At 36.7% G+C, this 60,948-nt stretch overlaps 5 protein-coding genes and 1 long non-coding RNA gene across 7 annotated transcripts; 5 read left to right on the top strand and 1 right to left on the bottom strand.

Moving 5' to 3' along the window:
• The first annotated feature begins 1,365 nt into the window (after positions 1-1,365).
• LOC136068345 (uncharacterized) lies at positions 1,366-4,230 on the top strand. The gene is made up of 2 exons (XR_010629708.1): positions 1,366-2,702; positions 3,995-4,230. It is a non-coding gene; the product is annotated as an uncharacterized LOC136068345 (long non-coding RNA).
• A 1,002-nt stretch (positions 4,231-5,232) lies between these two features.
• On the bottom strand, positions 5,233-10,273 carry LOC112027044 (exportin-2). The gene is given in 4 exon segments (XM_024059710.2): positions 5,233-5,690; positions 7,860-9,160; positions 9,163-9,498; positions 9,501-10,273. Coding segments are annotated over 3 exon segments (2,148 nt in total). The 5' UTR covers positions 10,012-10,273; the 3' UTR covers positions 5,233-5,690.
• On the top strand, positions 10,155-16,418 carry LOC112005379 (uncharacterized). The gene is made up of 10 exons (XM_065775359.1): positions 10,155-10,243; positions 12,847-12,952; positions 13,224-13,322; positions 13,438-13,503; positions 13,671-13,787; positions 14,279-14,353; positions 14,842-14,944; positions 15,530-15,577; positions 15,710-15,831; positions 15,943-16,418. Exons 1-10 carry the CDS (start codon positions 10,155-10,157, stop codon positions 16,039-16,041), a joined length of 924 nt encoding a protein of 307 aa, XP_065631431.1. The 3' UTR covers positions 16,042-16,418.
• Positions 16,419-26,693: 10,275 nt separating this feature from the next.
• LOC112027054 (F-box/FBD/LRR-repeat protein At4g00160) lies at positions 26,694-28,098 on the top strand. Its single transcript, XM_024059724.2, has 2 exons — positions 26,694-27,274; positions 27,382-28,098. The coding sequence occupies exons 1-2, from the start codon at positions 26,846-26,848 to the stop codon at positions 27,817-27,819; spliced, it is 867 nt and encodes a 288-aa protein (XP_023915492.1). The 5' UTR covers positions 26,694-26,845; the 3' UTR covers positions 27,820-28,098.
• Positions 28,099-32,562: 4,464 nt separating this feature from the next.
• On the top strand, positions 32,563-41,172 carry LOC112027048 (coatomer subunit alpha-1). Of its 2 annotated transcripts, none has more exons than XM_065775378.1 (5): positions 32,563-32,792; positions 33,135-33,374; positions 35,648-36,142; positions 36,626-39,675; positions 40,937-41,172. In XM_065775378.1, the coding sequence occupies exons 2-4, from the start codon at positions 33,167-33,169 to the stop codon at positions 39,577-39,579; spliced, it is 3,657 nt and encodes a 1,218-aa protein (XP_065631450.1). In that variant the 5' UTR covers positions 32,563-32,792; positions 33,135-33,166; the 3' UTR covers positions 39,580-39,675; positions 40,937-41,172. The 2 variants fall into 2 exon arrangements, with proteins under 2 accessions (XP_065631450.1, XP_023915484.2); XM_024059716.2 differs by having other exon boundaries at positions 33,104-33,374.
• A 9,610-nt stretch (positions 41,173-50,782) lies between these two features.
• On the top strand, positions 50,783-51,818 carry LOC112027049 (uncharacterized). The gene has a single exon (XM_024059718.2). It carries the CDS (start codon positions 50,890-50,892, stop codon positions 51,499-51,501), a length of 612 nt encoding a protein of 203 aa, XP_023915486.1. The 5' UTR covers positions 50,783-50,889; the 3' UTR covers positions 51,502-51,818.
• The last annotated feature ends 9,130 nt before the right edge of the window (positions 51,819-60,948 follow it).

Raw genomic sequence — 60,948 nt, 5'->3', positions numbered from 1 at the left:
ACAATATTATTAAGTAGTATTTTGCATGAAAAAAAAAAAAAAAGAGTAGCTTGCAATTACCTCTGCGGTGTTTGTGTTCAATTCCATGGATATAACATTACAGAATTGTCCCATGAAGTCCCATACTTTCTTTGCATAATCTACACCCCGTAGACATTGCACGACCCCAACGACAGATTCAACCACTTTGGGGAGTTTTTTCAACACAAAGTCCTCGTTCAAAACACCATTGAAATGGAAGTACTCGAGAGCTGGGGTGTTTATGTGGACTTTGTATAACTACAAGTACAACGATCAGAATGAGGAAATGCCCAGCATTTCGCATTTGCATACTGGAACGATGACGTTTAGAGAAAGATCCGATCCGGAATGGGAAAAGGGGTTTGCTTCCCCTTCATAGGTTTTGTTTTAAGAAATAGTTGATTACTTTTGTTACAAAGTTATAGAAAAAGAAACACAAACAAGGGATAAACACAATTTTTTGTCCTCAAAATTTCTCCCATTTTTTTATTTGATTCTTTAAGTTTCAAAAGTAGCAACAAAATGAATAAAGTTTGTAACATAATTCAATTTTGTTCACGTACTATTTTCTTTAAAAGGTACAATAAAATTTTAACCTCATAGCATCTCAACTAAACTAATGGAAATCTACGTGCATATTAATATAAACATTAATGTGTATGAGATACATTAATAATAAAAAGTGTTTATATAACTTATTTTTGTTGTTGCTGGACTCAAACTAAGGAGCACACTCAGTCAAACCGGTACAAGCACCTTGAGACTGAGTGCCCAACCAACTCGGCTAACCCCTTGGGTTGTTTATATAACTTATATAGCTAGCATTTTTTTTTTTTTTTTTTTTTTTTGANCTGGATTATATCCGTACAGTGCAGTTTCACCATGAGTACCCATGGATTGTGAGTGCTAGTGATGATCAGACCATTCGCATTTGGAATTGGCAGTCACGCACTTGTATATCTGTGTTGACGGGACACAATCACTATGTTATGTGTGCATCATTCCACCCCAAAGAAGACCTAGTTGTGTCAGCCTCCCTAGATCAGACTGTTCGTGTTTGGGATATTGGTGCTCTCAGAAAGAAGACAGTTTCCCCTGCAGATGACATCTTGCGGCTGAGTCAGATGAACACTGATCTTTTTGGTGGTGTTGATGCTGTTGTTAAGTATGTCTTGGAAGGTCATGACCGTGGGGTGAACTGGGCTGCATTTCATCCCAGTCTGCCGCTGATTGTCTCATGAGCTGATGATCGCCAAGTCAAATTATGGCGAATGAATGGTAACCCTTTCTTTCCATTTCCTTTATACTAACCATACAGTTGTTTTTTTAGTTCCTTTTTGGGATGTAACAAAGAGAACTGGAGTTCAAACTTTCCGTCATGAGCATGATCGATTCTGGATTCTTGCATCTCACCGTGAGATGAATCTTTTGGCAGCTGGTCATGACAGCGGCATGATTGTCTTCAAGTTGGAGAGAGAACGGCCTGCCTTTGCAGTAAGTGGTAATTCTCTATTCTATACCAAAGATCGCTTTTTGCGATTCTATGAGTTTTCAGCTCAAAAGGATACACAAGTAATGCCAATTCGACGGCCCGGTTCCACTAGCTTGAATCAGAGTCCAAGGACTCTTTCCTATAGTCCCACTGAAAATGCTGTTCTAATCTGCTCGGATGTTGATGGGGGATCTTATGAGTTGTATTTCGTACCCAAAGATAGCATTGGTAGGGGTGATAGTCTGCAAGAAACAAAGAGAGGTCCTGGGGGATCAGCTGTCTTTGTGGCCCGGAATAGGTTCGCTGTGCTTGAGAAGAGCAACAATCAGGTCTTGGTGAAGAATCTGAAAAATGAGATTGTTAAAAAGAGTGCCCTTCCTATAGCTGCAGATGCAATCTTTATGCTGGAACAGGTAACTTGCTTTGTAGGGCCGAGGATAGAGTGGTTATTTTTGATCTCCAGCAGAGGCTTGTTCTTGGTGAACTTCAAACCCCTTTTGTCAAATATGTTGTTTGGTCTCTTGACATGGAGAATGTTGCTTTACTCAGCAAGCATGCCATTATCATTGCTAGCAAGAAGCTTGTTCACCAATGCACTCTTCATGAGACAATCCGTGTAAAGAGTGGTGCCTGGGATGATAATGGTGTTTTTATTTATACGACTCTAAATCACATTAAGTACTGCCTCCCAAATGGAGATAGTGGGATAATCAGAACTGTTGATGTCCCAATATACATTACAAAGGTATCTGGCAATACCATCTTTTGCTTGGATCGTGATGGAAAAAACAGATCTATAGTTATTGATGCGACAGAATATATTTTCAAGCTGTTCCTTTTGAAAAAGAGATATGACCATGTTATGAGCATGATAAGGAACTCACAGCTTTTTGGGGAGGCTGTGATTGCTTATCTTCAACAGAAGGGCTTCCCAGATGTTGCTCTCCATTTTGTGAAAGATGAGAGAACTAGATTCAATTTGGCTATAGAAAGTGGGAATATCAACAGAGGGCAGCTCTGTACTTTTTGTGATCTTGCAGTGGTTGGTTCAGATGCTTCAGGGTTGCTCTGTTCTCCTTCCCAGATACGATGATCAAGCGGTTAGACCAGGAGCATTTTTTGATCTTTTTTCCACATCCTTTTGGCAGCAGAAGCAACCATGTCGTTTGATTCACATCTGTAGGTAAAGGTAAGAAATACTAAAGAAAGAGTTCAGTTCCTGATGAATTGTTTTTGTTCTTTCCTTATCAAGCCTTTCTTATATTTCTTCCCCTTTGTTTAGTTAATTGTGATTTTTAAATGTAATAAAAAAATTTCAGAAATTTTGACTTGGGCTATTCTTGTTGGTTGTTCATAGAATTAGATGCTGTTCATGGGCTGGACCATTTACATGTCAATGTATAATGATGCCATTTGGCAAATTTCTTCTCTCTGTATGAATTGGTGGTTTAATTGGTTATTAGTAAAGTATTATTGTGCCAGTTCAAATAATTGATTCTTATTTATTTATTTTTTTTTTGAATTACAAGGGCTGCAAGTAGTGTAATGTTCTTTTGGGAGAACCTATAATTTGACGTTTTTCTCCCCTTTGCCTTTCATAAGTGATTGTGAAGATTTTGTGAAGTCTTTTGGCTATATGGGGGATAAGGGACAGAAGAAAGGAGGGTGATAAAATAGGTTGTGTGTTTAGTATGGTGGTGGGGGAATTGTTGTGTAGTTTAGTTTATGGTTCTTATTTGATCCTGGATGAGCTGAATCATAGCTTTTAAATATGACACTTTGAATTGGAAAATTTATTGTAAGAATTTGATAGTCCCCTCACTGCATTGGCATCAGTGATGACGTAAAAAAAGGTTTCATTATTTTATTGAAATAGGAATTTGTGTTATGCTGATACTTAAAAGTTGTAAGGAATGTTATACAATCCCAAATGAAAGAAAAAAGGTAATCTGTTGAGAAATTAATAAGATCATTTTTTCATAGATCTTGCTCTTGATTGATCAAGAGTGGCAAGTGTTAAAGAAAAAATTGCATCCAATGTGCTCTAGCTCAATTGGAATCTCCTCCCTTTTAAGTTTAAAGGGAAGAGTGAGGTCATGGGTGCAAAGACCTATTGTGGTGCATGTAAAACTTATCAATGGAAAAAAAGAACAAAAAATTGCTGTCAAACCTAGATATGGTGTGTAACTTGAAAATTTTAAAAAGAAAAAAAAAAAAAAAAAAGAGAATAAAAGATTGCTGTTGAACCTATAGATACTGATTTTTATAGGTTTTTACTTACAAATGGAATCTAGATTAATATTTTAAGCTCTCCTTTACTGAAATCCAAATATCAAAGACTTGAACTTATTTTGTTTCTTACCTTTTTCACTTATCTAGAAAGATTGTTTCTTTTTCTTGGATCAATCATTTAGGTGTACCTGATTAAACTTTCTTATTATTTTTTTCTTGTTGACCTTGTTTTGTTCGTCTATGGTGCAGTTCATGTCTAAAGCTGAATTAGTTTTCCACCAAGGCATGGGATCATGCTTCTGCTGCCTAAAAGTAAAGTTTGGAGAATGAAATAAATTCATCCTTATGTTATCTTTGAGAGTTATATCCTAGGTCTTCTATTTCTGGTTTTGTTTTCTTTAATTTTAGAGATAGTGGAACAATTGTAATATTATTTGTAAGCAACAGATGATTTTTATAAGAAGAATGGCATGTCTTTTCTCTCAGATCTTAATTGCTGCTCCTTTTGCCTCTGCTTCTTGTTTGCCACACAGTGTAGTCTCAACTTGATCTTGATGGCCATCAATGGATCTTGGTGTATGGCTGCAATCTATATTCATTGCTTGCCAACAAATTATTGACAATTTATGAATACGTGATCACAAATGAAAAATTGGTTTTTGGTTTTTTTGGGTGTTGTAATTGAAGTCATTATGTTTTGCTTGATAGCAGTGTACTAAATTACTAATTGAAAGTGGAATGGTGGCTGCAATGAATTACAATTATCTTGGTTTTATGTACATGGTTAATGAGCTATACCTTAGCAAGTTTGCTATTTGCTGTAGAAATCCAATGCATCATCCTTGAATCAAATTCTAGCCTTACTCAGAGGTTAACAGAGTGCAAATCATGATAACTTCTCACATTTTGCTCCAGTTGATGACCAATTAACCGATCCAAGGTTGCAATCAATCTATGCCTGGGTTTGGATAGCTCGGTTAGTCACGGCACGTTTTCACTTCTGCGTTTTCTCCTTTTTTTTTTTTTTTTTTTGGGGCCGCACTTGTTCACTTTGGAGGCAAAAATTTACTGTGCGTGTACTGTTCACGCACTATTTAATATTAAAAGTGATTCCCACAACACTATTCACACATTTAAAAATTATTTTGCTACAATGTTTTCAGCAACAATTAGTTTTTATCAACTTTCAGCAACAATAAGTGTTATCCAAACGGACCCATATATCATGGAGAAAATATTGAAATAGACGTAAAAGTAATAGACACTAGAAATATATTAATAATATTTTTTTGATTAGTATAATAATTCAAAGTGATATTTGATTATTTTGGCCGGACGAAACAGATCAAGAAATAAAAGATTTGTATCTTAATCCGACCGCCCGGAAGAAGGTTCTTTGAATTGAATTTTGCCTAGATTTTGTTGGGTATTCTTTTTCCCGTGCAACATTTGCCACTTTTTAAGACCCTATTTCGAGCTAAAACATGTTAATCACAAAAGATGCCGATAGTTCCATTGGATAACTCGTTGAAAATTGAAACAAAAATGACACTATAGCATACATGTATGATGAAGCCAGTATAACTTGGTTGATCGCAATATAGTCTACAATTTGTTGACAAATGTAGGCTAAACATGACACCATGAAAACATCACGAAGATGGAGGCCCTTCAAAAAAAAAAAAAACCCCAAAACCTAGGGAACCACATTGTGGAACTCCCATCTGCTTGCTGTGCATGGTAATCTGACGAAGAGAACAGTTCACACAAAAATTCCACATCTCACTATGGCATAAGATCTTGTGAGATTGTACAATCAAATGATGCTGCTACCATGTAGACCAGTTGACTGCAACGGTAATGTACCATCTGCTCACCAAGCATGCTAAAGATGACTGATTGAAACATTGGCCAAAATTAACCCCACTCCATTGCTGATAAGATCCTGTAAGGTAGCAAAATCGGATGATAAGATGATCCTCTTGGCCGAAAAGATAAAGCACGAAATATATAGTAGAGAGGACAACCATAGAACGGGTGACACTAGTAAATAAAGATTGAAGGACATTTCAACCTAATTCTCTACCAAGCCAGCATAAGACCAGCTTGAGAGTTGAGTGCACGAGTAAATAAATAACAGAAGCAACAAACCTAACAAATAAATACAGATACAAGTAACAATTCAGTGTACAAAAGAGGATTCTCATGTTATGGGTGCCAACAACGTTGCCAGCCCAATAACAACAAAGAAGATATAGTTCCTACAAACAAAATAGTGTACTATTCTCATTTCCATATTTAAAATCTATACCTTAAATAGGCAAAACTAATTTATTTACAATTTAGGGGTGAAGTCAAGAATTTTTATTTGGGGGAGGCTGGACAATATATAGAAACATATTGAACACGCACACATTTATACATTAACATGTACACACATTTGTATGCATGCATCTGTCCTAAAAATGTTAGGGAAGCTTCATTAAGAATATCAGTAAAACCTATTAAAAAAAAACATATCAGTAAAGAATAAATTTCACTAGAAAAATATACTAACTGGGATTATATTTGAAAATTTTGCACTTTACTTCAAACCCAGTAGGACTTCAAAACAAAACAGTATGTTACCATAAACTCTCCATCTCTTCAGAAAAAACAAGACTCATGTTCATAATGCAATTACCACCATATGTAACTGATCCAAAATCCAAATGATTATCATTAAGGAGCACTTGAATATGGTACAAAATCACTTATACACACCAGTGTAAACTGTGTAATATATCTTGATAAACAGCATACCGTACCATCTTAATCCCCTATCATTTCCCCTAACATTTCTTTTTGAAGCAACACAAAGATCAAGTGTGACACAGGTATACACAGAAGCGGTTAAAATAAGCCAAAACCCTTTCAACCCACATACTATTGGCCACTTCTTAGACCAAAAAACAATCATCCAATCAATTGTCTGTCTTTCCTTCCCAGCACAGCTTCAACTTCAACTCAACAAGTATACAGAAAAATTGTTACAATAACAGCCTTCTAAGCCCTGTATATCCTCTTCTAAGAACTTCTATAAATAGAACAATATAATAACAACCATAGAACATGAAAAAGTCAAATACCAAGCTATCCAATATAAATGAGTGTCTTTCTTTCCCCCTTTTACCCCTTCAAACACTAGAAATAATTAACAACAACAAATAATCAACAACAACAGCCAAGCCTAGACTAGTTAGGGTCGGCCATTCTATTCATTTGAAGTCATACTCTCAGTTACTTTTATCAATTGTAGTGTTTAGACAAAAAAAAAAATCCACAACTTTATTCCACAAACATCTGAATCCCCATTTCTTCAACCATATCTATCTACAAGACAGCAAACAGCAAAGACGCAATTGCCAAATACCACAAAAGATCAAAAATGGGTTTCCCTTCACCCTTCCAAATCTTCAATTTTCCATCCCCATTTCCCCCAAAATTTCTCCCAAATGTTCCAAACCAACCCAACCCCAACCCAAACCCCCAATAACAACAACAACAACAATTACCAATAAATAAAAACAAACAACCAAAAATAAAGCATCTTTATAGACAAATGAAAGATAACAGGTTAGTTAACATAATAACCACCATATATCTATACCAAGCCCCCAATTAAGCACCAAATTTCCACTAAAGAGTAGATGATATTTTTTTTTATAGACAATTGAAAGATAACAAAGCAGTTAACATAACAACCACATATACTAAGCTCTCCAAGGAACCATTTTTAACCGCCCAAACCCCATAGATGGTAACTACAAACCTAAACCAAATCTAACAGATAATACCCATCTCCAAATCGCTACCAATTTTAAAATTTTCATTATCTTCAACCTGACCTAGCAATTGCGCTTCATTCCCAAACCATTTCAGAAAATAACAAACAATAGAAATAATTGATTCAACCATCATTATAGTACCATAAAATGTTTTTTTTTTATTTTTTATTTTAAATATCAAGTATTCCTAATAGAAATCAAAACGAACATTTTCATGTACTAATGATGGTTGCAACACAATAGTAAAATAATAAAAGTGAGGAAAATTGTTTCAAATAAGTACTTACTCAAACTATTTGGCAATTATAAGTGTTGCAAAGCTGAAGTAATGCTGCTTGATTTGCTGGATCAAGATATTGATTGATGATCTGGGGGTATCTCCCAGGAGATTGGGAGGAAAGCCTAGCCAATGATGCTACCAAAACCTCCTTTGGATCCTTTATATCTTTCAGAGGATCCTCCTCTTTCTTCCCAGCATTGTAAAGACGGACAAAGGTAGCAGTATAACCCACATTTTCTGCAATATCTGGCATTTCTTGTTCCTCCTCAACCCTATCCTGCTCTGGCCGTGAAAGGAGAGTAACAATGCTATCCAGCATTTTTCCCCATAGTTCAACATTTGCAGCATCCAAAAGAGCTGGAGATTCACCTATAAAGCATATAAGCCTGGTTGAAGCAACTGCAGTCAACTTAAGCTCAATGGCTCCAGTGATCAGCTTAAGATTAGGTATCCAAAACTGCTTCACAATCACGGAAAATATGTTGGCCTGAACAGAATTCATTGAATCTACAAGCTTCATAGAACCATGTTTGACTACAAAGAGTGACATAAGTATCAAAAAAGACTTCAAAAACTTTACTGCTCGCCATTTTTGGAGCTGCCCAAAAAGGATAGCCCAAATATTACGAATGTTGGGTTCAATTACATCGTATTCAAGACTCTCAATAACAGTGTTGAGAACATAGAAGCCCTGCTCAGCTGTACTAGGCGATGAGATAAGTGTGTTGAATATTTCAAGCACCTTGATAAGTCTCCCCTCTTGCAAAAGCTCATGGGGTGCCTTCTGAAGGAAGGCCTGAAGCAGACGGACAAGTGCTGGGACATTTGAAGCTTTTTTCCATGACTCAGGTGATAGGAGAATCTCAAAAATCTGCATGTAGCTTGGAGGAATGGGTGGTCTATTCAATTCAACAAGCTGAGCCAGCAGCTGAAATGCATAAGGAAAGAATTCAGTTACATCATTGGCCAATATCAGCTGGAGGGAAGGGAAGAGGCCTGCTTCAAAAGCTGATATAAGAGAGGGGTCCCTCTCACACGTCCGCCTGACAAGAATGGCCACAGACTCAAACAGATAGTGATTAAAAATTGGATTCTTTGGGTTTTTGCAAACTTCCATGAGAATAGAGGTCAGTCCAGAAATGCAAGTTCCAGCAACCTCAGAAGATATTTCTGCTACCCCAAGAACCCGCATGATACACTTCATTATATATTGATTCTCCTCGGACTCTGGAAATTTGAAGGCATTAAATAGGTTGGTCATCAGCTCAACAAAAAATGGAGCAATGTCGTTTGCGGTATACCTAGATCTTCCCCCTCATCCTTGACCAGCAACAGTTTCTCAATACAACTTGCAGCATAAGAATGAACTACATTTGATTCCGCAACAAGGAACCGAACCAAATCTCGGAAAATCTGAACTGTAACATCCTTTGATATTTGATTCCTGAACATTGTAAAGAATTTCAGTGCACCTGCCTTAAGCATCGGAAACCCATTCACATCCTGACCCTTCAACTCCGGCACAATAACTGAAGCAAAAAAACTCTGAACATCAACAAGATCTGTTGAGACCAAACTACCCCCAGCCTTCTTAGTAGCAAGGGAGACAACTAAGTATATGGCACAGTCCTTATCCTTCCAATTTTAACTGGGTTTGCAGCAAACGAAGTTAACAAATGCTGAATCTGTGCAGAAACTATCTCAGTGACCTGTTGCTTATAATTGGTCGCAATCCCTTTAAGAAGCTCACACGCAATTCTCCTCCTAGTATCAAGATCACTACCCTCAATATCCCTCCGAATGAACTCAACATAATTCATTTCAAAGAGTTCCTCGTCCTCCTCCCTCAACCTCACATTCGGAATTAGGGCTTTGATTTCGGCCTTTTCGGGGTCGGGGATGACGGGGTTTGATTCGTCGGGAGAGGCCGGGGCCCACCGGGCGCGGAGGTGGTTTTTGAAGTTGACGGAGGCGGCTTGGCGGATCTGCTCGTCGACGGAGGGTTCGGAGACGAGGCGGAGGACGGCGAGGCCGTAGTTGGGAGTGTCGGCGGCTTTGGAGAGTGAGGACTCTGCGAGGCGGCGGGGCTCGGGAGCTGGGGAGAGTGTGTGGAGGAAGCATTGGGAGAGGAACTGTAGGGTTTCGGGGTTCCACTCCATAATAATCGAAATTAATTTTCAGATTTTCAGATTTCTATTAGGGTTTTTGGTGGTTTGTAGAGAAGAATTTTGAAATGAAAAGAGGGAAAAGTTGAGAATTTTTGGAGTCGTCTACTGAGGAAGGGTTTTGTATAGAACGGATTATGACGTACACTCTCCCACTTGGGGAGATGTTAGCGGGGCACACCTTTATGTGCAATGGAGGCCAACCTACTAGGCCATGGGCCTTTCTGTATTGTGAATTTGTGATATCTATTTCTTTTTTTTTCTTTTTTTCTTTTTTATGGGAAGATATCTATTCCTATTAGCTATATAAAAAGGAGCAATGCCTCTACAGCGTCACTTGGTTTCGTGGGTCCTTTTTTTTTTTTTTTGGTGAAGGGCTAAACGATGCGTTTGGCTGAATAAAACAATGATAATTAAAGAAAGAGAGGCGAAAGGAACAACCTTTCCAAATAACAGTAATATTTTAACAATTTCGTTAGTTACCCGATTTTGAAAGAATATGTGAAACTATCATCTCGAATTTTTAAAACTTGAAATTTAATTAGAACTCGAGTTTCTAAAGCTCGAGTTCAGTATTTTTCTGATACCCTTAGTTGGACAAAATTGCCACGTGGAGCCACGTAGAAATCAAGTTTATAAGACTCGAAATCTATGCAATATATCAATCTGGCGCTTTTAAACACTCTCTCACTCAGTCTCTTAGGGTCCATTTGGATGGAAGAGTGGAAAAGTGAGAGGATAGAAAATTGTGAGAGGATGAAAAATATTTAGTTTTCCCTCTTGTGTGTTTGGTTGGAGAGGTGGAAAAGTGGGAGAGTGAAAAACTCTTTTGCTTGGTTAGAGAGAAAAAGAGAAGGATGAAAAATGTAATTTATATAAATTGACTATTATATTCTTGTTACATAATATGTAAAAAATAGATTTATTTGTACTTGTGGGGGATAAGGGGGTCAGGCCCAAGTTAATGGGCCGAATACCCACGAGAGGACTGTTTCACATTCGAAGAGAAGGATGCGGAGAATGCAAGGCCCAGAGTGGAGTGGAATCCTCTTGGTAGAGAATCATCGCTGTCCGAGGAGGATATCTCCAGCCCGAGGAGGACATCTCCTGTCTGAGGAAGATGTTTTAATCTGATATGATATCCTAGACTAATTGAGTAGGGGAAAAGCCCGAGTGACTGTCCGAGGACTCCACCTGATCAAGATAAGCTCAAAGCATATTCAGGAACGATAAGGATGAGGAAATATCTGAGGGAAAGGCTGCTGCCACCGTATTCAATGCATTGCAACAGCTTTTCTGGCCGCATTTATGTGGAGAAGACCTCTGAACAGTGCCTCCTAACCTACCGCCACTCACACAGAGATGAAAAGAAGCTGCCTGACGTGACAGGTGCTTGAGCAAATTCATGGATGGGGAGCACGTGGACAATGGAGATGAGGGTGAGAGTGACTATATAATAGAGGAGGAGGGTTTCAAACGAAAAAAGGAGGTATTCAAACTGATCAATGAACAGTTAAAAGAGTGATAATCCATTGTTATTAGTCCCTTGCTAATTCTAGTTCTTTGACCCATACTCTACAAATTAATTGTCTTTGGGTTTACGTAAAGATAAAAATATATATATATATATATATATTATCTCATAATGTTTTTGTGGTACCAAGTGATTTTTCTGTGCATTGGTACTTGATTAGCATAGTATGAGTGTATGACCTACTGGGAGTGTCTTTGAGTTGGTGAATTATGTTGTGTCAATGGTCTTGAGGCATATATGAAAGAAAATAACGGAAGAAAAAAAAATGTGGGAATTTTCATATTTTTGGTTGTAGTAAGTATGATTGGTAATGCAAGAACATTTTGGAATTATTAATAGCTTAAGCGGAGTGGATTAAGTTATGTTGTTGATGAAACTTGTTTATCCTAGTTATTGCTACATGTTTATTATTGAGTTCTCTCCGTATTAAAATGTATTGAGCTTTTAACACAAAAACAAAAAAAAATGTAACATTTGGTAACCCACCAACTAGAGCACTATGATCTTCATAAAGCTCTACGAGAAAAGTTGAAATTTGGAGCTTTTAGAAAAACGGATCTACATTATAAATTCAGATTTTTAAAATGCTATTCACTATAATTTGCCAAATGCTCAAAATTCTAAAGAGTTTTTCAGTTAAAACTTTATATCATAAGAGCTCTACAATTAAAGCTTTACTTCCTACAACACTACGAAACGGACACATGATAGTCTGACCCTATGCTAACACTGACTAACCTTAAGGTTACAACAGTATAGTTAGGACAGCATTTACAATTAGGACTAGGATTCCTAGTATAATTGGACTAGGATTTTACAATGGGCTTGGACTTGGATTATCTCTAACAGACTTGGTGATTTATGCTATGCAATGGTCTCAAGGCATATAAGAAAGAAAATGGTGGAAGAAAAACCGTGGGCCTATTCCTATTTTGGATTTATGATAAGCGTGCTTGGTAATATAAGAATTTTTAGAACTATTAATAGCTTAAGTAGAGTAGATTAAGTTATGTTATAGATATAACTTGTTTATTGAGTTCAATTGGGAAAAAGAGTGTTCCCTAGATGGGTATTTTAATTTTAGAGAATTAAGTGGAATGCTATCCTTTAGTCTTTTGAATTACTGCCAGCTCTCTCTACCTCAATCATCCGAGACCAATAGGTGTGATTTAACTGTGGTTGCCTATGCTGAAATGATTAGATCAAGTTTTACAGTCACGCAGCTCTAGTATTCTTTTTATCTGATTGGTGGAGTTATCGGTAGTAAAATTGCGTGTTTGCATCTAATAAAACAGGAGAAATTTGATCTATGCAGCCAGTCAAGGTGCTGAGGAAGCTTTCAAAAAGACCGTTGAAGTGGATAGGCTGATAGATACACTGAGGGATGCAAATCCAAATGAAGTAAGTACGTGGTGTTTTCCAGGGGAAAATAAAAGATGGTGCTGGTGCTAATCGTTTTTTTTTTTTTTTTTCAAGCAAGAAACTCTTTCCACAATGTTTCCACATGAATATTTTCAATTTTTCTTCTGAAGTGTGGGATGCTCATTAAATTTCTATATTGATTAAATGTGGCTCTCCATTTACTTGAAACTGCAAATATCTTTTATTTGGTTCCACTATTAATCTATTTTAATAAACTTATTTTCGGCTTTTTTTTTTGTTCTGTGAACAGCTTCAGAAGCTTGTTGTTGAAAATGTCCTTGCTTTCAATGAAGGTTTTTGGATACGCCTTGCAGCAAGAACTGATACCTGCAAATCAGAGGATGATAAAGCATGCCTTTTTACTTAGTTAATTCTAATTTTTAATGAAATTCTGATGTTTGACTGATTTCAAATCCCTGCTTTGCACAAAAACACACTGACACATAATTTTTGTCATTTCGCAGAAGGATTATGAAGAATTGGCTATATCTGTAATGAGCATAGTGGATTGCCTTGTCCATAAGACTAAGGTACTGTTCTCTTTGTCTCTGTCCCTTTCTCTCATCAATGAAATTCTATTTGATTTCCCTGTATGCTTCAGTTATATCACTTTATTCTCTCCTTCCCCCCTCCCCTTCTTTTTTCCTCTTCTTAGTAGTTCTCTCATAATTATTTTCCCCGTATCTTTCTCCCGCAGGAAAAAATAAAGTCATCCACTGATGTTCTCAAGGAGATACTAAAACCAGTGGTTGATGAAGTGGAAGAGGTTCGCTGGCCTCCTAGAGATCCCGAGGCCCTCAAATTGATGGAGAAAGTAAACCTTTTTCTTAAATTTGGTTATAAATTGATTTCCATTGTTCTGTTGGGCACTCTGTATCATTCATGGATAATTTTTTCTCAGTACCCTTCATTGTCACATGAAAAGTAAACCTTTTTATGTGACAATGTTCTTATTAACCAAGCTTGTGAATCACTGCCCTTCACCTATAGTTCTCCGTCTACATGAAAACTTCATTTCAACCATTATAGTTTTCGTTGACACTGATGGCTATTTAGAAGAATGGAAATAATGCCATATAGCCATGAATGGGGTGACAGAAAGAAAAGAAGCAAATAAGAACTTGGAGATGGTAGCTTCAGCTGCTTTGTTGTTTAGATGAGTTACCTATTTGGTTGGACAGCTGTACTGAAGCACATGTAGATTAGTTAACATGTGTTTTCATTTTTGCTAGTGCAAATTTAGACTGTTGTAAATCTCTTTGATTTGTATTTGTGTAACTTATCATTACATCTTGTGATTTTTAGGAGATAAACCAAAGGGAACAAGAAGGGCAACTAGATGAAGGCTTTCTTTCAGAGGTCAATGCACAGCTACGGAAAGTGAGTCTGTCTTTTTCTTTTAACTTTGCCTGCATTAATAGCAAAAGACCATTGAGCTACAACTACTGCCGTTAAATTATATTTTATTCAATCTGAATGGTGGTCAGACACCATAACTTAAATGTGAGCATGCTTTCCATCAAACAACATTGCCATATTTTTGCAGTAAAAAGTTATACCCTGTCTTCTTGCATAATTCTAGGTCTAATTGTTTTGAGCTTCAAGCATCAAACTAGCTATACAATCTTTCTATACATGTACAAAGGCATAATGGTGCATGTATGTTAAATTTAATTTTTATAATGTGACTGACTCTTACTTATGAAAAAAAAAATGTGAACGACTGTCATCAATATTCATAAATTTCATATTACATATGGTAATGCTTGGATTTTCATGAATTTTTCTTGCAACATTGTTCAGATGCTAGTCCTTATTTGAGATAGTAAACGATTAAGTCACTAAAATGTATCGTGGATCATCTGTAGGCAAAAGAAGATGTGGATAAGCCAGGGCTGGAGGCTATGTTGCAAAAGGTTTTGCAACTTTATGCTTCCAGAGTTCTCTCCAAACGTAGTTATGCAAATAAAGGTATTACCCTTTCTGAGTTTAGATGTAATGTCATGCAAACAATCTGATTTTGTGGTGATGGAAATACTAAAAGCTAAATCACCTAAATATTAGACAATATCTGGGATTATAAGTGGAAAATGGAAACTTTTAAGTTTTATGGTTCTTTAAAAAAAATTTAAAAAGACTAGGTTACCCAAAGCCTTACGTAGGTCGAATGATGCTCTGTTGGCCTTTCACAGCATTAAGAATTTAAGATGAATACATTTGACCTTGCCCTATATTGTGTCTGTACTTATTGTCATATATTGTGTTCACAACCGGTCCTAAACCTGAAAAAAGGAGGGTTTTCGTAGGTTGACAGCCAACAAAAAATTTAATCTCTATTATGAAAAAACATTTGACTGTGTTTCATACATATTATATATTTATACTGGTGGATTTAATTTAAATTCGTTATTATTTATGAATATAGCTTCCTGGGTTAAACGATACCCTTTTAAAAATTCTTTATGAATAAATTTTATAGTCATTTTCTTTTGGCTTGCTTTTGCTTATAAAGTTGATGATATAGAGACCCAGCCCCTAGTGATATTTCTGGTGCAGGAGAAGAAGTTTTGAAGGCTGAGCAGTTTCTCGAAGCCATAATAAAAGGTTCCTATTACCTACTGATATATTACACTTTACTAAGTAGAATTTGTCATGTTAATAAATGTTTGTTACTTGTTCTGATAAAGAGAGAAGCTTGCTGATCTGCATTACTAATAGACATTATATGGGTGGCAGCTCCAGAGGAAGAATGGAACAAGCTTCTGATCAATGGAATGACTGTTGGCAAAGGGGACATTTCACCAGATGAGTTTTACGCTGTCATTAAAAAACAAATTGAGCGGACTTTGATACGAACAGTAAGACACCTTTTTCCGTGAATCATGTCAGACAACTTTATGTTAGTTGCTTCACTTCTGATTTAGCTGATTTTGTTCCTTCTTTTCTCTTTCCACTTCAAACTGTTGCAGGAGGGAGGATCTTACCAGCAGCGTGTTTTTACGGAGTATTTGAAAGGCATCCAATCAGGAGCAGACGAGATTGTCCAAGTACTTCAGGGCAAGCCATAGTGGAAGCTGCCTAGAATTGAAGATGATTTGGTACCATAAAGTATCAGCACTGCAAAAAATGTGATCTGTAGTATATACTGTAAATCAGGGAGTGAAGAAAAGAATACCTTAGAGTAGTTAAGGAGTTTTATTGTAGATACATGGTGCAGACACGATGTACAAGCCCCCTATTACATGCACTTATAGGATGAAAAAGAAGACGGCCCAACCTGTGGCCTTATGGCTAGAGCCTATTAGTCATTGGGCTTGAGTTTCAACAAGCCCGGACATTTAATAACTAGGGTTTCTTTATGCATTTTTTACTGTTAGCTATTTAAACAATTTTTGGGATTATTGTAAGACAGTTTGAAAATTATTAAAAACTTATGTTTTCTTTTCACTGGTGCCGACTCCAGTTTTGCTTGTTGCTAACTCCAAGCAACCTTAGGTGTTGATTCCTAGGGTTTATCTTTTATTCTATTGTTGTTTGTGGTTGTCCTATGTTAGTTTTGGTATCAGAGCCAGGTTCCGGTCCATACAACACACAACCGTAGACAGCCACTTGAAAGCAAAAACCATCAAAAGGGCAAGTTAGCCAAGATGACATTACCTTTCAAGTTCTTGCCCCATGAGATCTTGAACAAGCCCAAACCAGCCCTTACAATCTATATATACCCTGCAGCCCCACATGAGTTTTTCATTCTCAAGCCAACAGAGAAGCCAGTGACGCCTCCCAAACCGGTGACCACCATCCGTGCTTGCCTCTGATCACAGAACCCACACCCCCAAATCCAAAAAGAAAAAAGAAAAAAGAGAGAAATGGAGAAAGGAGAGACCCACGCCGAGACCCATCAGCAACCTTGATCATCACTGCTGAGATTGACCCGTCAACCGAAACCCACAAATCAGCACCAGGCCGCTGCCAACACCATTATCATCGTTGACCACCGCCACTAAGGATGTCGACTACCACCGTATCTAGTGTCGCTGCTGCCTTCCCTGTCTTCGTGCCGCCACAATCGTCGACCTTCTTCTTCTCTTCTTCTTTTCTTCCGTGCGAAAGCCAATTTTCTTCCTTCTTCTTTTTCTCCATTGCCGAGCCAATTATAGTGCTTCTTTTAGTTTTGTGGTTTTCATTTTTTTGTCTGTATTGTGTGTTCTTTTAAAGTTCTTCTTTTGAATTTCTTTAGTCCGTGTCTGTCATTCAGTGTATTTTATTATTTTTGCAAAAAAAAAAATCAAAAAAAGAAAAAGAAAAAGAAGTTATTGTTACTGTGATAGCCCACTGCATGTATTGGGCTTTAAAATTGTTCATCCACAGATACATTGGTCCAAGTAAGGTCCATTCACTTGAGGAGCAAGTGCAGTAAGTTGGCCACTAACAAGGTTACAATTCTCACTCTCTTTTTGGTGGATTCAATTTTGTCTCATTGAAGAATAATATCTTTATATTTTTTATGTGCATGTCCCACCATACCCCACTGGCCTACCCATTTTGTGATCCAGTTAGCTATTTTATTATTTGTGCTTTCTTTCAATACCCATTCTAAAATTCAAAAAAAAAAAAAAATCTTTGAAATATCTGATTCTCATTATTAATTGTGGAGCTTATTGGAATTTGACTTTTATTTGGACTATCTCTCAATATTGTGAACACTGTCATTACTTGATTGCAATTTACTCCTTTGATTCATTGATCTAATCTCTACGTGCACTCTTGCTTGACCTTAATTTTACATTGAGAATTGGTTACTTGAGCTTTTGTGAATCTCAATTGCATTGATAAATATAGTGTGCATGTATCTATGTAGTGGTCGCATTATGGCAAACTCTGAACATTAATCCACTTCCGAGTCTAGGCCCTCTTTAGAGCAAACCATAGAAAACTTAGCAAAAAGTGTCCATGATTTACTGGATAGGGTTGGGCAACTTGAAGCATCTCAACGAGAGACCATTAACCATGAAGAAGATAACATGCTTAGGCAACATAGCTTCGGTTACTTTAATAGGGCTCCAAACTTTGAACATGATCACTATAATCATAATGGCCCTAGGGATTATGATGATAGGATGTTTAAGGACAAGATAGAAGCACCCACCTTTGATTGCTGCCTAGACCCATGGGTTTTCACTGATTGGTTGCGTCAAATGGAGAAATTGTTTTACTATTACCATTGGGTTGAAAACAAGAAAGTGAGGTATGCCAGGATGAAGTTAATTGGAAGAGCTGACCTTTTCTGCGAGGACTTTGAGGAAACCCTTAGGCGACGATGTGAGCCCCCCATTATTGATTGGCTTGAGATGAAGGATGCACTCTCGAGAAATTATCTTCCTCCAACTTATAGGAGCTCCCTCATTGAGGAATGGGATCGCCTAAAGCAAGGCGCTGCTCCTGTGGCTGAATATATAGAGAAGTTTAAGAAGTTCAAGAGGCGAATTCAAATAGTCGAGAAAGAGGTTGTCACACTCAATAGGTTCAAGAAAGGTTTAAATGCTAACCTACTAGGTGAAATTATCACCCGAGGAGTCACTACCTTAAGAGAAGCATATGACCTCGCTAGGAATTGTGAATTGGCATCCAAATCTATCTTTTGGCAACGTTCTGAGCTCCGGAGTAGTCCTACCAATCCTCAACCTTTTGGTAGCAGATCTAAACTTGCCTTACCCCCTAAGGTCAACCCCAATAGCACCCCAATAGAAAAAGAGGATAAGGGAAAAGGTGTGGTCAATGAGCCTTTAAGATTAGACTTTCGCCTCCAATGCTTCAAATGCAATGGGGTTGGACACATTGCAGCTAGATGTCCCTCTAGAGCCTTTGTCATTCAAGAGGATGATGAAAAGGTTGAAGATGTTGAGGAACTGGTGTATGATCCAAATGTTGAAGGAACCCAAGATGTTGAGGCAGAATGGGAAGATGACCCTAGCTATCTCACATGCATTAGAGCCATTTCTCCTCAGATTGATGACTTCAAAGACTTTGGTGTCCCTAGAGTGAATGTGGTAAGGTGCGCTTTGATAGAGTAGAGGGACACTAATGATTAGCAAAGGAGTGCCATCTTTCAAACTTACACTAAGTGTGGAGACAAAACTTGCAAGGTTATTATAGATAGTGGGAGTTGCATTAATGCGGTGTCCTTTAACGTTATTTTCTGCCTAGGCTTGAAATCGACCCCTCACCCTAACCCATATAAAGTTTATTAGGTGGATACTTCCTCCATAGCCATAAAAGAAAGATGTGTTGTCCCACTTCAATTCCTCACCTACAAGGCTAAAATATGGTGTGATGTAATTCCCATGGATGTAGGGCATATTATCTTAGGTAGACCTTGGCTTTATGATTTGGACTATAGGATGAGCCCTGCAGAGCATGCCGAGTTGCAAAGGCAAGTAAAAAAACTTCTTAGGAAGGGTTTTGTTCGTGAAAGCATGAGTCCTTGTGCAGTCCCTACACTCTTGACTCCAAAGAAAGATGGAACTTGGAGAATGTGTGTTGATAGCCGAGCCATCAACAAGATCACTGTGAAATATCGTTTTCCTATCCCTCAAATGGATGACACGTTGGATATGATGGCTAGAGCAACGATCTTCTCCAAGATAGACTTGAAAAGCGGTTATCATCAAATTAGGGTTCGCTCAAGTGATGAGTGGAAAACTGCCTTCAAGATGAAGGATGGTTTATATGAGTGGATGGTCATGCCTTTTGGATTGTCCAATGCTCCTAGTACCTTTATAAGAGTGATGACTCAAGTGCTCAAGCCTTTTATGGGGAAATTCTTAGTTGTGTACTTTGATGACATCCTCATCTATAGTAAGTCTAGGGAGCAACACTTAGACCACCTAACTCAAGTTGTACTACCCTTAGGAAGGAGAGTTTATATGGAAACCTTAAGAAGTGTTCTTTCTTCACCAATAAAGTCATCTTCCTAGGTTTCATAGTATCCTCTGAGGGAGTTTCTGCCGAACCCCAAAAGATTCAAGCAATTGTGGAGTGGCCCGAGCCCAAAAATATCCATGAAATTTGAAGTTTTCATGGGCTCGCTTCCTTTTATTGCCGATTCATCAAGGGGTTTAGTATCATTATGTCTCTCATCACTAACTGCATGAAACAAGGAGAGTTTGTTTGGACTAAAGCAGATACTAAGGCTTTCAATGAGGTAAAGCAAAAGATGACTGAGGCAACTGTCATGCGTCTCCCTGATTTTACCAAGCCTTTTGAAGTAGAATGTGATGCCTCAAGTATTGGTACAGGGGGAGTACTTAGTCAAGAGCGCCACCTAATTGCTTATTTCAGTGAGAAGTTGAATGATGCTAAGCAAAAGTACTCCACCTATCACAAAGAGTTTTATGCCATTATTCGAGCTCTTTGGCATTGGCGCCATTACCTGTTGTCTTGAGAATTTGTTATCTACTCTGATCACGATGCTTTGCACTACCTCCATTCCCAAAAGAAGTTGAATTTTAAGCACGATAGTTGGGTTAAGTTTCTACAACGATACTACTTTGTAGTGAAACATAGGGCGGGAGTTGAGAATAAGGCTGCTGATGCACTAAGTCGAAGGGTGTCTTTGCTATCCGTCATGAATGTTAAGGTTACTGGATTTGAAAGACTTAAGGATGAATATGAGTCATGCCCAGATTTTGGGGAGCTCTACATTAGCCTAAGTAATGCCCCATGACCAATCCTGGATGATTATACCCTTCAAGATGGTTACTTGTTCAAAGCCAACAAGTTATGTATCCCTCGGTCTTCAGTGAAAGATTTCTTAGTTTGGGAGATACAAGTGGGAGGCCTTGCAGGTCATTTTGGTTGGGACAAAACAATTGAGGAAGTGGAACGTCAATTTTATTGGTCTGGCCTTAAGAGGGGCGTTGCTAAGATAGTTGGTCAATGTCGTACCTGTCAACTGGCTAAACATCGCAAGTAAAACACTGGCCTGTACACACCTCTACCTATGCCAAATCGCCCGTGGCAAGATGTGAGCATGGACTTTGTGTTAGGCTTGCCCCGCGCCTTTAGGAAGCATGATTCCATTTTAGTAGTTGTTGATTGCTTCTCTAAGATGACTCATTTCCTACCATGTTCTAAGATCTTTGATGCTTTTAAGATTGCAAAGCTCTATTTTGATGAGATTGTCAAACTTTATGGTCTTCCCAAAACCATAGTGTCTGATAGGGATGTTCGCTTTATGAGTTATTTTTGGAAGACCTTGTGGCATTTAGTGGGCACCAAACTAAAATTTTCCACAGCATTTCATCCTTAAACTGATGGTCAAACTGAGGTGGTTAACCATAGTCTAGGCAACCTCCTTCGATGTCTAGTGGGTGAAGCCAATCGAAATTGGGATTCAATTCTTCCTGTAGCCCAACTTGCTTATAATAGCTCTGTCAATAGGTCTATAGGCGCTAGTCCTTTTGAGGTTGTGCATGGATATACGCCTAGGAAGCCTTTAAATCTTTTGCCCATGTCCCCACATGTTAGGATTTCTAAGTCTGCTAAGGCATTTGCACGACATATTCATGATTTGCATAATGAGATTCACAAAAAAATTCAGGCAAGTAATTCTCAATACAAAATTCATGCTGACACTCATCGGCGTCATGTAGAGTTTCAGGTAGGGGATTATGTCATGATTCGGATTCGACCTGAACGGTTTCCTTCTAGGACCGTTAAGAAATTGTAGGCTCGTAGTGTCGAACCATTTAGGGTATTGAAACGAATGGGCCCAAATGCATATGTCATTGACCTTCCTCCTGATTATGGTATTAGCTACTCCTTTAATATTGAGAATCTAGTTACTTATAAAAACCCCACAGCTATTCCTGATACCCCTTTTGATGAGTATTTGCCTAATCCTATTGATGCCCCTGTTCCCACCCCTTTACCCTTAAATCTACCTTATGCACATAAAGAATCTATTGATGTTATTTTAGATGAGCAGATTGTTTCTACTAGGGATGGAGGAGTTCACCGTTTCCTAGTTTGGTGGCGAGGGTGACCAGATTCTGATTGCACATGGATTACTCGAGAAGAGCTACAGTGACTGGATCTTGATTTGCTTGAGTACTATTAGAGATCTTTAGATTTCCACTCGACGGGGTGGAGTTCTTCTCACCCGGGGGGAGTTGCTGTGGACACGAGGTACAAGCCCCCAATTATACGCACGTATAGGAGGAAAAAGAAGACGGCCCAACCTGTGGCCTTATGGCTGGAGCCTATTAGTCATTGGGCTTGAGTTTCAGCAAACCCGAACATTTAATAATTAGGGTTTCTTTATGCATTTTTTACTGTTAGCTATTTAAATGCTTTTTGGGATTATTGTAAGACAGTTTAAGAATTATTAAAAACATATGTTTTCTTTTTACTAGTGCCGACTCCAGTTTTACTTGGTGCTGACTCCAAGCAACCCTTAGGTGCTGACTCCTAGGGTTTATCTTTTATTTTATTGTTGTTTGTGGTTGTCCTACATCAATACAATTTTCCAGACGACAACTCCTATACGAGATAGTGAACTTTGCTTTTAGCACCTGAGTATATCCCTTTGTTGCAACATTATTCATGTGGCACTGATCATTCTTTTCTTGATCAGTATGTGTATACAATATGTACAATTTGGCCCGTAGATGTATACTAATTGCATCACCACAAAAACATGCTTCTGTAAGATTTCCCCCCTTAACATAGTGGAGTATAGTGGGTTTGGCTTGGGTTTAGAGTTTCAGTGCATCGGACTTCACATGTCCAAAATTGACCGCGTGTCTAGCTTGCGTCCTATCTGGTGCACTAGAGCATTAAACGGAAGTTTTGCCTGAGTTCTTCTTCTTCTTCTTTTTTTTAATTAAAAAACCAAGTATAACCATATCTAATTGAATGCAAATATTCTATTCAACGTTTATACTATTATAAAGTTAGGAGTTTTGACATTATTTTAGTATCTATTGACTCATAATGATGATAACGTGACACTTTTAATGAACTTAAATTTCTAGCTATATAAGTTATATAAACACTTTTTATTATAAAAAATGTATCTCATACATTAATGTTTGGGATAATTACACTTTACCTACCTGTGGTTTGCCTCTAATTCTATGTGTCCACCCGTGGTTTAAATTTTGACACTTTGCCCACCTGTGATTCTGACTGTGAGTGCTTCGTAACCCACCTCAATGTTTTCCGTTACTCTAATACCAAATAAGTAAAAAACACATCTCAAAACGGATCAAACAACCAAAAAAATAACAAGAACATATCCAAGACACAAAAATCAACAATCACAAACCCAGGACACTTTTTGAATAACGTGATAGTCATGTACAGTATACCTGCTTGCTGCAAGGGCAATACAGATTTGAATGAATTGACCAAAAAGAAAAACACAGAGAAATTTCTAAACATTTTCGGGAATTACCGAAAGTCCAATATTAGCTAGATTCCCGATTCTTTTATATACTTCAAAATTTAAAGAAATTTCGAGCTCTTTTAGGAGCCTAAATTGGATCTAAAGTATTTTAGTCCAAATAAGATTGAAATACAAGATCTAGATAAACTCAAATCTGAGCGAAGAAACAGAGAAACTTTGAGAGAGAGAGAGTTTCACTATTTTTTTTTTCTCTCTCTATCTCTCTCTGATTCTTTTTTTTTTTTTTAATATATTTACGATAAGATTCACAGATTTAAATGGTTCAGCTTTGTTCTCCGCCAAACCAAATGACTTTTCTTTTTTCTTTTTTTTTTGCAGAGAAAAATCCGTTTGATTCAGAGACAAATACAGGTAGTTTATTAAAATTTTAAAAAAATAATAACAATAATTTTCACACACACTATTTCAGAGAGAATCTCCCTAGTCACGTGCAGAGAGAAATATATGTTTGTTGAGGTTCGAATCGAGGTATAGCCAGCCTAAACTAACCAACCAAACGCTGACTTTCCCAGGAAAAACGGAGAGAATCAGATGCCTTGGTTTTGTTCTTGTGCATGTGCTTCATCTTCAAAACATTAAGATTAAGATTTATGTTGAGCTTCTTCTTGATGTTGTAAGTGACTTTCTTCAACTTGGTTTTGTTGCTCAACACCATAGCGCCACCACCAAATGAGATCTTTCTATTTGTGGGTGTCATGAAATCCAAATCTTCAAAATCAGAATCCAAGTCCATGGCACTGTAAGCCCGAGGGACCAAAGGGGACCATATTGAGCTCTGCGTGTAGTCAAAGTCGAAAGCCGATGACTTGTCAGGAAATTTGCAGAGAAGCTCTTTTGACATCAATGGTTCTAGAGCATCCACAGCCGGATTCTAAATCCCATCTTATTTTACCATCTCAAAAAGTCACTTTTTCAATTATACAATACAATTTTACAATTCTCCAACATCCCAACTTTTATATCCCAATCCTACTCATTAAAATAATATTTTTACACAATAAAATAATATTTCTCACAATTACCATTATACATTACAACACATTATTTATACATTATTTATTCTTTCTCTCTCTTTTCTTCTGGTCAGGAACCACAATTACCACCACCGCTGCACACCACCGCCGCCGAAAATCCAGAGAAAATCACAACAACAAATCACCGTGAACAAACCCAGCCACCCCAACAAATCACAACAACAATCCCAAAATCAAAACCTAACAAACCACTGCCGTCGAACCCAACAACCCAACAAAATCAAAACCCACTGCCGCCGAACCCCAACAAACCACCAGTCACCACCACCACGCCACACGCCCACCGAAAATCAAAACCCAATCTCCTTCCACCGATCAAAACCCAATCTGAACCCACCCAAAATCAAAACCCACCTCGCCAAACCGATCTTCACGCACGACTCGGTCACCATGTCAACACCACCAAACGCCGATCTCCACTGCGCTAACCTCCGGCCATCACGCCGATCTCAGCCGCGCCACCAGCTCGCCACCACGTCGATCTAGAAATTCGATCCGGCGTGAGCTTCGATTCGGCTTGGTGATTCGGCGAGAGAGAGAGGGGATGAGAAAGAGAGAAGGAAGAGAGAGAAAAGAAAGAGATAAAATGAGAGAGGAGTGAGAAATTTGCTGTTTAAAAGCAATTAAAAAATATTTTTTTTATACTATTTTGCTACAGTACCATCTTACATTTGAGATGGTACTGTAGCAAAATCTCAATTTTTTTTTTTTGCATATGAGATATAGCCTTCCAGCTGTTAGGTGTGTTTTGGGCTTGTATGCCAAATATGCTTTGCATTTGGCATATAGCCATCCAAATGCGGATGCTCAAGTAGATAATTTTGTCCTCAGTTTGTGTTTGTTGATTTTTGTGTCTTGGGTATGTTCTTGTTATTATTTTGGTTGTTTGATTCGTTTTGGATATATTTTTTACTTATTTGATATTAGAGTAACGGAAAATTACAGGTGGGCAAAGTGTCAAAATTTAAACCACGGGTGGGCACATAAAATTAGAGGCAAACCACAGGTGAGTAAAGTGTAATTATCCCTTAATGTTTATATTAATATGCACAGCAGCATATAGGCTCCCATTAGTTTAGTTGAGATGCTATGAGGTTAAAATTCTTTTGTACCTTATAAAGAAAATAGTATGTGCACAAAAACAAATTATGTTACAAACTTTATTCATTTTATTGCTACTTTTGAAACTCCAAGAATCAAATAAAAAAATGGGAGAAATTTTGAGGACAAAAAATTGTGTTTATCCCTTGTTTCCGTTTCTTTTTCCATAACTTTGTAACAAAAGTAATCAATTTTTTCTTAAAACGAAGCCTATAAAGGGGAAGCAAACCCCTTTTCAGAGTGAGTTTGACATTAGTGTTAAGCTTTAATTTTTACTAGTTTTTAATTTTTATGTACAACTTTTTTTAAATTTCATTTTTTCTTATATTTTCTCACATTTTCAAACATTTTCAAGGTTGAAATATATTTTAGCAAACTTTTATTAAATTAAAAATGTTTCAGCAAAAAGTTTGATAAACAGTTGCCTTGTTTCTGAAAAAAAAAAAAACAGTTGCCTTAAAAAAAAAAAAAAAAAATGAAGCGAGAGCAACATTGGAATTTAGGATCGGATTACTCTAAACGACATCGTTCCAGTATGCGAAATGCTGGGTATTTCGTCATTTTGATCGTTTTACTTGTAGTTATACTGATACACCCACACTCCCTGTCGCCAGAAGTTGAAAGTTGAAACTTCACTCAAAAATCAAAATTCCACACACTGAAACCGGAAGCAGATTGGAGATTTGGGTAGCATACATTAACATGAAAGGCCAGAGGAGAGAAACAGAGTTCGATGAGAGAGACAGAACCGAAAGTGAAAGAGCAAAGAATTGCATATCTTCTGCTCGACGAAATGCCAGAGACGTTATCAGCACTCTACCGGACTCTCTACTTTGCCACATCCTCTCCTTTCTCCCAACCCCAGACGCCATTCGCACAAGCATTTTGTCGAGCAGGTGGAGGCCCCTCTGGACTCTCCTCCCAATTCTCGATTTTAACCATCAAGATATCCCCCAAATCACTCATCCTTTAGAGGATATAGTGTCCAGTGTCTTGACTCTTCGCAATACCGGTCCCGATCCCGCGCCCATACACAAGTTGCGCATCTTTTTGTTCCAGTGTTGTGTTTCAACCCATCTCGAAACATGGGTCGTCGCCGCCTCCATTCGGCTTTGTTTGTAAGAGCTCGAACTAAACCTACAATTCTCTAAAACTTCGGAGCTGCCCCATAGTATCTTCTTTTCTACAACATTAGCGGTTCTGAAATTGAATGGTGACATTCTTCTGAATCCTCCTACTAGTTCTGCATTATTACCGAGTCTCAAGATTATGAAACTTGAATCTGTTAGCTATGCAAACCGCGACTCTCTCTCCACACTCCTCGCTGCCTGCCCGTTCCTTCGAGATTTGACCCTCAAACTGTCTCCTTCTCGTTTGCCAAACTACAAGTATAATGGCATTGGCACGTTCAGTGTCAATGCCATTATACTTATACCTACGCTCAAAAGATTACATTTTCATTGGCCTATTGTATGTTGGCCGTACAAAGTCCACATAAACACCCCAGCTCTCGAGTACTTCCATTTCAATGGTGTTTTGAACGAGGACTTTGTGTTGGAAAAACTCCCCAATGTGGTTGAATCTGTCGTTGAGATCGTGAAATTTCTACGGGATGTAGATTATGCAAAGAAAGTATGGGACTTCATGGGACAATTCTGTAATGTTATATCCATGGAATTGATCACAAATACCGCAGAGGTAATTGCAAGCTACTTTTTTTTTTTTTTTCATGCAAAATACTACTTAATAATATTGTCAAGAGTGAATTGTGACTTTGCCCAATTGTCATTGTCGTTTTCGTGCAGACCCTTTCCTATGCTTCTAATCGTGATAATATTCCCATGTTTCATAATTTGTCTTCCTTGAGTTTTTCTGTTTTTCATTTTATCGAGTGGCATGCAATACAACTCTTGCTTCATCGGGCTCCAAAGCTACAAATACTTGTCGTCAAACCGCTTCAAAATTATGTGCAATATGGTATCAGAACTGATGGTTACTTGAAGGAGCTACTCACTGTTCCTGAATGCCTGTCGTCACACCTTACAACCTTTCATTATAACCAATTTTCAGGAAATGAGTATGAGATGGAATTTGTTAGACAGCTCCTAATGGCGGCAGGAGTGTTAAAGACTATGAGAATCACTGTTAAAAGTGCTCTAGATTCAGAGGTGAAGCTTCAAGTTCACGAGAAATTAAGCGAGTACCAAAGGAGCTCTCAGTCTTGTCAAATTGCATTTGACTAAGGATATTTCTATTTGCAGTCTCTCTCTCTCTCTGTCTACTTGTGTTTTCTTTTGAAAAAAAAAATGCATAGAATATATAGTGCTTGCTTCTACTAACATTTATATAATGTGGATATCTCATTTAGCTTATAGTTCTGAACTTTGTTGATGTTGGAGCGAGTCCAACTTTAATGATGGGAACTCAATTTGGCTTTGAGGGTTATTGATGGTGGTAGAGCAGGATTCTCTTTTGTTAAGATTTCAATCTAAATTTATCTAGTTGTTTTTTAGTTTGAGCGATTTGGTGGGAAAATTTTAGTTTCCCAAGCCTGTGGCATGTGCTTCTCTTTTATTTCATAGTTTTGTTCCTAATGGTCTCAAAGGTGGAACAACTTTTGTGGCCTTTGCGGATGTCTCTACCGATGGCTTTTATTGTTACTTTGTTTTACAGTTTTTAGCCTATTCTTGTCTTAGTTCACTTGTGTCTGGAGACTTCATGCTCTAGCTTCTCTATAAGTTTAATCACTACAGTCTTTGTTGCAATTATTTTCTTCGAATGATATGGGGACTTTTCATAAATCATTTCATGATTCTCAATTATATGATTCAAATAATGTGGCATTTGGTTCATTCCTGCTTTGATTTAATATCTTGTGGCATGGTTATATGCATATCTTGTTAGGTCCATGTCTGTGTAATTTCATATTCCGTCTTTTCTATGTTGGGGTTTATTGCCATGCTACAGAGAAAAAATGCTTGAAGGTTTAATTTGTATTTTCCATCTCCTTTAGTTATGCTATTTTTATTAAGCATGTTTTCAATTTGGAATCCCCCACCCCACCCAATATGGCATATACTTGCTGATTTTAGACAAAATGGGGGTTAGAGACACACATATACAGTTAGAAAATATTGTATCAGAGTGTTAGGATCTTTGTGTAGTGCTTGAGTAGTGCAGTGGCTACTGTAATTAGTGAATTTGCTGCATTACTGCTGCAAGGAAGCATGTTGCTACTGGGTTAGTGCTGTTATGAAGGCTTATGTGTCATGATGAGGGTCTAGAATGCTTGTATGAGTGCAAGTGCTGTAGTCGATTACTAGGTTCGATCCTAGGAATAACAGAAGAATCACTTGGCTGTTATAAGTGGTTACTACTGCTGCTTCCAACTGTGAAGTTAATTACTGCTCCCACATGTTTACCATGTGTCTAAATTCTAATTGAGCATGTGAGAAATCAGTTGTAGGGTGGTTAATCTGCTAGGAGTTGGTTGTTAGTAACAGAATTAGTGAGTAAGCAATTGTAATAGAAGCATGTACCCAAGTAACCTATTATATTATTTAGCTCATTCTTGTCATAATCATCTTGAGAAATAACAAGTCATTTGCTTGTCATTTGCTTCTTAACCTCTAGTCTTCTAATTCCTCCTCTAATTCTCTTACCAAGGGCAAGGGGGCCCAGTTCCCTCTGAAAACCACTAATAGTGTTACTAAAAGATAAGAACCAAGTTGATCTTTTGAAGCATGAAATTGTTAGGATTTCGTCTAAATTAACATAGTTATCATTTTATGAACAAATTTATTCTTTAATACTTATTAAGGTAGGCTATAATTTGCCCATTTATGGTTTTGATTCTATTATAAATTAGTCCCACAAATTTTCTAATTGCTACATTTTGAGACCCTAAAATCTTTATGAAGCCACATGCACAACACATTCATTTTGGATGGAACACTACAATTTTCATTTCAACCCAAGCCTTAAGGATTATATGTAACAATTGACATTTTGAAAATTTAAAACCAAACCATGTAAATAAATTGTTTACCCTTTATTATTATTGATGATATACAGATATGGTTGATTGATAGTCCAACCTCGTTGATAGACACCTACAAAAAGTTAAAACAAATTTATAGAGATCCATTGGGGTCGGGGATGTTCCAATGCTTAAATTACTAAGGGTGGGCTCAATCATGCTGACATGGCCTATTAGAAACTTCTTGCTTGGCCTTTTACAAAAGGGAAATAATATGTCTACAATATTTTTACAACAAATCCTAAGTAGCAGATTATTACTGGTTGTTATTGTTGAGGCAAAAAAGTAATCTTAGGGTTAGTTTTAAATTTGAACCAATAACAACTAATTACTTATAATTTGTTGTAAAAATATTATAGAATTGTTGTAGACGTAGTATCTCTCTTTACAAAAATAAGATAAAATACAAGAGCGTGAGAGGAGTCCTTAGCGGGGCAAGCTCTCTTGAATGGGAAATTTCAAAAGTCAATTGGTTTTCCAAATGAAAATATGTCCAAGTCAACCTAAAACCCCACTTCCTAGATCCAATACCTCTTATTACAACATAATCCCTAAAACGTGGTGTAATTCAAATTCAAATCCTATACGACTGACACTGTTGTGAAAAAACTCCACTCCCCTAGTAGCATATAAAAGAGGAAAACATTTAGGAAAAGGTACGAACAAATAGCCCTACTCAATTATCCTTGTCCACTCTCAAAAAACTCTTTTGTTGATTTAAGTAATAAGTATTAGAGAGTCCCTTGTTGACACAATTCCTTGGATTTATGATATTTTGTTTTACTTTTTGCAAATGTATGAGATCAAGGGAAGACCATCAATTTTATAATCATTTTTGGTTGAAGGGGGAACATTGACACTAAATATATTTACTACAAACTCTTCTTCTTCTAACACCGCTTGAATACATTAGGATAACATGATTAGGGAGAAAATCACGAATTATACGATCCATGTACTATGTGCAACTAGTAGGTGGTAGAAACCTTTAGGGAGGATGTGGTAGGATAATATCATGACTGCGCATATAATGTCTGGCATTGCTAAAAGTTGATGCAACCTAGGTCTTGCATAAAGAGAAGAAAGCACTCTGATGTTTAAGTTAGTTCCATTCTTAACAATAGAAAGAGAGTGTGAAAAATAGTAAAATAGAAAGAGCCTTTAGAACTTGAGAGAGAGAGAGAGAGAGAGAGAGAGAGATAGTTGTTAAAAGACTTCCTCCTCCTTAAATAGCCGAATAAGTGGTTTAAGTCAATAATGAATTTGCTGCTTAAAGCATGAAAGTGTCTAATTATTTAGTAGGACTCCCGACACAACTCGTCTTAGAAAATGTATATAAAATGCATAGAAGTTGATTTCTCTATAGATATGTCGCACTCGTTGTTTCTCAGACGTATTAACTTAGAAAAGAGAAGGTAGATGCCTCTGTTGAACTTAGCCAAAGCATATACAATTCACAGCCTTTTGGACGAGGCTCATCAATAGGATTGGAATGCACAAGTTGGAATGCGACACACTCAATCTGAATTTATATGCCTTACACATTTTGGTCAATTTTTTTTCAAATAAGATTCATTATCATGCTTTACCCAGCTCATCTTAGAAAGTGTGTCTGAATTTAGTGATCATATATGCCTTATAAATTTTGGCACTTACCCTATTACCCCTAACCCACAAGAATTTTGCACTTATGGAATGATCATCACACTAAAAGTCCGTTTGGAATTTGTTTATTTTACTAAAATCGAAAACTTTTTATTGAAAGTACTGTAGATGAAGGTAAAAGTTAGCTGAAATAGTATAGTGGGACCTATGAATGGTACCAAAAAGTGTAGTGAAACCCATAAATAGTAGTATAAAATAAGCTGAATAGTAAAATAAGTTGGCAAAAATAATCTTTACCAAATGGACACTAAGGATGTGTAGTGGTAATTTTAGGAAAGTTAATATTATATTTTTTGGGTTGAGTTCAAGTTACACCTGGTGTAACTTTAAGTAATGTTACACCACCCAATATTTTTTTAATTAAATGCGAATATTGACAAATCCACCATTAGATTACATTATCTTCATATATCTTTCATACTTGCAAAATTTCAAGGTAATCAAAGATTAATAGTCATGTCATCAATTAGTTGTTAAAATTCAAGTTTGTGTAGTTTAAAATAATGCATAAAATATAAGTTTATGGATCAAATGGCAAATAACATTTGATTTATATGAAAATTGACATGCATGTTAAGAACATATAGAATATGTATTTAGCGATTGGATTTTCAAAATATTAATTCAATAGTACGTTATTATGTGATATAACATTACTTAAAGTTATACTGGGTGTAATTTGAACCCAACCTATATTTTTTTGAGAGAGTTTTAAATTTATGACATTCGCTCTTAATAATAGCTTTCTATTAACTCAAAATCTTTTATTCAATTATTAGAGAATTTACTAATTACATGCTTTAATAACATTTGTATAAGAAATAAAAAAATTATAAAAAGTTATTTTTTTCATAAAAAATTATTAAAAATATTTCTAAAACTAATTCCGTAAACCATCTTTTAAATTAAATTTTCCCCAAAAAAAAAATCATTGACGTAATTTTCACAAATCTAGACCGTTAATTGACTTCTTATAATATTGCTTAAGGTCCAAGTCTAGCTACTAACTACTGTGCCAACACACCCCATAACATCACAACCATCAAAAATCTAAATCCGACGGCCATCATTTACCATCAACATAATAACCCACACCAAACAACCCACCATACCCAAAATCACCAGGAATATTTCTGATTCCCTTCCGTACCCTCAATAAATTTCTCATATTCCCTCTCTCTCCCTCTCTTCATTTCTCTCTTTTCTCACACTCACTTATCAAGCAAAATAAAAATAATTATAATTATTATAAAATAAAAAAATAAAAAAAATAAAACCCACTCAACGAGGCTCAGATTTAAGGGAGAACTGAAAAAACCCCTCTCTCTCTCACTTCCCGATCTACCCCCTCTCTCTATCTCTCTAAAACTTTCTCTGTGAAAATTTACTCTCCTTCTCTCTCTCTCTATATGCACCTATACATATATGTGTATAAGCGAATCTGGTAGTGTCGGTGATTGTGGATGCGATAGTAGCTCCGTTTGATCATTTTCTATACTGATCAGATCTGTGGTAAAAATTTTATGCGCTTTTTTTTTTTCAATTTTTGAATCGAAATCTAAGGTATTCGTAGATCTGTTTTCAATTCGCATCATTAGGTTTTTTTGTTTTTGTTTTTCGTTTTGCTGAACAATTAGCTTGCTGTTTGGTTATTAAGAAATTGTAGGAAAGAAAAAAACAAAAAACGCCGCGAAATTTTTGAATCTCGCGGTTTTTGAAATTCGATTATTAGATTTCAATTTTATTGGCTGTGTGTTATGTAATTTGTGAATTCGGATTTGGATTTTGATCTGGTAGTGGATTGTGGCAATTTGTGTGTGTAGGGTTTTTTTGATGCGATTTGGTTGTGGACAGTGATTGAAATTGAGTCACGGTGATTGGTGAAGATGTTGACGAAGTTCGAGACGAAGAGTAATAGAGTGAAGGGACTGAGTTTCCACAGTAAGAGGCCGTGGATCCTTGCCAGTCTTCACAGTGGTGTGATCCAGCTATGGGACTACCGGATGGGGACTCTGATTGATCGGTTTGACGAGCATGATGGACCGGTTCGTGGTGTTCATTTCCACAAATCTCAGCCACTATTCGTGTCTGGAGGTATCAAAATTGCACCTGCTTTTGGCTTAGTTTTGATATGGAATTGCGTATCTTATTGCCATTCATGTCACTGTTGATTGATTTGTGGATTATGATTGTGATTAGTAAGTGTAAGCTGTATGTCATGAATTGAAACCATGAAATTGGAATGCCTTTGGTTGGTAATTGTTAAATTTGTGTAGATCTAGGCTAGTATGTGCCGTTAGGGCACCAAGAGAATTGCATAAACGAGAAAGGAAATGAAAATCTGAATTTGGAGAATTTGGAATGATGGGATTTGGATCGTAAATCTGTTATTATTTTTATTGGGAAGTTCCACATAAACCCAATGGATTTTGAACACACAGCCTCACCCTCCACGCTACACTTATGAGAGAGGAAGTGCTATTTGAGCCACGGCTTATTGGCATAAATCTCTGATTTGATTGTATAAAGTTTAGCACCATATATTTATTAAGGTTTGAAGTTGTGGGGTATTTTGGGTCTTACACAATGTATTTCAATTCCTGCTTTCTACAATTTGTTAGCTGTTAGCTTTAGCCCTTGTGCTTTATGTATTTTCATCATGTCCAGTGTTCATCATCATGAACATGATGTTCATTTTTCAATAAAAGTTCTATTACCTATATAAAAAAAAGGTTTGAAGTTGTGGGGGTAAAAAGTGATGAAGGAAAGATAATTTATTAATCACTCTGCTTCAATAAAATAAATCAAAGAATAATTCTGAAATAAGACCTGCTTAATTATTCAGTAGCCTTTTGAACATGTTTTATGCATGCTTATAGGAGCTTTTTTTCCCCTTTGTTAATATGTTCAACTAATTTTGTAAATTCCTGTATGTTAACATTATTTTTTTAAGAACAAAATTTTCACTTATAACCAAACTGGCTTCGGTACATTATAGAGTTAGTTTTAGATGAAAAAAATAAAGAATTTAAAGATTGTGTCTCTCAATCTAGCAAACATATTAAATATAAATCTTGTACTATGAATTATGAAAGACATGTAAACTGTTATGTAGAAAAATGGTTTTTTAGCTATGAGAAGTTGTGTCCAAGATTTCCTCTACCCAAGAATCATAAAACATTTTTTTGTAAATATAAATTATACACTATTGCTACATAGTCAGTAATTACCACATTTATTTTTCCTTTCCCTTTCTTTTGTTACGGGTAATTACACATACATTTGCTGGATCTTGAACCCACAACCTCACCCTCCACCTTCCTATTACAAAGGGAGGAGGTGTCATTTGAGCTCGAGCTCATTAGCTCTTTTTCTTTTTCTTTTTTGGTTTAAATTGCTCCCCTAAACTATATAATTAGAGGAGTGTATGATTTTCCACTTGCTGCAATCTTCTTTTAAAAGTCTCTGCCATCCTAAAATACGTAACCTGGGTTATCTAATATTGGATAATCTCAACAATCTATGATCATAGTCCTTTCAAGCAACTGATAAGAATAAGTTTGATTTTTCTATTTTTTCCTCACTATTTAGCACTTTTTTGAACTGTTTAATCGGGGCATCTCAAGAAATGGAAAGATTGCACCAAACTCGGGGAATCTCCTTCTATTAGTTATAGATAATAAAAAATTAATGCTAGGAATATTATTCTTTGTAAGATTTTACTAACTTAAAAGTTTGTATATCCATACCATATTTGAATTAATAATTGAGATTTCTCCTTATTTCTTATATCCAGTTGTACTTTATTTCATATGCCTATTGAGTTACTATAGCAGAAAACATTTACTTTAAGTGATCCAAATGGTTGCTGTGGGGTATTGGAATCAGTTGATTACAGCAAATTAATTCTCCAAGTCCAAACCGACGAAGAATCTTATAATATAGTTGACTTGTTTAAAACAATGCTTCTTCTCTTTCATGAGCAGTCAAACAGGGTAGATACACAATTTCCTGAACATTTTGAACTAACTTTACTAGTTTTACACTTAGATTATTACCTTTGGTTCAAGACCCTGTGGTTTTAAATAAAATTTCTGAATTAATGCTGATTTGATTTTTTTAGTTGAATTTTTAGCAAATTCGGGAAATTTTTTGTGGCTCCCAATAGAATTGACAAACGATGGAATCTTATTGAATAAACCTGTTAGAGTATGATTACTGTGTGTAACTATGGGGGACAGGGGCTCCTCATGGAGTAAATGTAGCTAGTTCTGGGAGAGAGAGGAGTGCAGTAGTAAAGTTATTTCCAAGGTGAAGGGGTTCTGATGCACTGTGTATGCACCAATGAAGTTGTTGGCTTTTTTCAGGGGATGATTACAAGATTAAAGTTTGGAACTACAAGTTGCACAGATGCCTTTTCACTCTTCTTGGACACCTGGATTATATCCGTACAGTGCAGTTTCACCACGAGTACCCATGGATTGTGAGTGCTAGTGATGATCAGACCATTCGCATTTGGAATTGGCAGTCACGCACTTGTATATCTGTGTTGACGGGACACAATCACTATGTTATGTGTGCATCATTCCACCCCAAAGAAGACCTAGTTGTGTCAGCCTCCCTAGATCAGACTGTTCGTGTTTGGGATATTGGTGCTCTCAGAAAGAAGACAGTTTCCCCTGCAGATGACATCTTGCGGCTGAGTCAGATGAACACTGATCTTTTTGGTGGTGTTGATGCTGTTGTTAAGTATGTCTTGGAAGGTCATGACCGTGGGGTGAACTGGGCTGCATTTCATCCCAGTCTGCCGCTGATTGTCTCAGGAGCTGATGATCGCCAAGTCAAATTATGGCGAATGAATGGTAACCCTTTCTTTCCATTTCCTTTATACTATACATACAGTTGTTTTTTTAGTTCCTTTTTGGGAATTGACCATTTGTTGTAATTTTTGGTTGCTGTTCAGAGTAAACTCTGTAGTAGTATTATGGGTTTTAGAAGAATCCTTAAATTTTTTTCTTTAAAAATTCCCTTCTGCTGAGTATGAATTATTGCGAGGTGGTCTGCAATTGGAACAACCTTGTTTCTAGTCTAGTTTGGTAGGCTTAAAATTTGAAGCTTCTTGTGCCTAAGGGTGAAAGAAATGGGAAACTCATAAATTATCCTTTATCCTTGCTATCATACTATTATTAGTATATACCCATCTTTTTATTTTTGGTGTATCTCTTGAATACTGCCCTTGTACATGGATTGTGCCCCTTTGTGCTTTTAATGAATTTTGTTCACTTATAAAAAGGAGAAACTTTGTATGCACCCTGTTGGTAAGGTAATGTTCATTTTGTTTTCAGATACAAAGGCTTGGGAAGTGGACACATTGAGAGGGCACATGAATAATGTTTCATGTGTTATGTTCCATGCTAAACAGGACATAATTGTATCCAACTCAGAGGATAGAAGTATACGTGTGTGGGATGTAACAAAGAGAACTGGAGTTCAAACTTTCCGTCGTGAGCATGATCGATTCTGGATTCTTGCATCTCACCCTGAGATGAATCTATTGGCAGCTGGTCATGACAGCGGCATGATTGTCTTCAAGTTGGAGAGAGAACGGCCTGCCTTTGCAGTAAGTGGTGATTCTCTATTCTATACCAAAGATCGCTTTTTGCGATTCTATGAGTTTTCAGCTCAAAAGGATACACAAGTAATGCCAATTCGACGGCCTGGTTCCACTAGCTTGAATCAGAGTCCAAGGACTCTTTCCTATAGTCCCACTGAAAATGCTGTTCTAATCTGCTCGGATGTTGATGGGGGATCTTATGAGTTGTATTTCATACCCAAAGATAGCATTGGTAGGGGTGATAGTCTGCAAGAAGCAAAGAGAGGTCCTGGGGGATCAGCTGTCTTTGTGGCCCGGAATAGGTTTGCTGTGCTTGAGAAGAGCAACAATCAAGTCTTGGTGAAGAATCTGAAAAATGAGATTGTTAAAAAGAGTGCCCTTCCTATAGCTGCAGATGCAATCTTTTATGCTGGAACAGGTAACTTGCTTTGTAGGGCCGAGGATAGAGTGGTTATTTTTGATCTCCAGCAGAGGCTTGTTCTTGGTGAACTTCAAACCCCTTTTGTCAAATATGTTGTTTGGTCTCATGACATGGAGAATGTTGCTTTACTCAGCAAGCATGCCATTATCATTGCTAGCAAGAAGCTTGTTCACCAATGCACTCTTCATGAGACAATCCGTGTAAAGAGTGGTGCCTGGGATGATAATGGTGTTTTTATTTATACGACTCTAAATCACATTAAGTACTGCCTCCCAAATGGAGATAGTGGGATAATCAGAACTCTTGATGTCCCAATATACATTACAAAGGTATCTGGCAATACTATCTTTTGCTTGGATCGCGATGGAAAAAACAGGTCTATAGTTATTGATGCGACAGAATATATTTTCAAGCTGTCCCTTTTGAAGAAGAGATATGACCATGTTATGAGCATGATAAGGAACTCACAGCTTTGTGGGGAGGCTGTGATTGCTTATCTTCAACAGAAGGGCTTCCCAGATGTTGCTCTCCATTTTGTGAAAGACGAGAGAACTAGATTCAATTTGGCTATAGAAAGTGGGAATATCCAAATTGCGGTTGCATCAGCTACAGCAATCGATGAGAAAGACTACTGGTATAGATTGGGGGTGGAGGCTCTTCGCCAGGGTAATGCAGGTATTGTGGAATATGCCTACCAGAGGACCAAAAATTTTGAGAGGCTGTCTTTTCTTTATCTAATAACTGGTAATATTGAAAAGCTGTCCAAGATGATGAAAATTGCTGAAGTCAAGAATGATGTCATGGGTCAGTTTCATAATGCCCTATATCTGGGTGATGTCAGAGAACGTGTTAAGATCTTGGAAAATGTTGGCCACTTGCCACTTGCTTACATTACAGCTTCAACCCATGGGCTACAGGACGTTGCTGAACGTCTAGCAGCTGAGTTGGGAGATAATGTTCCCTCTTTGCCAGAGGGGAAAACAGCCTCCCTTCTGATGCCCCGAGCCCCAGTTATGTGCAGTGGTGATTGGCCCCTTCTGAGAGTTATGAAAGGAATATTTGAAGGAGGGCTGGATAATATTGGCAGGGGAGCTGCAGATGAAGAGGATGAGGCTGCTGATGGTGATTGGGGTGAGGAGCTGGACATGGTTGATGTTGATGGCTTGCAGAATGGGGATGTTACAGCAATTCTGGAAGATGGCGAAGAGGCTGCAGAGAATGAGGAAGAGGCGGGATGGGAACTTGAAGATTTGGAGCTCCCTCCTGAAGCAGACACTCCAAGGGCATCTGTCAATGCTCGCTCTTCAGTTTTTGTGGCCCCAACTCCTGGCATGCCTGTAAGCCAAATTTGGGTCCAGAGGTCATCACTTGCTGCTGAACATGCAGCTGCTGGAAATTTTGATACTGCAATGCGATTACTGAGCAGGCAACTTGGAATTAAAAACTTTACTCCATTGAGACCCATGTTTCTTGATCTTCACACTGGCAGTCATAGCTATTTACGTGCATTTTCATCTGCTCCAGTGATATCATTGGCGGTTGAACGAGGATGGAATGAGTCTGCTAGCCCAAATGTTAGGGGTCCACCAGCACTTGTGTTCAATTTTTCTCAGTTGGAGGAGAAGCTTAAGGCAGGTTACAAGGCCACAACGACTGGAAAATTCACAGAGGCGCTTCGACTTTTTATTAGCATTCTTCATACTATTCCTCTTATAGTTGTTGAGTCAAGGAGGGAAGTTGATGAAGTCAAGGAGTTGATCATTATAGTGAAAGAGTATGTTTTGGGTTTGCAAATTGAGCTTAAGAGGAGGGAACTCAAGGATGATCCAGTACGTCAGCAAGAGCTTGCAGCCTATTTCACCCACTGCAACCTTCAAATGCCTCACTTAAGGCTTGCCTTGCAAAATGCAATGACCGTTTGCTTCAAGGCAAAGAACCTTGCCACTGCAGCTAACTTTGCCAGGCGGCTTCTAGAGACCAACCCCACCCTAGAGAGCCAAGCAAGGACAGCCAGGCAAGTGCTGCAGGCTGCGGAGAGGAATATGACAGATTCTGCCCAGTTGAACTATGATTTCAGAAACCCATTTGTGACTTGTGGGGCAACATATGTGCCAATTTACCGAGGACAGAAGGATGTCTCCTGCCCTTACTGTAGTTCCCGGTTTGTGCCAAGTCAGGAAGGGCAGCTCTGTACTGTTTGTGATCTTGCAGTGGTTGGTGCAGATGCTTCGGGGTTGCTCTGTTCTCCTTCCCAGATACGATGATCAAGCGGTTAGACCAGGAGCATTTTTTGATCTTTTTTCCGCATCCTTTTGGCAGCAGAAGCAACCATGTCGTTTGATTCACATCTGTAGGTAAAGGTAAGATATACTAAAGAAAGAGTTCAGTTCCTAATGAATTGTTTTTTGTTCTTTCCTTATCAAGCCTTTTTTATATTTCTTCCCCTTTGTTTAGTTAATTGTGATTTTTAAATGTAATAAAAAATTTCAGAAATTTTGACTTGGGCTATTCTTGTTGGTTGTTCATAGAATTAGATGCTGTTCATGGGCTGGACCATTTACATGTCAATGTATAATGATGCCATTTGGCAAATTTCTTCTCTCTTTATGAATTGGGGGTTTAATTGGTTATTAGTAAAGTATTATTGTGCCAGTTCAAATAATTGATTCTTATTTTATTTTTTTATTTGAATTACAAGGGCTTCAAATAGTGTAATGTTCTTTTGGGAGAACCTATAATTTGACGTTTTTCTCCCCTTTGCCTTTCATAAGTGATTGTGAAGATTTTGTGAAGCCTTTTGGCTATATGGGGGATAAGGGACAGAAGAAAGGAGGGTGGGATAAAATAGGTTGTGTGTTTAGTTGGGTGGTGGGGGAATTCTTGTGTAGTTTAGTTTATGGTTCTTTTTTTATCCTGGATGAGCTCAATCATAGCTTTTAAATATGACACTTTGAATTGGAAAATTTATTGTAAGAATTTGATAGTGCCCTCACTGCATTGGTATCAGTGATGACGTAAAAAGAAGGTTTCAATATTTTATTGAAATAGGAATTTGTGTTATGCTGATACTTAAAAGTTGTAAGAAATGTTGTACAATCCCAAATGAAAGAAAAAAGGTAATCTGTTGAGAAATTAATAAGATCATTTTTTCATAGATCTTGCTCTTGATTGATCAAGAGTGGTAAGAGTTAAAGAAAAAATTGCAGCCAATGAACTTTAGCTCAATTGGAATCTCCTCCCTTTAAGTTTAAAGGGAAGAGTGAGGTCGTGGGTGCAAAGACCTATTGCGGTGCATGTATAACTTACCAATGGAAAAAAAGAACAAAAAATTGCTGTTGAACCTAGATATGGTGTGTAACTTGAAAAAAAAAAGGGTTGCTGTTGAACCTATAGATACTGATGTTAATAGGTTTTTACTTACAAATGGAATCTAAATTAATATTTTAAGCTCTCCTTTACTGAAATCCAAATATCAAAGTCTTGAACTTATTTTGTTTCTTACCTTTTTCACTTATTTAGAAAGATTGTTTCTTTTTCTTGAATCAATCATTTAGGTGTACCTGATTAAACTTTCTTATTATTTTTTTCTTGTTGACCTTGTTTTATTTGTCTATGGTGCAGTTCATGTCTAAAGCTGAATTAGTTTTCCACCAAGGCATGGGATCATGCTTCTGCTGCCTAAAAGTAAAGTTTGGAGAATGAAATAAATTCATCCTTATGTTATATTTGAGAGTTATATCCTAGGTCTTCTATTTCTGGTTTTGTTTTCTTTAATTTTAGAGATAGTGGAACGATTGTAATATTATTTGTAAGCAACAGATGATTTTTATAAGAAGAATGGCATGTCTTTTTACTCAGATCTCAATTGCTGCTCCTTTTGCCTCTGCTTCTTGTTTGCCACACAGTGTAGTCTCAACTTGATCTTGATGGCCATCAATGGATGTTGGTGTATGGCTGCAATCTATATTCATTGCTTGCCAACAAATTATTGACAATTTATGAATATGTGAGCACAAATGAGAAATGTGTTTTTGGTTTTTTTGGGTGTTGTAATCGAAGTCATTATGTTTTGCTTGATAGCATTGTGTACTAAATTACTAATTGAAAGTGGAATGGGTGGCTGCAATGAATTACAATTATCTTGGTTTTATGTGCATGGTTAATGAGCGATACCATAGCAAGTTTACAATTTGCTGTAGAAATCCAATGCATCATCCTTGAATCAAATTCTAGCCTTACTCAGAGGTTAACAGAGTGCAAATCATGATAACTTTTCACGTTTTGCTCCAGTTGATGACCAATTAACCGATCAAAGGATGCAATCAATCTATATCATGGAGAAAATATTGAAATAGACGTAGAAGTAATAGACACAAGAAATATATTAATAATTTTTTTTTTATTAGTACAATAATTCAAAGTGATATTTGATAATTTTCGCCGGACGAAACAGATCCAAGAAATAAGTGGCAGCTATTTCAATCCAACATATTCAATCTTCGAAATTCCATTCAAACAATAAAGTTTTAAGATCAAAAGTTTTGAATAATGTTTACGAATGTAACTACAAAACAACATTACAAAATAAATTTCTTAGTTATCTTCATAGAATTTATTGACCCAGGCACCTAGCACTTAATTCGATGAATCTTATATACTCCACATCATCTAGATCTTTCGGAATTCATTGCCATTTGGAATCTGAATACCGGTAAATATAATTATGTCTAAGTTTTGGTTTGATGAAGAATCTAATAAAATTAGGTAATATGAAATATTTAAGTTTGGTTTATTTATATATATCCTATACGAATTATTAATTTGAAAAAAGAAGGAATAAAAGAATTTATATCCATTGAAACATATGGCAAAAACATCTTAAAATATGTAGGTCAAATTATCCATCAAGTGTGAATGATGAGTGCCAAAAAAAAAAAAAAACATATTTGAGAGAAACCCTAACAAAGAAAAGTGTAGATTTTGTGTGTGTGTGTGTGTGTTCTAAAAGTAAAATCTCACAATGCTTTGTGATTGAACAAAACCATTTCAAAATTGCAACATGCAACAAAGAGGTTATTAAACTTATCTGTATGCTAATATGGTTGTAATATGAGAAAAAGAGGTAATAAATTTCCTAATAGTTGTGGGGGTAGGTGATTCGAGCACATTTTTGGGCTGCGGGCCCTGTCCAAGGACAATCAAATATCCGAGGATGGCTAAAAGATACATACGTACACAGTCCAGAAGACCGAAGAGGAAAGAGGAGTCTAGCGTGGTAACCGCAGTTCCCGAGGAACAATGGCACCTTGGGAGCACTTTAGGAAGTCAACCACTCTAGAAGGATGAGCTCCAAGGAAAGTAGTAGAGCTGTATTAGTAACGGAAAGAAGAAATATTTGGGAAGGTGACTACCACCACCACATTAAATCCACTGTGCCAACTGAATTGGCCACATTTATGGAGAAATGACACCTAAACATTGTTTTCCTAGCTCACAGCCCTTCCTATTATCTCCAGAGAGGCCTTGATGGGACAAGCATCCAAAGGATTTCCTAGAAATTGAACAGGTGGAAGGCTGGGATGTATTAGGGGGACTATACAAGGAAGTTGCCTTCATGAAAAATGCAAGATTGAGGAAAAAGGAGGGAGAGAGAAAAATACTTTGTAAATGGAAAATGCTTGATTAGTATAAGAACACATTGTCCTCGGATTGACCCAAGGAAGACGTTTTATTGAATTTGTGTATCTATTTTTATCAGCTTGAACTTACATGGTTTTGTAGTTTGCTTATAAGATCCACTCTTTTACAAATTTATTGTTTTGGGCTTTTTAGACCGACCTTCACTGATCTTAGTGGGCTTGGGTCATCAAAATCTCGTCCTTACAATAGTTATTGTCACATATTCTCACTGTCCACACTTTATACATTGGACATTAGTTTTTAAAAAAATGTGAATACATAATACTGATACTTTTTTTGTAAATGATTGTGCAGTGTTTGGAGTGTGGACAACCATTATCTCTCCTTTCTATTTTTTATTTTATTTTATTTTTCAATTTTAGGGAGGGATGGGGAAGATTGATCAAACCCACTAACACAAATTGGAGAGGGTTAAGTGCAATTTTAATTCAAACATGGGCTTGATTTGCACTCCATGTCTAAGAAATATTTACCATCCGGAAAAAGGAAAAAACAGAGCATTTATCTAAATTTTCTTATTGCCGAAAGTCTCTCCCTTTAACTAGACTCTCCCCCGTAGGAGCCTTGTCTCTCTCGTGTAAGGGCGTTTTCTCCCATAGCCTTCAAACTGTGGGTTTTCTCTTTGACTATTCAGGTGTGATTGTCTGAATATGGTCAAGCACTGAGCGTTAGTCATGGAACAAGCTATCTTGGATGGTTTACAGAATCTGCAGTTAACCAAAGAAGAAGAAGAAAGCATCCAAATTTCAACTCATAGCAGAGCCGATCTGTTAGAAGAGTGTCATCTAAGTCTGTTTGGTAAGCTTTTATCAAACCCACAGCAAAATCAATGTGCTCTAAAAAGCACTTGAAGAGCTGCTTGGAAAAGAGGGTCAGATTTGAGGATAGTAGATGTTGGGAATGACATTTTCCAGTTCAAGTTCAGTTCCAAATATCAAATGGAGTGGGTGGAGAAGAATGGTCCGTGGAACTTTGATAATAATCTTCTATTGCTGTGCAGATGGAAAAAAGGTTTATCAGCTGCAAATATTGTATTCTCACATTCACCCTTTTGGGTTCAAGTATGGGGAGTTCCATTTGAACTAATGTCCGAGGATACTGCAAAAGATATTGGGAATAAGATTGGTATTTTTCTAGAGGCAGACAAAAGATCTTGGCAAGCCGATCAAGCTAGGTACATGAGAGTCAGGACTGAACTGCCTTTGAACAAACCTCTTCGCAGAGGAGGCTATCTGATGGGTATGGAAGGGGCGAAGTTGTGGGTCACTTTCAAATATGAAAGGCTCCCTACGGTGTGCTACATTTGTGGCAAGCTGGGCCGTGATGATAGACATATTGTGGCCACGAAAGCAAGGCAAATGACAGAATACCAGTATGGTGATTGGCTTAGAGCTGCTGGAGGATACAAGGGAGGTCAGAGTGTAGCAATATCGAGAAGGGAAGAGCGCCAACCGTCAAGCAATGAGAGGGGGAGAAACAATATTCAACCGGTGGTGGCAGAGAAAGTAAGTTTTGAAAAAGGTGGTGGCAACAAAAAGTCTGAAGGTGACAAGGTAGCGGAAAAGCAGGCGTCCTAAGGCGGAGTAGGTGATGATGACAAGTCAGGAAGTCAGATAGCTAGTCGCCCAAGCAGATGTGACAGTACTGAGGTAAGCCCGGCAAATACGGAGAAGGAAGAGGCTTCACGATCTACTAGGAAGAGTTTGAATTTTGAAATACTTAGCAATAATAAGGATAACACGCCAAAGAATGGGCACTTAGTGGTGGGCCTTAAAACAAGTATTGGGCTTGAGGAGTCTGAAGTCACAAGCCCAGTCAAGTCTATTTTAGAACCTTTGGCATGTGACGAGGAAGGCTACTTGGATATGGGCTCTAGGAAAATTATAAAACCCAAGGCCAAAGGAAATTTAAAAAAGTTTGCAAGGGAGAAAGGCCCAGCTGATGATGTGATAATGACGGGCCAGGAGAAAATAGCTGGTATTGAAAGAGTAGGAGAGCTGGAGAAATTAGAAGCAGAGGAAAGCAGGAAGACTAAGAAGAGGTATGGACAAAACATGAAGGAAACGGCGGTGGCTGCAGAGCAGCACCGGTGAGAGCCATGATGGCCTTATGCTGGAACTGTCGGGGACTTGGGACCCTCCGGTCAGTTGGAGCGCTGTGTAACCTTGTGCGGCGCTGGGATCCCAAGGTGATCTTCTTGACAGAAACAAAAAAGAAGATTGCTGGTATGAAGAAGGTAAAGCCGAAATTGGGTTTTGTTAATGGTTTCTATGTTCAAAGACAAGGAAGAGAAGGCAGTTTGGCTATGTTTTGGAAAAAGGAGATCAATCTGGAGATTAAGAGTTATTCAAAATACCATATCGATGCGGTTGTAACAGATGAAGCTTTTGGTTTCAAGTGGAGGCTAACGGGCTTTTATGGTCATCCCGAGACGCATCGAAGGAAAGAATCTTTGCGGTTTCTGGACACGCTTAATAGTCATTTTCAGCTGCCTTGGCTTTGTTTTGGTGATTTCAACGAAATCCTCTCACCGGAAGAAAAATTGGGAGGACCTCCGAGGCCACAACATCAGATGGAAGCGTTTAGAGACATTGTCAGTAAGTGTGATTTTATAGATTTGGGTTTTTCTGGTTTTAATTTTACCTAGTGTAACCAACAAAAGGGGAATAATAAAGTTTATTTGAGGCTAGATAGGGCTTTTGCAACTCAGGACTGGTTGGAGCACTTCCCAAATATAAGAGTGCAGCACCTAGAAGACATAACGTCCGATCACTGCCCCATCCTACTTACTAATTCAAAAGGCATTCATGGGCGTGGAAAACGCAGATTCTTTTTTGAGGCTATTTGGGCCAAACGGTCTGATTGCAAGGAGTTAATTGAAGAGGCCTGGGGGGCAAGTACAAACCTCCATGATCCAAGTGGTTTCAGTACTGGTCTTAAGAATTGTGCAAGCTCTCTGTCTAAGTGGGGTCAGTCAGCCTTTGGTCAAATTCCAAGAAAGATAAAGGAGAAGCAAGCTACACTAGGTAAACTAACAAAGGAGGACATGACAGGACAAAATGGGGCTGAAATCAACAAGTTAAGGAAGGAAATCAACACTTTGTTGGATGATGAGGAATTGTGGTGGCAACAAAGGTCAAGGGTGCAATGGTTGGGGGAGGGTGATCGTAACACGAAATACTTTCATCATCGTGCTTTAGAGAGAAGGCGCAAGAATACAATTACTGGTTTGTGGAATGATGAGGGTGCATGGTGTGAAAGCAAGGAAGGTATAGTCAAGATAGTTATTGACTACTTTGAAGATATCTATACCTCCACTCACCCGACATGTGTGGAGGAGGTTACTGACCTGATTCCTACCAAAGTGATCGCGGAGATGAATGCTGCGGAGATGAATGCTGCACTTATACAGGAGTTCATTGTGGAGGGGGTCAGAGTAGCCCTTGGACAAATGCATCTGACCAAAGCGCTCGGCCCAGATGGTATGTCAGCTATATTTTACCAGAAATATTGGGATATTGTTGGCTTTGATGTTGCTAATATGGTGCTAAATGTACTCAATTCAAATGCATCTATATCTGATATTAATAACACTTATATAACTCTTGTTCCAAAAGTAAAAATGCCTAACAGAATGAAAGATTTTCGTCCCATTAGTCTCTGTAATGTAGCTTATAAACTGGTCTCCAAAGTGTTGGCCATCCGCCTCAAAACAGTTCTGCCTCAAATAATCTCTGAGAATCAAAGCGCCTTCCTCTCAGAAAGACTAATTACTGATAATGTGCTTGTTGCTTTCGAGTTGATGCGTTATTTGGAGCATAAAAAGAGTGGAAAGGATGGCTATATGGCGGTCAAGTTGGATACGAGCAAAGCCTACGATAGGGTAGAATGGGATTTTATTGAAAAGGTTATGAGGAGGATGGGTTTTCATGAAAAATGGATTGGATGGGTGCTGAAATGTATAACAACTGTCTTATACTCCATTCTAATTAATGGGGAAGCTCATGGCAATATCTCCCCAACCAAAGGACTGCGACAAGGGGATCCCCTTTCCTCTTATTTGTTTCTTCTCTGTACAAAAGGCTTCTCTGCCCTTATAGATGATGCAAGCAATAGACAAAGGCTCAATGGTGTCTCCATATGTAGGAGCTGCCCTAGTTTCACACATTTATTTTTTGTAGATGATAGCTTGCTTTTTTGCAAGGCTGAAGAAAGGGAAGTCAATAGGCTTATGGAAATCCTTGAGCTCTATAAGGCAGCTTCGGGGCAAAAAATCAATACAGAGAATTCCTCAGTTACCTTTAGCCACAATACCTCTCTTGAAACCAGAAATGAGGTTTTGGGCATCTTGGGACCAATGCAAGACTTAAGACAAGGGAAGTATCTCGATCTCCCATCAGTAATTGGCAAGTCGAAGAACCAAGTCTTTGTAGAAATAAAAGATAAGGTGGGGAAAAAACTCTCTGGATGGAAGGAAAAAATGCTCTCAATGGGTGGGAAGGAGATTTTAATCAAAGCGGTTACACAGGCAATCCCAACTTATACCATAAGTTGTTTCCAACTCCCAAAAAGGTTATGTGAGGACTTGGAAAGGATGGAGAGGAATTTCTGGTGGGGGCAGAGAGATCAAGAGACTAAAATGGCTATGGTTAGTTGGGGAAAAATGTGTAAGCCAAAAGTGAATGGGGGTTTGGGTTTTCATAACCTACAAGCATTCAATCTAGCAATGCTATCTAAGCAGGCATGGCGTATCCTTATGAATCCTTGTTCTCTGATCGCGAGAATCTACAAAGCTAAGTACTTCCCCTTTTGTGATATTCTAGAAGCAAAGCTTGGTTGCAATCCTTCTTATGTGTGGCGAAGCATATACAATAGCTTAGTGGTTATCAAGAGGGGTACGAGGTGGAGGGTAGGCAATGGTAAAATGATTCACATATGGGAGGATAAGTGGCTACCTACTCCTACTACCCATAAAATCTACTCCCCCCAACAAGATATTGGAGATTTTCCAATGGTATCATCTTTGATTGACGAGGATACAAGGCGGTGGAAGGTGGACAGAGTGAAGAGTTTTTTCTTCCCCTTTGAAGCTGAAACCATTCTAAACATTCCCCTTAGCTACAGTCTTCCGGAAGATAGTATTATGTGGATGGGGAATAAGCGTGGTGTTTTCACTGTTAAGAGTGCATACTACGTTGCTCTTCCCCTTGTGGAAAAATCTGAGGTTGGGGAGTGCTCAACTAGTGATTGCAGGACTCACTTATGGAAGGAAATGTGGCAGCTAAGGCTCCCAGCCAAGATTAGAATTTTTTCTTGGAAGGCTTGCAATGACGGGCTGCCTACTAGACTTAATTTGGCTAGGCGTGGTTTGAACATTGAGCCCAAGTGTCCTCTCTTTGAGAAAGCCTTTGAAAGCACCAACCATGCTTTAATACATTGTGACAAGCTTGGGGATGTTTGGTGGAATTGGCAAACTTACCTGGTGAACCTTTTGGGAAGGAATATCAACTTGGTAGATGTTGCATTGGAAATTCTGGATGCAGGTACCCCACTGGACCTGGAGACCTTCTTTGCCACTACCTGGTCCATCTGGCATAATCGGAATAAGGTGGTTCATGAGTCTAGTGGCTCTTCCCCCTCCCAAATTTGGAACATTGCTAGGCGCACCCGTGAGGATTATAGAGATGCTGTCGCATGTTGCATTCTGAAACAACAACCACCTGATGTGGGCTGGGTGGACCCCCCGCCTGAGTATTATAAAATAAATGTTGATGGCGCTACTGCAGGGGAGAGAAGCTTGTCCTGTGTGGGTGTGGTTATTCGAGATAGTAGGGGCTTGGTAATTGCTGTAGGTAGCAAAGTGTTGAATGGGGCTTATGGTGCGGAGGTCACAGAAGCTCTTGCTATTAAGGAAGGAATCTGATTGGTTAAGGAGATGGAGCTTGTCCAAGTGATTATTGAGTCTGATTCAGTTGTGGTAGTTGATGCCATTAGTGCAAGCAATTGTAATGGAGAGCTTGGTTCGATTATTCGAGGTTCTTTAGAGCTTCTTCGTTCTCTTAAGAGCTGGAAAGTGAGGCACCTGAAAAGGGACTACAACAAGGCAGCACATGATCTGGCACAAGTGGTTAAGGCAACTGGAATATCCCAACAGTGGAAGGGTTCAGAGCCCCCAATGATCCAAAGAGTTCTCCTAGTGGATAGGGCCAAATGTTAAATGTGTATATGTATTCCTTTGTTTTATGCCTCTCTTAAGGCCTTTGTTATATGCCAATTTCGGGTTAATGAAATATCTAGGTTTCAGTTAAAAAAAAAAAAAAAGCATTTATCTAAAGAAATGCCTTTGTAGAGGCCTTTCCTTCTTTGGCTGGTTGTGGGCGAGGCCAATCAAACTTACCCATTTGTAAAATGAATGGTTATCTTAATTCATTCCCAAATAATTTTTCATTTTTGCCAAATCTTTCAAAGCCAAAGAGAAGAGTCATAATCAACTTCCTTCTTGGCAATTCGGATTCTTATCATTTATCAAGGACCTCCAGCCATATGAATTTTAATGTCCGATGAAAAAATAAGTGATATAAGAAATTCTACACAATATTTACTTGACGATGACAGTTTTTTTGTGGCAGTATACGGTATATTGTATTATCCAATCATATAAAATCCATTTCCATGCCATAAAATAAAAGGATCAAATTCGAAATTTCAGCTAATCTGTAATTACTAATTAGCTAATAATTATCAATTAATCTTATCAAGTTAACTAAAAAAATATCTTATCAAGTAATCCATCGGAGAGACTTGCTGTAAAAAACTACCTAAAAGTTCAATATACTAAATAAATATTAATAAAAATAATTCAGATTCTCTAGAGTTTTTACTCAAAAAAAAAAAAATCTCTAGAGTTCTTAAAATACTCAATCATATAAAGTTTTTTTAATCCTAACATTTCGTTTTAAAATAAATGGTTTGAATTATACCACGTCATTAATCTGTTAACAAAAACCTTAAAATAAGCTCCACATTAACTATTAAAATGGACATGTCAAAATTTAAATGTATTTTATTCAAAAAAAGAAAAGAAAAAAAGATCCTGTGATACTTATGGCACTTAACTTATTCCACAAAATACATCTAAAGAAAAGTCAAAAACTTCACCCACAAGTGTTGAAGACTCTTCTTTCTTTTCTTTTCTTTTCTTTTCTTTTCTTTCTTTCTCTTTTTTTTTTTGGTGAGAGAAAGGTGTTGAAGACCCAAAAAAAGAAAAGAAAAAGAAAAGGGTGCCATAAAGGTCTTCAACAGCTGATGTGGCATTTATTTTAAGACTTTTTTTTAGTGGATTAATGACATGGTTTAATTTAAACCATTAATTTTAAAAAGAAAGGTTAGAATTAAAGGAATTCCATGTGCAAAACTTGAAGAATAAAGTGAAAATTTTGAAAAAGGATCAAAAACAAAACGTTAAACCTTAAGAAGTGAAAAAGCATCTTATTAATCTACTATTATTTTTTGATGAACTCTTTAATCTACTATTCCACGCTTTAATTTATGACAGATAATAACTTCCATTAATTCATACACGGTTTAAATGACAGAGCCAACCTGTAAAGCTACTCTCCAAAATAAGACGTGGCGAGCCACCATTGGTGGAATACACGTACTGTCTCTTTCTAATTAAGCGACACCTCATTCACTACGTGCTCGGCAAGGCCCAAGCCAAAGCAAGCATTTCCCAACCATATAAAAAGTACGCAAAGCCACAGCACCCCAAAGTAGAAACTCACCAAACCCAAAAAAAAAAACGTTTCTTCCAAGCAAAGAGAAAAAAAAAAAAAAAAACTTGTGCGTGAGTCAAAGATTTTAGCGAGAAGAGAATGGCGAAATTTTCTAGGGCATCATCATCATCATCAACATCAACACTGTCCATGGAAATGGAGTTTCTCGTGGCTGAGGATCTGGATTTTGTACAAGTGGAGGAACAAGGTTTGTCGCACTGGGAATTCGTGAACGTTTCTGATGCTGACGACTCGGAGAAAGAGAATTCAGAGAGAGTAGAATCGGAGGAAGATAAAGACGAGAGAATTGGAGATGGGTTTGGTTCGTTAGGGTTTGAAAAGGAAGAAACAATGGTGACCGCCACCACCTCCACCACCACCCATCATGTAGATCTTGATGATGATCATGATCATCACGGTCATGATTATGATGTGGGTTTGAAATTCCAAGGCGGGAATCGGAGTTATGGGTATGGGTATGGTTATGATGACGAGGAGGAGAACGATGATGATGAGGATGATGGTAGGGATGACTTTGATGATGAGTTAGTGCCATGGGATGTGAGTGGCAAGTTTGGGAGACAGAGGATGAGGAAGATAGGGAAAAGGGCGTTTCCGAAGATGTATAATTCGAAGAGGTCGCCATACCTGTTTGTGAGGCCAGGTTGCGTGCGTGGCAAGCATGGTATGGGAATGAAGCACAACTGCTAGGTCAGGTTGAAGATAAAGAAAAATTGGTAGCGATTTGGAGATGGGTATTATCTGTTAGAATTTTTTTAGGTTTGTAATTACTTTCTATGGGGGTTTGGGGGTTAAAAATGGTTCTTGGGGAGCTTAGTATATGTGGCTGTTATGTTTACTGCTTTGTTATCTTTCAATTGTCTATAAAAAAAAAAATATCATCTACTCTTTTGTGGAAATTTGGTGCTTAATTGGGGGCTTGGTATGGATATATGGTGGTTGTTATGTTAACTAACCTGTTATCTTTCATTTGTCTATAAAGATGCTTTTATTTTTGGTTGTTTTTATTTATTTATTGGTAATTGTTGTTTTTGTTGGGGGTTTGGGTTGGGGTTGGGTTGGTTTGGAACATTTGGGAGAAATTTTGGGGGAAATGGGGATGGAAAATTGAAGATTTGGAAGGGTAAAGGGAAACCCATTTTTGATCTTTTGTGGTATTTGGCAATTGCGTCTTTGCTGTTTGCTTTCTTGTAGATAGATTTGGTTTAAGAAATGGGGATTCAGATGTTTGTGGAATAAAGTTGTGGATTTTTTTTTTGTCTTAACACTTCAATTGATAAACGTAACCGAGAGTTTGACTTCAAATGAATAGAATGGCCGACCCTAACTAGTCTAGGCTTGGCTGTTGTTGTTGACTATTTGTTGTCTTTGAAGGGGGAAAGAAAGACACTATTTATATTTGATAGCTTGGTATTTTGACTTTTTCATGTTCTATGGTTGTTATTATATGGTTCTATTTATAGAAGTTCTGAGAAGAGGATATACAGGGCTTAGAAGGCTGTTATTGTAACAATTTTTCTGTATTCTTGTTGAGTTGAAGTTGAAGCTGTGCTGGGAAGGAAAGACAGACAATTGATTGGATGATTGTTTTTTGGTCTAAGAAGTGGCCAATAGTATGTGGGTTGAAAGGGTTTTGGCTTATTTTAACCGCTTCAGTGTATACTTTTGTCACACTTGATCTTTGTGTTGTTTCAAAAAGAAATGTTAGGAGAAATGATAGGGGATTAAGATGGTAAGGTATGCTGTTTATCAAGATATATTACACAGTTTACACTGGTGTGTATAAGTGGTTTCGTACCATATTCAAGTGCTCCTTAATGAGAATCATTTGGATTATGTATGGGTACTCTGGTGTCTCTCAATTAAGAAGTTAACATATTGTTTACTTTCAACAAATAGAATGGTGAAAGGAATATATGTGGCTGACATGATAATTCTGTTTAGGATTCCATAGCTGACCTTAAAATTTCGGTGCTAAGGTTTGGTTTTTGTGGCTATATATTTCTTTAAACCCTGTTCTATGTCTGCAGGTTTGTTTGTTCCTGAATGTTTATAAAGAAAACAGTGAACCTGGGGTCATTATGGCCCATTTTATTTCAGAAAGTGCAAGGAAAAAGATAAGGGAATTGCTGTATTGCTTAAATGCTAATTAGGTTCCCTGCTGAAGTAGTTTAAACTTCATTCTTTCAGTGATTCAGGGGCAACATTGTGGAATTGACATGTTAATTTTTCTGATTCTCGAAAGCTCTTTAATTTCCTGATACATTGGCTTCAAATTTAATTTTTGCCAAGATTGTTTTCAATTGTTGAGATGTTTATGGTACAAATCTCCCCTCATTATAATTATCAAATTATTCCCCCCCACCCGAAAAAAAGATTTAAATTTTTGAGTGTGACATTTTTGTAAATAATCAAGTTGTGGATTCCACTGCATCTTAGGATCTATTTGTAGGCAACATCAACCTTACCCCTTCAATTTCACTGCCTCATACGCCTAATGCATCTTACACAGTTGGCATCACGTTTAACACTTTTATGCCACACAAAGGCCCTGTTTGGTAGAGTAGCTAAACAACATAGTTTTGATTTTTAAACAACATTACATACATTTTCATTCACGCATATTTTAAAAAATTACAAACAACATTACTCAAACTTTTCTATCAAACAAGTCCTAATACTTCCTGATCCGCGTTGTTAATGCCACTGCTGAAAGAAAGATAATATTTGTGAAGGCGTCTGTGAAGATTGTTCAGCTAGTGAAGTAGTCAAAATTGTGTGTTATCTATGTGCTTCATTTGGGTTCATCTCCCAATACCGCCCACCATCACTTCTGGGCCACGTATAAAAAAATAGCATCAATTGAGTTCGGGGATGCAGGCCAAGATAGACTTTGTGGTTCTACTTAAGTTCCAACTGAAACAGTATAAGCAGTACACTGTCAAAATTTGGCCATTATTTGTCATTCACTCGTACATGTCCTATTGGCCACAGCAATTAAGAGTACTTTTAGGGTGTTTTGTTTTTCATGGATGATGGATACCATGAGGCCCAGGACTGTCGTATTACTGGTTTACTGTCCTCAAAATGAAGACATCTTCAGGCTGTATTGACAGTGCCACGGACCAGATGAGGTATTTGATACTCGCAAAGGTATTTGGTATAAAATAATACCATGTCAATATTTGAATTCAATAAATGAGTGACATGTGCACTATCTAATTATCCCATTAACAATGTGAGAGTAGTGGTGAAATGTTGATGTGATTATTTTGATTATTAGATTTTGCTATGGTATATGGTATTATTTGATACATACCACTTTTGCACCGATAGGCATACCCGTAAGTAGGACTGTAAACAAGTCGAGTATTGTCAAGTAGTGCATGTTCAAGCTTGGCTCATCAGGAAAAATCAAAAGCTCGAGCTTAGCTTGAGTTTGTGACAAGCCTAAAAATAGTGTTTAAGCTTGAGTTCGTGGGAAAGCCAAAAAACTTGAGCTTGGCTTGATTAATTAGTCAAGCCAAACTCAAGCTTAATTACTGGTTTACTATCCTCAAAATGAAGACATCTTTAGGCTGTATTGATAGTGCCACAGACTAGATGACGTATTTGATATATCGACTCAAGAAGGTATTTGGTATAAAATAATATCATGTCAATATTTGAATTCAATATATGAGTGACATGTGCACCAACTAATTATCCCATTAACAATGTGAGAGTAGCGGTGAAATGTTGATGTGATTATTTCAATTATTAGATTTTGCTATGGCATATGGTATTATTTGATACATACCACTTTTGCACCAACAAGCATACCCGTTAGGGCTGTAAACAAGCCGAACTTTGTTGAGTAATGCATGTTCAAGTTTAGCTCATCAGCAAAAATCAAAAGCTTGAGCTTGGCTTGAGCTTGTGACAAGCCTAAAAATAGTGTTTAAGTTTGAGCTTGTGGGAAAACCAAAAAATTTGAGCTTGGCTTGGCTTAGCTTAATTAATTAGTCAAGCCAAACTCAAGCTTAATATCAAGTTCAAACTCGAGCTCAGGTTAAGTTTTTGAGCTTGAGATCTAAAAAACTTATATTATTAAATGCTTAAATCTCTAAAATTAAGAAAAAAGAAAAAGAAAATAGTATACTCATTTTATCATGCATCTAGTCTTACTTATGATTAGCTATTATTCAAATTAATAATTTACATTAAATTCATTCAATCATCATTTCTTATCTACGGTTTCAGCAATTGTTCAAAATACAATTTTTACATTCACGTTAGGTGAAGAAGGACTAGAAAAATACCTGTTTGTAACTATTATGAATAAGAAAATACTAATATGTTTCATAACTTTATTTTAGATGATTAATAGGGAATGATCATATATGGCCTACTTAATTATTTATTTATTTTTAAATGTAACTATATTCTAAAGTGGTTCTTTATCAGTTTAAAGGAAAGGAAAAAATTAAGGTAATATAGGTAATGGTCTCATGTTGGCTATGTCATTATTAAGATATGTGTAATGAGTATATTTAGCTAATACATATAAACTTATAAATAAGTTTATGCTTGAATTGTTGTGTATCAAGTCTAATAGTTTACGAGTTTGTTTGTGAACAAATTTTTTTGCTTAGGCTCGATTTGTTTATTAAATGAGCTTAAAACTAAGGCTTAAGCTTAGCTTATTTGTAAACAAACAAATATGAACAAGCTTTTTATCGAGCCAAGCCTGAGTTGTTCGTGATCGGCTTGGTTCATTTACAGTCACATGAGTCGTAATTGAGTCTCAACGTGTTTCAAAACACTGCCAAAGCCCAAATAGCCTTTTTTTTTTCTTTTTTTTTTTTCATTGTTTGAGAGCGAGGCCCAAATGGCCTTTTCACCATATCTTTAGAATTTAGACTCACTAGTCTTCATCTGTGTGCTTAGAGTGCATGTGTTAATAAGGGTGGCAAAATTGGACACGAACCCCAAACTCGACACGACACGACATGAAATTAATAGGTTATAGATTGAGGCTTAATGGGTTCGTGTCATATTCGGGTTGACACAATTAACCTGTTTAATAAACGAGTTGAGTTAATATTCATCACATGAAACCCGTTTGACCTGTTTAATTAAATGATATTTTACCAATATATCTTTAAAACCCTAGATATTAGGGACGGACCAACATATGGGCAGGGGGGGCCATTGCCCCCCCCCCCCCCCCAAAAAAACTAGTACCCAAAAAAAAAAAAAAAAAAAAACTAGGAATATTGGTCAAAACATGGCTCTCATTTTGGAAGTTTCATTGAATTCAAGGTGAGCTATTCTCTCTTTTGTTGCAAACTTAATGTTGTACCAATCATTTACTCGCCGTTTTTTACTCATAACTTCATCTTTTTCGCATGCCATAGATTATAGAGTTTGTGGGGGTAGTTTTAAGTCTGTATTTCATTTCCTGAATAATGTCCTCAACAAAACTTCTTCTTCTGGGCTTCGGTTAGATTTTAAATCCATCCTTTAAATTTATTTCTTTTCTAACTTTTTTTTGTTCATTACTTTTGTTCATTATTATTATTTTGTTCAATCATAGACAACTTTCGAGATTTAAAAGAGCATCAAGTTCCATTTTGATAAATGTGTTAAAATGTTTAAAAAACACTTATTTTGTATGTTATACTTTGTCAACATTTTTATAATATCAAATGTTTAAGAAACACTTATTTTATATGCAATATTTTGTTGAATATGAAATAGGTATTAGTTTTATTTTCATTAATTTTTTTTTGTTTTAAGCTTTGCCCCCCCCCCCCCAAAGTTCAAATCCTAGTTTCGTTCCTGCTAGGTATATAAATTTATTAGTTGTTGTGGTATATTTTCTTTGACATATTATAATTGATTATTTGTAATATTGAGATGTGCTTTAATTTTGAATAATTATTAGTGATGCAATTACTCGTTAGTTCTGAATTTTATGTTAAAAATATTTATTTGTTTGGTTTTTCATAATTCATATCAATTTGGTTAATACTAAAATTAGTTTTTTTTTTTTTTTGATAAAATCTGATAAACAGGTCGATACGACTAATCTGTTTAATAAACGGGTTGTGTTAGGGTTGAGTTATCTTGACCCGTTTAATAAACATGTCGGGTTAGGGTTGACCCATATAATCGAATACTGAGTCGACATGACATGAACTCGATATGCGAATATGAATTGCCACCCCTTAGGTGTTAACAATATGTTTAACAACACAATGGTAAAATATAACCAAGACATTTCGTGTATATTTATGTTTATATTCATACTTCAAAGAAAAAAGAAATTTTCAAAAAGGATTTAAAGAAAAAATTCTATTAGTAATGCAGCATTAGTTTTGAAAATATATACAATAACAACAATAAAGCTTTAATTAAAAAAAAAAAAATGGATTGGTCATAAATTCTCAACACATTAGTCATGGTGGGTTACATGTATTATTTTCTTTCATTTTATTTTATCTAAAGTCATACTTTTTGTTATTTCTATATAAAATGAAAATTAGGTATACTTATTTACATAAGATTAAGCCGAAGATCAAGTGAAGTCAATCGGTTATCTCAAAAAAAGAGTGGAAGTCGATTGGAGTCAACTTGTTTTCATTTCATTTTTTTTTAACAAACACAATGAGAGAGAGAGAGATTATAAATTACACCTCCTAACTTTATGATGTTCTCAGCTCAATATTTTAAGTTTCATTAATTTTTTTCATTTTAATTAAGAGAAGAGTTTATCTCTGTTGGTAGTTAAGTAGCTAGTTGTATTTAAAGTCAAGCTATTAGGGAATCAGGAAATGGGTAGTTACAGAAAGATGGTTATTAGTATCAATAGGTTACGTGGATCCTGATTCTAGTTTGAACCAGGATGGTTATTGGTATCAATAGGTTACAGAAAGATGGTTACTAGTTTGAATTTTTTAGCGAAAAAGGCCATGTGATGTGTCTACAAAAAAGTACGTTACGTGGATCCTGTCTCTATCAATAGGTTTTGTACGCAGGGAGCAATTTATCTGCAACTTAAGCTCACTTATTGGATGGTGTTCGGAAAATTTTTACTGCTGTATCGTTTTTGTAAATTTTACTTTTGTTTCTAACTCTTCCAACAGGGTCTGCAAGTTTGCTTTCATGCTATAACTCATCCACTGATGTACTGCTTTGGTTGGACTTGGAGGAAACACCTTCAACTTTTAATGCTGCTTTAGTAGCTGTTTTATTTATCCTAATCAACTTTGATAAATAAAACTTTCTTACTTCATTAGTCAGGTCTTCAAGTCGAGTACAAACTCGAATCAAGTTCAAATCTTTAATTTTTCATGTAAAAAGAAAAAAAGTTGATATAGATTTTATCCCTTTTTTTTTTTTTTTGAGAAAGATATAGATTTTATCTAAACGAGCATTTAAAAAAAAAAAATTCACATAAATATAATGCTATATATAAGCTGAGTCAAGCCGCATCTTTAGATTTTGTAATTTTATGAAACCCATTACAAGTAACAAGTGCAAAGCTCAAGTTGTTTATTCTAGAGCCTTGAGTCGAGCCACATGCTTAGATTTTGTAGTTTTTATCAAACCCATAACAAGTAACAAGCAAGGCAAATTTGTTTATTCTAAGGGCTATGATCGCGATTTTGTTCATAAACAAAATAACATTCTTTAACTCAGCTTGTTTTAAAACAAAGCTTTAAAATCAAGCTCAAAACATAGACCCACAAGGAAAGCCAACCAAATTCACTATATTACAACCATTTTCAATCAAATTTAACAGCAATAAACTAAACTCTCACAAACATAAACTAACTCACAAACCACACATATACAAACTCAGGATACCCAATTAACTCTCTCACACAAAAATAGATAAATACTCAAATTATGCTTTGAAGAAACTTACTTCATGTTTTTCTAAAGCTCTTCACCTCTTTTTATGTGGGAGTACATTTGGGAAAAAATCACCAAAATTTTTGCAACAATAACTATTAATAAGACTTCTATATAAAACTTTTTTATGGATAAATTAAGAATGCTCAATTTCTTGTTCAATAAGAAACTTTTATTCCATAGTCCATTCTATGGAAAAGACTTTTCTAGCACACCGAAAAAAAAAAATTTTTTTTTTCGTACCCAGAAAATCTAACCAAGTCATGTTAATGAAAAATCTATTTTTGGCCCACCAAGAAAAAAACCTTATCTAACCAAATTAAGAAAAAAGTTAAGATTTTTAACCTTTTACATTTCTGCAGTACGTGCAAAAATTTTGGTCAATAAATGCATTTGTAAGAAATGTCGCATCTTTCAGTGGGAAAGATGGATTTTTAGGCTCTTCAGATTTCAACCATAGATGATCAGTTGATCCGTCAACATACTAGCTAGCTGATCAGCTAGTACTATCAATTACGCACAATCACTAATTCTTGATTTCTTTTTCTTTCCCCTTTTTTTTTTTTTTTTGCTTCAAGTTCAACCCCAGCATTTGATTCTTATTAAATTTATTGCTTCGACACTAGCACTTGATTTTAATATTTGTATAAGAAACCTTTATTATATTAAAAGAAAATTTTTCATGAATTCAGCAAAAAGGTGGATTTCGATAAGTTAAGGAAGATATGGTTATGGATCGTGCTAATTCATTTGCATGGGTTATATCACTAATGACTGAAAAATAGGCAATTTTTTTTTACTTTTTAGTGCTGTACCTCTCTCAATTAATGTACGGCCTAGGCAAAAATGTGAAGGGCTCGAGACATTTAGCTTGTAAGCAAACAGTTTCAATGAAGAAATGTAGTTTAAATATTATAATTGTGTTTTTGAGAGCAAATATGAACTCTGTTTAAGATCACATAATCTTTTGGATAATCATGAAACTAAACTTTTTTTTTTTAAATATATATATATATATTATATGTCCTAGTTAGATAAATGATCAAATTTTTTAGTGGTGAGTACGGTCTAGTGTCTACTGAGAATGCACAATACTAACCTTTGAATCTTCTATATATTTAGTGTTAATTAACCCTACGTTTAGACCTTATCATTTATTTGTATAATTGGAATAAGATGCTTTAGTGTCTAGCTCGTGTTTTGCCAAAATATTAACCCCATTACATGGTTTAAAAATTCTTTAAGTAAAAATAAAATAGTAATGTGTAACTTGGCTGCATTTGATATATATGAGGGTGCATGTTGCAACAAATTTGATTTCATTTTTTAGCCAAATTCAAAATATAAGTAGCAATTTAAAAATCCTTTAAACGTATGTAAGGTGAGTAAAGAGACTAGTGGTTAATTACTAAGATAAATGCATATAAGTAGTGGAGCTATTTTTGAATCCTAATGTGTTTGGATTTTGGATGAGCTTATTTTCATAAATTTTTTTGGGTTTATTGTGCAACACAGTACATTAAAAAAGGTGATGTTTAAAAATGTAGAATTGTACATTCTATTTTTAAATGAAAATTAGCTCATTCAAATGAATGAAATTGAGCAAAGTTATATGAAGCTATATTCCTCAAAATGATCCCTTCATTTCCTTCTAACAATTAAATTGTCAATATAATCTTTATTTTCTTAATTAAAGGTTTAAAGATTTATATCTATCTCCTTCAGATTTACAACATTAACATTAAGAACACTAACTTGTGTTTAGGAGAAGAATTTCAAAATTTCTTAAAACTTAAAAAAAAAAAAAAAAAGATTTAATTGATGCAAATCCAACAATACCACTCTTATAAATTTAATTTTTCATTGTTTAAATAAGTATCTATAAAAATTAAGAATTACAATGTTATTATTATTACAATGATGATAAAGATGGTGGTAAATAAGTGTAGTAGTGGTAGTGATGGTGGTAAACGCGCGGGGTAGTGATTATGGGGGATGATGGTCGTAAAATAGGTTGAAGTGGTGGCAGTAATTAACGATTGTGGTGGTTGTGAGGGATGGTGCTGCTGATATTAGTGCTAAAGGTGGTGGTGATGGCTTCATAATGGTGTTGGCCGGTGGTGGTGTTAACAAATATAATAAATTGTATGAAATGATAATATTGGTAGAATTTGTATAATGACACGTTCCCTCCACGTAGGCTTAAAAATCCAAAATTGAAAATCTGATAAAACG

The sequence above is a fragment of the Quercus suber genome, unplaced genomic scaffold, assembly GCF_002906115.3.
Source record: "Quercus suber isolate HL8 unplaced genomic scaffold, Cork oak 2.0 scaffold_110, whole genome shotgun sequence".
In the NCBI taxonomy this organism is placed as follows: Eukaryota; Viridiplantae; Streptophyta; class Magnoliopsida; order Fagales; family Fagaceae; genus Quercus; species Quercus suber.
Note: the sequence above shows the minus strand (reverse complement) of the source record. Positions and strands in the feature narration are given on the sequence as shown.

Coding starts and splice junctions, on each gene's coding strand:
- LOC112005379 (XM_065775359.1), top strand. CDS start 10,155: ATGACGTACACTCTCCCACTTGGGGAGATGTTAGCGGGGCACACCTTT. Junction 13,788..14,278: donor CCCTCAAATTGATGGAGAAA/GTAAACCTTTTT, acceptor TGTGATTTTTAG/GAGATAAACCAAAGGGAACA. Junction 15,578..15,709: donor TCTCGAAGCCATAATAAAAG/GTTCCTATTACC, acceptor TATGGGTGGCAG/CTCCAGAGGAAGAATGGAAC.
- LOC112027054 (XM_024059724.2), top strand. CDS start 26,846: ATGAAACTTGAATCTGTTAGCTATGCAAACCGCGACTCTCTCTCCACA. Junction 27,275..27,381: donor TGATCACAAATACCGCAGAG/GTAATTGCAAGC, acceptor GTTTTCGTGCAG/ACCCTTTCCTATGCTTCTAA.
- LOC112027048 (XM_065775378.1), top strand. CDS start 33,167: ATGTTGACGAAGTTCGAGACGAAGAGTAATAGAGTGAAGGGACTGAGT. Junction 33,375..35,647: donor GCCACTATTCGTGTCTGGAG/GTATCAAAATTG, acceptor GGCTTTTTTCAG/GGGATGATTACAAGATTAAA. Junction 36,143..36,625: donor CAAATTATGGCGAATGAATG/GTAACCCTTTCT, acceptor TTTTGTTTTCAG/ATACAAAGGCTTGGGAAGTG.
- LOC112027049 (XM_024059718.2), top strand. CDS start 50,890: ATGGCGAAATTTTCTAGGGCATCATCATCATCATCAACATCAACACTG.